General features: G+C 45.1%; 2 protein-coding genes across 2 annotated transcripts; one reads left to right on the forward strand and one right to left on the reverse strand.

The window, feature by feature from the left end:
- Positions 1-3,933: 3,933 nt before the first annotated feature.
- On the reverse strand, positions 3,934-25,065 carry Adamts8 (ADAM metallopeptidase with thrombospondin type 1 motif 8). Its single transcript, XM_005330724.5, has 9 exons — positions 23,860-25,065; positions 15,504-15,743; positions 14,070-14,205; positions 13,352-13,519; positions 12,064-12,365; positions 9,986-10,169; positions 7,465-7,637; positions 7,179-7,354; positions 3,934-5,131 (listed from the first exon to the last, which is right to left on the reverse strand). Exons 1-9 carry the CDS (start codon positions 24,622-24,624, stop codon positions 4,561-4,563), a joined length of 2,715 nt encoding a protein of 904 aa, XP_005330781.1. The 5' UTR covers positions 24,625-25,065; the 3' UTR covers positions 3,934-4,560.
- Positions 25,066-42,373: 17,308 nt separating this feature from the next.
- Positions 42,374-67,452, forward strand: Adamts15 (ADAM metallopeptidase with thrombospondin type 1 motif 15). The gene is made up of 8 exons (XM_005330723.5): positions 42,374-43,722; positions 53,705-53,837; positions 54,326-54,493; positions 54,733-55,016; positions 60,429-60,606; positions 61,506-61,687; positions 61,790-61,965; positions 63,903-67,452. The coding sequence occupies exons 1-8, from the start codon at positions 42,766-42,768 to the stop codon at positions 64,675-64,677; spliced, it is 2,853 nt and encodes a 950-aa protein (XP_005330780.1). The 5' UTR covers positions 42,374-42,765; the 3' UTR covers positions 64,678-67,452.
- The last annotated feature ends 3,675 nt before the right edge of the window (positions 67,453-71,127 follow it).

Below are 71,127 nucleotides of genomic sequence, written 5' to 3' on the forward strand. Positions count from 1 at the left end.
TTTTCCAGCAGTATGAATTCTTCTCATTAGCATAATAATAATGAGTATGAGGAGAGAGTGGAATGTGCCCAAAGTGGGGCTCTGCTGTTGAATGACAGAGAAAGTCAATGGGATGGGTGGCCTGGGATGGGTTTGCCCTAAGAGACAAGAATATGCCTTGGAAAATGTCGGGGTATTAGTGGCATCTGAATAGCTCTTCCTAGCCTTTGAAAAATCCAGGGAAGAGGATGTAAATCTTATGCTGGGTTGTGTGCATACAAGCAGCAGGTCTCTAAGGAGAACAGCCTTTGGCATGTTGGAATCTTGTGGGTACAGGGAGTCAACAACTTTGGGATAAGGATCAATTCTAAAGACTGGATCAGTCAAGTTGGGGTTAAGGTTTTGGGGAGAAAGTCAACAGAGCAAGGACACTAAGAGTACTGGCAATATTTGGGTTGCCAGAACTTGGAGGCTAAGCAACCCAGGGAAAAAAGTAGAGACAGAAAAGTAAAGATGAATGGGAAAAAGTACCTATGTGGGGTAGTCTAGGACCTAGCGACCTGTTGATGAAGGATGTTTAGTGGGAGCCAGTGAAAGATCTGGAAAGATGGGAAGTTGTGGTTGGGGAGTAGGCTATTTGAATTTATGACATCAGAGGTGGAGCAGTTCTGAGTAAGCAGTAAGCCAGGAAGTGGTCTCGGGAGGGGCATTGTTGACCCTTGTCATCACTGAGACCCTCTCTTTGATCCAACATTCACAAGGCTTTTCTCTCTCCTTTCAGCATCTGATGTACCTCACTTCCCAGCTCCCCTTTTCTCACTTTCTGGTCCAGCAAGAGAAACTTACAGCATCTTTTCTTACTTCCGGAGAAATTTATTCCACATGTGTCTGATTCATTTGCGTTTACAGAAACTTGAAATCTCCACTGTCCAAAAATCCTTTCAACTATTTTTTTCTTCCCTTTCTTAGAAACAGGAAGTTGTATTTGGCTGAGGACAAACTCTTTCAGTGCCCCTGGGACTTATAAGACGTTTGGAATGAGGAACGGTGAGGTCTGGGGAAGGCTTCTTTGCTTTCTTCTTTCGTGGGGACAATTGCTCATCTGTCAGGGTAGGCTGGGCAGCCCATGGGGATGAAAGACCAGACAGAAATTTCTTGTCTCTCCTTGATGAGCTCAAGGCCTGAGGGAAAGTAAGTTCTACAACAGACAGGTGGATTTCTCTCCTTGCTTTAGTGTTGCAGTTTGGAATGTGATTGTACATTGGGTATTGTCCCTCTTTTCCCAATAGTTGAGCAGTGGCTATGAAGAAGTCCCTTTATTTATTTATTTATTTTTTCTGGGAAGTGTTGGTTGGCCAGCATTCAATTTTGACCAAGGTCAGCTACTTCTTAAGTGGAATGTTAGTGAATCTCCTTACCTGAAGAAGAATGAACCTGGGAAACATGGCATATTACAATGAGGCACACCTATTTTGATAAACTTGGTCAGGCCATTCTGAAGTGTTAACCTATAAAGTGGACAGATGCCTTGGAGGGACCAACATGGTACAGGCAAAACATGGAGTCCCAATTCAACCACTTTGCTCACTCAACATTCCAACTTCTAATTCTCTTTGTATTGTTTCGAAGTTTCTTTCTTTCTCCCTGCCCTCTTCCCTTCACTTCTTCTTCAACTCCTCCTCCTCCTCTTCCTTACTCATGTACTGGTGGGGATGGACCCATGGCCTTGCTTATGGTAGGCACACACTCTACCACTGAGCTATACTTTCAGTCCCCTAAAATATTTTCCTATGTAAGGTAAATATGACCATGGTATTTACTCCTTTAATGCTTACCCAAAATGAACCAGCAAAAAATGTCAGCTTAAATGGAGGACTTCTTTCTCTTTCATGTCCCACATGCTGCTTTCCCAAAGCTGCAGGCTCAGCTGGAGGAGCGCAGATGGGAAACGTGCTGTGCTCAAGGAGAGCTTTCATCATAAAGACATACTGTCCTCCAGCCACAGGCCACCAAAGGAGAGCAAACCCCTGTTTATATTTCTCAAGGATAGGAATGATGTCTCTTGCTTCCTCTGCTTACTGTCCTAGCACCCTAGACGGTGTGTGCCTCAGGCACTTGGGGTAGCTGACAGTCTTGGAGCAAGGGGTGGTGATTGCTGGGCAGAGATATGCTTCTCATTGCTTGGGGAATTCTCTTCCCAAATTCTCAAAATCCTCTGGTCAGCTATAGGGGGATAAAAGGCAGAGAACAAATGCCAGACAAGGATTTACTTATCTTAAGGATGAACAATTGGAAATGAATTTTGATGCTAATGTATCACCTTTGGAATATTTCTGGCAGCTGCTTGGAGGATCCAGATTCATGACCAAGTTACCTGCTGAGTCAGGGGCTTAGGGGCTTCCATTAGAAGGCATCAGTACCAGTTTCTATCAGGAGCAATGGTTGGAGAATGCAAATACTAGAGGAAATATAGTCTTTCCTTCTGTGGGCTAAAAGGATGGTTGTGGTTGGCCAGGGCAAACAATGATGTGGTCTCCCTTTGCAGCTCTATTTTCTGAGTCCCTGAGCTGCAGCTGTTGAATTTCCAGACACAAACAAGTATGTATTCTGTGAGCCTTGCCGAGCCCACACAGCAAGGGAGAGCCAAGCTGGATTCCATTCTGCTTTGCACATCAGCAGCTCTGCTGCCAGCTGAACTTCAGGGCAAAACCTGTGCCTGGTAATAATGCAGGCAGTAAGGATGGCACAGCTGGCTTGACAAGGGCAGTTAATGGGGGACACACTTGCCCTTGATTACTTGGGGAAGAATGATAAACAGAAGGAGATAAAGACTTACAGAAACATCTATCAGCCTCAACAAAACTGGTTCACAGCAAGGAAAAATCTGCTTTTAGTAGTCATCAACAACATGCCTCTCTGTGTGTGCTTGTTTATGTTTAGGTAAGCCCGGCCTCCCACTCACTAAACAGACTGGGCAGAGAGGGAAAAGCAATATCTCTGTCAACTGCCACCATGTAGAGACCAGCTAAGGGGGACAGTTGGGGCTGAAACTGCATTGGCCTTGTCTTGGGCCCCAAGGGTCTGAGAACTCATTCACACTGGGGCTCCATCAGCATCCTTTCTGCCTGTGTCCCATGTCTTGAGAGAAACCCAAAGGGAAGGACAAAGGGGCCAAAAGAAGATCTCTTCCATCTGTTTTTAGAATGTCATTACTTTCTTTCTTTATTTTAAATTTTTAGTTGTAGATGGACATAATACCTTTATTTTATTTATTTTATGTGGTGCTGAGGATCAAACGCAGTGCCTCACTTGTGCTTGGCAAGTGCTCTGCCACTGAACTGTCGTTTCTTAATGTTGTCCATTTCTTCTCACCCATTCACAACCAAGGACTAAGTTACTTATATGGAAGACTGAGCCAGAGAGTGCTTCTGAGCCATGAGAGAGAAGAGAAAATACGGGCAGGAAAGGGGATATTGGAGCTCTCAGGTAGATATGGGGTACCTGGTGGGGAATTCCATCCTGGATAAAAGGGCTTATGGGGGAGATATAAGTTTCTTGGGCCAAAAGAATTATGAGATGTGGATGAAATTTGGCATATCATCTGGAAAACAGATGCTGAAATCACTGGGATGTTACCTAGGTACAGTTTTAGAATTCCTGAGATCTTAGAAGGATCATGTATTTTTGGCTTAAATAAAATGAAGCAGGATAGCATGTAAGATGGGGGCAGCTTGAAGAGTAAAATGGGATACTCTTTCTCAAGAATAATGAGCCCAAGAGGTACCACATAACCATGGTGATCTCCCAGTTTCCTTCTTATTAAAGGTCAGAAGAGACAAGCCAGATGCTAGCTGCTCTGTGTGTGCTTGAGGTGAGCTGACCTAGTTTTACCTTCATTGTGGGGCTTTGGGCCCCCTGCCCTTTCTAAAGAATGAACCAGACTACACCACTTCATTGGCACAAGATCACACTTTAGTTCAGAGACACATTTGCATAAATACTTGAAATGGGTCCACCCTGGCAGGTGGCAGCCTGAGAACATGTGGCTCTCCACAACCCTGTGACCAACACTGTGGCCCTTTAGATGGTGAATTTTAACACTGAAGATAGTCATGGTCATTTCCAAAGACAGCTTGGGGCACAGCTACAGAGTTTGCTTTGACATTTGTCACTGACTCCCTGCCCCATGCCTCTCTTGTACTAATATATTTTCCCCTCTGAGGTAGATTATTTATCGGGGAAACCAAATAGAAAAAAAAAAACTTTAACTTTGCTAGTCCTTTGCAAATAGGCTGGCTCTGAGTCTCCCATTGAAGTCAATAAGTGCACTTTTGCCTTTTAACCTATGCCCTCTATTTGAACCTGAGCAAGGTTCAGTCCACTAGACAGCTGACTTAGGATCTGTCATCCCTATCCCTTCTTCTCCTCCTCCTTATGAATTCAGGCAATACTCAAGGGGCTGCGGCAAGGGAAGGCCTGGGCAGGCCATGCCACCTTGATATACAGGGTCACCAGAGGGGACCCTTGTCCACACCCCAGCACCCCAAGTCCATGAGCACAAGACCCTTTCCCACCACATGATCACAGGGGACACGGCTGACTTCCGCAGGGCTTGGCATCCTCAGGTTTCAGAGCCTTGCTACAGGTGGTGGAGGCCTGGCCTGAGGGATCCCTGCACTCCACAGTCCGCCGCTGCCAACCACCTCCACAGGTACTGGAACACTCAGACCAGTCCCCTAGCACCCACTGCACATGGAGCAGTGGCTGGATGATGTTGGTGGTTGCTCTCTCTTTGCTGTCTTGTATGCTGAAATCCACATCATTTGGAACAAAGAAGGTGTATTTGACTTTCGGTGGGAAGATCTCACCAGGGACAGTCAGGAGCTGCACTGTCAGAGGCTCGGGTAGGGGCCGGAAGCTCTGTAGCCTCTCCAGGGTGGCAATGGAACCACTGTACTTCAGGATGGTCCCCTTCACCAAGATGTCCTGCTCTATGGCAGAGATGGACAGGTTGCCATTGAGCAGGTACCGCCCATCAGTGGTCTTTAATGCTAGGTAGCTGCCATCATTCTGGACCCCTGGGTGGCTCCGTTGTTTCACATCAATGTTTGTGGCACCAGCTGGGATGGTGACAATGTCATTGTAGCCATAACTACAATAGGAACAGAGAGACACTGTTAGGACTGGTGGCAGCCTAGGTCCTTAGGGTGTCTTTGAGACTGAAGTGAACACCCCTGGTGTTTGGGAGTGAGCAGACAAAAACAATTACTCAATAATAAAGGAATTCCCCATAGTTCTAAATAAATTAGCTATTGAAGCAGAAAAAATGTCTTGTACTTAGGATTTTTAAGAGTTTTGCTTCATCTGTCAGCTCTATTGTAGGTGTTTGGGTTAAGGAGTTGGGATGGATGGATCTTAAAAACAACATAGAGGGAGAGCCCAAAGGGGTTTGAAAAGCTGCACTGGTGCAGACAAATCTGGCACTTCATGACTCAAGTGAGATCTCAAATATATCTAGTTCCTTGTGTTGGTGTAAAACTAGGCTTGGCCACCTCCACACCCAGACTTCAAACCCATGTGGAAAAATCTGATCTTGTCACCTGTTCCAGAACTGACCTGGGTGGAAGTCCCAGACCACCTCTTTGAGTCAGTCAGCATCTATGGTTATTACGGACTTAGGGCAGGATCTCAGGATGGTGGATAGTTAAAGCTTACTTCTTTGGAATCACCTTTTGAGTGTGCCCAGCCACGAGTACCAAGCAGTGAAAGGAAGCTATTTAGGGAAAATGGTTCGTCCATTATAGGCATGGGGCTTTATGTAGGATGGAGAAAATTTAGTTCTTTTGTCCTCCTCTGGGGATCTGGGTTGTAGAGGCTGGGGAGAAAGGGAAGAGTATTGAGGAGGACAGTCCAGTTATTTGCTATTCTTGTCATGTGCCCAGCCAGGACTAGCTGTTTAGTCTAAGGCTATAACAATATCCAAGGCCCATATGTCCAGTGCCTAAGAGGAAGTTGCTAAAGGACCAACAATCTGAAGAACTTATGGTTTTCCACCCTATATCCTTTGAGCTTAAAATTGAATACTATCAAGTTGTCTACTATGAGACACAAATATATGTATATATATATATATATATATATATATATATATATATATAGAGAGAGAGAGAGAGAGAGAGAGAGAGAGAGCAGGGAGGGAGGAAGGGAGGGAGAAAAATAAATGAATATGAGGCAGGGTAGAGCAAGCATCACTAGGTAAGTGATCACTTTTCAAAGCCTCTGAGGAATTGCAGATGGAGTAGTGGGAGGAGGCTTGGATGATTACCTAGCTGCCAGAAAAATATATATGTACTAGTGCCAGAGTAGCAGAGTGTAGCCCCTACCATGTGACCATGCCTTTATTCTTTAGAAAGTGCATGGAATGGCAGGAAAAAATAATCCCCAAGGACTTAAGAAATCCAGGTTCTCTTTCTGGCCGTCATTAACTCTCAGTGTGATCTTAGAAGAGTCACTTAATCATTTTCTGCCTTAGTTTCTTTGTCTGTAACATAAAGGGTAATAGTATTTGCCTTGTCTACCTCATAACTTGTTTTAGGAATCAAATGAGGTCGTTGAAATAAAGGACTTTGAAAAATTCTAGGAGCTATATGAATGTGGGGCACGTGGATGTTAGAAAACTGTTCTGAGTTCTCAGATTTGTGAGGTTGCTGAGGGTTCTTTTGTACCCTCTTTTCTGAGGATTCATCTAAAAGAGGACAAGGTTCACCAGGCTTAAGGTGAGATGTCCTTCCTAAAGCAGAGGCCTGGAGGAACTGTTTTCTGGCAAAGGGCCAGGTTACTCAGCCCAGCCCTCCAGCAGATTGACTCAGAGCTGATACATTGTATCCAGGTGGCCTCCCTCTAAAAAACAAAAACAAAACAAAAACAAAAACAAAAACAAAAAACAGCTGCCCTGAGTTCCATCCTTTCTATGGCTTGACCCTATGCCCAGGGCTCTACTCATTCCATCGCATGAAATCCTTACAGTGACTCTCAGATAGATGGCTGACGTTCTACAGAGAAACTGCAGCTCAGAGAGTTTAAATAACTTGCCCAATCTACAGAGCTATTAAGGAGAAGCTGCAATTCAAACTTGGGCTGATTAGAGTCCAAAGTCTGATGTGCTCTTCTGCCAGTGTACAATTTCTGGGGAAGCTCACCTGGAAGGGGTAAAGGAACCGGAGACCTTCCTGCATGAGTTGCCTTTGCCCCCACACACACCACATTTATCCAGCTTCCTAGGTGAGTCCACCACATGGTCACAGCCAGCCTTGACGCACTGGCCTCGGATGCAGATGGCCAGAGTCTCTGGACCACATAGAGTTCCATCGATTACCTGGGAAAGGAAAGGATGATAGAGTATATGGTACATAGAAACAGCCTGCAGGAGGGGTCCGCCATAGGTGCCTTCTTCCCCATCTGATCTGAGTACAGTAGGATTCTCACCTTGGCTTCAAACACTTTGAACTCACTCCTCCCCCGGGCTCTGCAGAACAACTTACAGCGGTCCCGGGGGGACACCCCCGAATATTTGGGGACCCACTGCAGGAGATTTCCGTCGATATCAGTGTAATTGTAAGCATTATATTTCTCACACTGCTGCTCTCTGAAGCTTTTCCCTAAAAAGAGTAAGAAATGGTGTGACTGTAATATACCTATTGAAGTCAGGAGAACGTAGGTGGAGAAATTCCTTGACTCAAGGACCATTTCTTGGTCTAGGTTTTGGACTCAACCCAAGGATGCAGGACCAGTGTCATCTGGGCCCAGTGTTTCTAGACACAGCCTGACCTAGATGCACATGTGATCCTTACTCAAAGGGGTAAGGAAAGGAACCATCTAGCTTCCTGCTGGCCTTTCTGGGATAAATATCCTTTCCATTTGGAAAGACATTGATTTTATTTTACAGATGGGAATAGGGAAAAATTTAGCAAATGTGGAAGGTACAGAATGATGCATGAAGCTATATTTTTGGAACTCTGCTAATAGCACTCTATCTTGATTTTCTCAGTGACACTGGGCATGTGGCCAATGGCTCTTCAACTTGTACATCTAGTTTTGGTCTTACCCATCCATATACTCCACTTCCTGTAACTCTGGGTGCTTATGGGGGAGCTCTATTTGCATGTACTACTCTTTCCTCTAGCTCAGCAATGCCAAGTACCTTGTGGTCCTTCCACTAACTGGTTTGATTTTCACTTGATGACACTACCATATTTCAGTCTTGAGACTAGCAGCCTTGACCCTCCTGTACATTTGAGCATCTCTATCCACGATTTCCAATCTGTCATGAAGTACTCCCCTATATTTAGGAAAATTTGTGATCCAAAATGGCTTCATGTTACTTTCACCATCCCATCAGACCTCAGGGCTTCCACTGGGACCCAGTGACCAGCCTCTTACAGGTACCTGCCTCTACTCACTCTTGCTCCACATTGCTTACAGACTGATCCATATGAAATAAGTTCTGGGTGTTTCCCCCAACATATCCTGAAATTAGACCTGGTCTTCCTCCCATAATTCTCCACCCTAGCTGCGAATCTGAATGACCCGTGGAAACTTCCAGACACAGATGTGGTGCTCCACCCTGAGGTTCTGAGTCACTACAGTAGAGGGGGTCTGGGCTGTGTTTGAGAAACTTCCAGGTGACCTGATAGGAGACAGCCTTTACACTCTGAATTAGACTTCAGCTTGGCTTTGATGTACTGGCAAATTCTGCAAATGATGGCACTTCTCACACCTTTTCCTTATCTTGAAATGTTCCCTTATAACTTGCTGCCATCTCCATTCTCTGGGCCTTTCTTGGTTCAAACTCCCCTAAAAGCATCTCCTTTCTCTGACCTCCTTCCATGCTTAGGGTCTGTGCCTCATAGGTTAAATTGTAATTGCTAGATGAAGGGGTTTTTGGTTCTTTAATCAGAGTACATTTTTATATAATTTATAACAACCATTATATTTCTAGACACACAAGAGTCCTAAAAAATTTTTGATTGAAATGGCTGACCTTAGTGTATCTGAAATCATGTTACCTATTGCCTGTTATCTACTGTGTACCTTATATTCATCCTCTTTGTTTCTCAGGAACATCTCAGCCCATATTCCAGGCAAACTCTCACAATTCCAGAGCAAAATTTCTAGAGCCTCATGCCATTGCTGATTCTTGCAAAACTGCAGAGCCTACAGATTCCCCATTAGATGTCAAGCAAATGCCAGGGTGTCTTGGCACTTGAGAAGAGCTGATCCTAAACCTCTGCTTGTCTTTATGTCTGCCAATCCTTCTTGGAACTGTCCAAAGGGGAGTTGGATGGGTTGGTTGGGGGAAAATTTTCTAATGATTCCCTTTCATAAGTTTCCTGTGGCCCCTTACTGCCTCTAAGTTACTGTGTGTGCTTCTAGCACATTCCAAGGAAGAGGAATATGCCAGGGAAAGGTGTAGGTAGTGTTGCTTCCTGGGACTGTTCTGTCAGGCAGTTGTTATGGCCCCAGGGAAAGACGGGCAACTCTTCTCAGCAGGAATGTACACAGGAATCGGATTCAGAAATCCTCCCTCCTCTCGAGGCCAAGTGCTGGCTGGAGAGACCTTGGAGGTTTGGCTCTGCACTTGCTTTGGAAAACACTTCCATTCTGTGCATAGATGAGGGTTCAGATGCCTCCAGGAGGATTATTATCCTAGACACTAGCCCCTCTGCAAAAGCCCTTCCTCAATAAGTTTGGTTAGGAGTGACACACTCTGTCTCCACATCTTGGAAGATCAGGGCAAAATTTCTTCTTGACTTTGCCAGCATTTCCCAACATAATATAAGAACTGTCCTGGGTCCCTGAGAGCCACCCCCAAGTTTGCAGAGCCCATTTAAATGTGGATTACAGTTCAACTCTGCATCCTGGGAGAACCACCCTTGACCTCCCCTGGCAATCTGTTGCAGCAGAAATAGCAGCTGCCCTAGCAGGAGTGTCGTTAAATGGCTGTTACCATCATATGGGCATTCCTCCGTGTGGCATGACTGGTACTTGGATCTGCGACCCAGGCAGTATCTTCCTCCATTCTGAGGCTCTGGGTCCTTACACTCGCGGTGTGAAAACTGTACTCCTCCTCCGCAGGTCCGGGAACATTCTCCCCAGGGCCCCCATGCGGACCAGCCTCCATCCACCACAACCTGCAATATACAGTGCCACTGGATCAGAAGTAAAGAGGTGGGGGGACTGGGCCTGACTTTGTCATCTAGCTATTCTCATCTTGGTGCACAAAGTTCTGTATCTGCTTCAGTTATTTGATAATTGATTGTGTGGCCTGCCTAGCTGAAGCTTTGTGAACCCTGAAGCTGTACTGGGCTCATTCACAGTTGACTGCCTGGTATATAAGACAGTACCTCGCCTTATTCAGGTGCACAACAGAATAACTGCTGAATAAATGAAAGAGAGCCTTTCATAGGGATATGGCTGGGTTTGACACCATGGTTCTCTATGGCAGCACATTTTGTTCTACACGGGACCACTTGGCAATGTGCGCAAATACCGTGGTTGTCCCAGCTGGGGAGAGTTTATGCTACTGGCAACTAGAAGGATGAGCCCAAAGATGCTGCTAAATCACCAAGAGTGCACAGGACCCAGAGTAAAGATTTATCCCAAATGTCACTAGCACCAAGGTTGGAAAACCCATGTCTAAAGGAAGAGTCTCTGAGGGATGCTGCACTAGTCTACCAGCTACTGATTCCAATGCTAGGATAATACATGGGACATACAAAATTGTTTCCAAGTGTACAATTAATTTATGAGAAGAAAGCTTTGTCCCTAGGTTCAAAATGTTATAAAATGCATGTACATATAAAAAATGAAAAAATATGGAAGAGTATGAAAAAGGAAAGGAATCCCTTTATAATACAGTTTGGATGTATTAAGAGCAGTGCAAAGACCATTGTTATGATCTTCATCAATATCCTTTCATATTTTTGCTCCAAATATATAATGATAAAGATGCGATATTTTCATTTTACAGACAATTCTGTGTATATAAATTATTTTATGATCTGCCCTTTCTCCATAAAAATAGGGGAAATATCATATCGCTCTTTCTCTGCATTTAGCTTGATTCTGCTTCTGGAGGTGGGTGGACTGACCTCTCTCCCCTCCCTTCAATAACGTGGAAAGAGAATGAATGAGGGGTCTAGGAAGTTGCTGAGATGAATCCATGAATCCTGCACTGATGCAGGCTTAGGATGAGAGCATGTGGCTTATGTGGCCCAAAAGGCTGCTGAAGCCTAGTACAAAAAACGGGCCATGGAGGATGGCCCCATGGAGTGAGTTTGGGCCACCCTGGTGATTCTGTGCTGGGTGGGGATCAAGCTGTGAAACAAAGCGGATGCTGTTTCATAGTGATGGCTCCGTGACTCGCAGTAAGGGAAATGTGATCGGCCTTGCAGTTTGGATGTATTAAGAGCAGTGCAAAGAAGTGAATCATTTAAAAAACCCTCACTGGCATTGCCTTGGTTTTTCATGCAAGTTTCCTCTGCACTGGGCCAAGATTTCTCTGCTGGGTCAGAGGCAGCTCCAATTCCTTCTCTCCTCCTCCTCTTTGAGTATGGAATTCCACAATGACTCTCATTCCCCTCATCTCTAATTAGGAATTCAGCTTAAATATGGGGAGGCTATGAACACTTGTCACTCAATCCTTGATAAAATGTTCCTGTCCATGTCACTCTTTTCATTTATGATGGAATTTGGAAAGGCTGTCTTTTATTCTATGCCCATCTTTGGCCTTCACACCTCTCATCAATCTGTATAAAAGCTCTCTATTCAGTCTCAAAGCAATTCAAAGGGTGAGTTGCTGAAATTCCCAGAGCAACAGCAGCATCCCATAGACCATGAGTACAGCCTCTAAGGGCTCCTTGCTTGTATGAATAAATATGCTTCAGTTTGTTTGTTATGAGTGATTTTACTTAGAAGTCAGAAGTTGCAGTCTAGCCTGAAGTCTCATAGCTCCTGACTTTCAAGTGTGGTTCCCCCTTTGAAAACAGCCTTCACCTTCTTTTACTCCCACTCCTCCTTCCTCACCTTGGGCCTATACGCTTCCTCCTCTGGCAGACAGCTGCCATCCAAGCAGATGTGCCCAGATCCACAGGGGGTGCCATCGGCCCAGGGCAGGCTCCCATTCTTTGTATGACAAAGGGGCTCAGAGTCATCTGTGCGGCACCAAAGCTGGGTGCAGATGTCCTGCACAGAGGTGTTGGGGCAGTGGCGGAAACCAGGTCCAAAGATCTGCTTGCACTGTTGGTCTAGCTGATAGAGGGCTCTGCGGCCTGGGAGGTCTGTGGGCAGGGGCAGGGCTGAGGTGGGGGCATCGAGGAGACAGTCGCCTGAGAAGAGAGGAAGCAGAGAAATAAGAACAAGGGACAGGGTCTCCTCAGTTTGCATGGCCCCACATTACAATCAAATTTCATATGATATAGTTTAAAGTCTAGACATCATGGTTTCCTTGACCTTGATCTAAACACTATCAATACCCAATCATCTAAGACTGTTTTTAATTTTTTTTTTGACTAACAATAGCAAGAAGTTTTGTAGGACTTGACTTTCTCTTTTATTATCAGAACATCTAGGATGCATTTCCCATGGCTCCCAGTGTGGACTTAGTGATAACCATCTAGCCATACCCTTAACCTACATCACAATAACTGGGAATGAGAATATCCTCTTAAAAACCATGACATGACATTCTATCCTAGTTATGGTCAAATTAGTTCACCCATCCTTGTCTTTCAAACTTGAAGAGCGACCCAAGTACTGCTGTTTGGATAATCTACTGTATTTGTACTACTTGTCTCCTTGCCTCTTTCAAAGAGAAGAATATATTGTGTCACTGCTTTATCCAACAATTCAAGCTGTTTTAACCAGGCATCCCTGATCCCCCACTTCTTGCTCTCACACAACCTGATTACTGCCTCCTTGCCTTTTCTGAGCTATCCTAGGAGATACCACTCCAGCCTGGAGCATTATCTTCTCTCCTCTTTACCATAAACATTCTTCCATTCCTTTAAGCTCTGCTCAGACTCACTTCTTCCAGACAAACTTCTTGAACTAACTCCACCTGCTTCAATGAATAAATCTAAATTAGCCCAGCGCTCAGGCTACAGGAAGTTGGGCAAGGAGAAGCCCTCTGGGGAAATTCTTAGAATGCCTTTCAAAGAATGACACACCTCTGACGTCTCTCCCCACCAGAAGAGCATTCTGAGAAAGCACAGGTCTTGGGATTCCCCAAGTCAGTGCAGGTGCCAAGAGCTGTCAAAAGGCCCTCTGGCCAGGTGGACCTGGAGAAGCAGAGAGGAAGCCAAGTGGGGCCTACCGTGGCCATCATCCAGGAGCTCCGTCAGGTACATGGCACTGCATGGAGACCAGGGCAGCGTCTTGTTCAAGTGGACGAAGAGCGGTGCCATCATGTGGTGCTTGCCCATAGGCCCAAACAGCCGTGCACAGGTCTTAGAGTCATCATGGGGCATGCTGAGAACGTGCCCTGAGGGAGCAGAGAGACCGTGGTCTATTCCACATGACCAGCTGTGGTGATGGTTTTGGCAGTGCTACCAATCACCAGCTCCTTGTGAGAACAGCCACACCTTGACAACCTAAAGATTTTTGTTTTTAGCTTTATCTATTCCAGAAAGTGTTCTCAGATGACTGAGGAACACTAGTACCCCTTTATTTTTTTTGTCTCTACCTGTCTGATTTTCACATTTACCTCTTCTAATTGCTGTCCAACATGGTACCCCACATCCCACTGCTCAGTTATGTATGGCATCATGGCTCTACCTGGACATTTGTTTCATGTTTTGGCACTCTTCAGGTGACTTTGATGATGCCTCAGGACACTGTTGTGGTGTTTTGTTCTTATGCTCAGGATGGGAATGGAGTTTACAATAGCATGCACAATGTCTATTGTATATAACCCACTCTGTCAGAATTACGTTATGAGATATGATGGCCAATTGTGATAGCTGACTATTGAGCCCGGAAGAAGTAGTTCCCTTCTATATGTGGTAATGTGGCTTTGACACAGCAAATCTTACCTAGCTCATGGGCCAGGGTGTAGGCTGCCTGGAGCCCTTCATCCTCGATCACGGAACAGCTCTTGTTGGGGTCACAGATTGTGCCGATGTCCGCCATACCCAGGGTGTCACACAATCCCTCCTTCCCACAGAAGTTCTGCTTGGTGAAGAGAGCCATCAGTGATTGTGGCATGTGTACAACAGGTATAGGATCACAGGAAGGCACCAGGTACACACGAATCTCCCCACCAGCCATTACATGGGATACGCAAACTGCTGGCCTAAGTATCACCTGTGTTAACTGAGCTTTGTAAAGGTCTAGGTAGCAGCAGTAGGGTTCAATGTGTCTTGATATCCGACCTTGTGGCCCTTCATTATTGTTTTTTTTTTCTATCTTAGTTATGGTCAAATTAGTTCACCTATCCTTGTCTTTCGAACTTGGAGAGCGACCCATGAAAATCACTTTTGTCAAAAAACGAAGCAGGGCATAGTGGTGCATGCCTATTAATGCTAGCTACTCAAAAGGCTGAGGCAAGAGGATCCCAAGTTTGAAGCCAGGCTGGGCAACTTAGTAAGATGTTATCCCAAAAATAAAAAATAAAAGGGTTGGGGATATAGCCCAGTGGTGCTTGCTTAGCATGTGTGAGGGTTCCATTCTCAGTACTGCAAACATCAACAACATCAATAACACACACGAAGCTATCTGAAGGGCCCCGTGTCCTCCCATGGGCCACTCACATAAGAAAGCCTGTTCCCTGTTTTATGATGGCAGCATCCTAGGGCTACTAGGACTTCATAGGCTCATTTTGAGAGGCAGAACAGCACAGTGGTTCAAAGAAAGACCCCACAGAAAGCCTGACTGGGCTCAACTATGGGAATTGCCACTGTGTGGCAAGAGAGCTGTGTAGCCTCTCTGTGCCCCAGTTTCTTCAATTATAAAATGAGGATTGCACCATCCTTGGCCCTGGGTCTGTTGTGAGTACTGAAGGAGCTGACAGGGCCTGGCACCCAATACCACACTCCCTTGTCTTCAGAAAGCTATTTAAATCAAGCCTGATGGGTAAGCAGCCCTCCTGCCATGGGAAATCTTGAAGGACTGCCTTGTTACCTGCTTCTATGTTTAACAACCCCTGAAGACAGAACCCTTGTCCCACTTCCAACTCCAGCTCTCTCACTGAGTGGCTTGAGCTTATTTCCTCTTGTTATGACCTCAGCAGACAGCTGGTCACGAACTTTTGGAAAAGAGCCCTTACAAGATTCTTCTCCTTCCCTTGCAAATACCTCACACTTGTCCTCATGACCTCCTCCTCATCATTCCAAGCATTAGGCTTCTGGCGTCCAGCTGAGGCCAGCAGGGAGACAGTTCCCATGTTTGGGCAGGCCTAGTGGCCCTCCTTTTGATCCACCCAGCCTGTCCCCCTTCAGGCCCAGGATTTCTGGAGCCAGCCTACACACCTGTCTGGTGAGCAGGATGGCCGTGTCATAGTGCTCCGGGTGGCGGTCACTGGGATGGTTGAAACGCCGCTGCCAGTTGCAGAAGTTGCGCAGTGTAAGCCCACCATTGTCTGACACCTCTGGGCCCCATTTTTCATCTTCCACTATTAACACTTTGACCACCATGAGATTGATGGAGTTCCTGATGCTGGGGTGCTTGTAGATGCGGGCTGCCACTGACATCAGGGTCAGCATGTGGTTCTGTCAGGAAGGAAGAACAATGGGAAGGGGGAAGTATTCAATCTCATGGCCCTTGACCTGTTCTCTGCCATCATGGCTTGTGACAGGGCATTTACCTTGTTCCTTCCAGGCTCTGGGTTGAGCATTGGGTATATAATATCTTGCCATGACTCACAAAACCCATTGTGGGCTTGTTGTTATTTCCCTTCATTTGCCACGATAGTAAACTGAGGCTCAGTAATTGGTCCAAAAATCATAGGGTGAATGAGTGGACGATCTGAATTTAAACCCAAATGCTGGCCCCAAAGCTTGTGCATTTACCATCCAGACAAGCCACACATGGCTATCTAAATCCTAGGTAATTAAAATTTCATAAAATTAGAAGACAGTTCTTCCATCACACGGCTATATTTTAAGCACATAAATAGCCATATATAGCTCCTGGCTATTGTGTTGGAGCTGCAGATAGATAGTTCTTCTGGGCTGCATGGTTTATTCTGCCTTAATCTGGACACCAACTGTCTTCCTGCCAACCTCCTCCCCTTCCCTGGCCTCAGCCTGGAAGCAATGATCTGAGTGCTGAAGGTTAGAGTTTCTCTTTTGGAATTCAGCCAAGCATTTTCCTAACGTCTGTTGGGGTAATTTCTACTCCTCAGAATGGGAATTATTAACCTCAAACTTTGCTCATTATAATAAATACTCCTAGCGATAGCTACTCTGCACCAGCCACTGGCCACACTAGACACACATCACCTCATCAAATTCTCACAATAACTCTATGAAGCAGACACAGAGGAAGTGGAGAGTCAAACAAGTTCAATAACTTGTTGAAGGTCACACCACTCTAAAAGCCAGGATGCCAGCCCAGGTAGGTCTGTCTCTGTCTCTGATGTTTGCTTGGACAGCCCTGAAGGATTTATTCCCTTCTGCTTGGGACTTGAGAGAATCCAGAAGGCCTAATGAGATCCATGTGCTTAGGATCCCACCTGCTCTCAGTTCCACCCAAGCCAGATGAAGGAACCTACATCATTGCTTGGCCTCTATCCTGTCCTTGGGCTGCCAACAGCTCCCCTGATGAATTCCAAGGCTTTGAGGGGAGGCCAGATGGGAGCTGATTCTCCTGCCACAGGGGCTTCTTGAAGTTGCCCTCTTGGATTATTTTGCAGAGGCAGAGACAAAGGGACAGAGGCAGGCATGCCTTTGTTTGCAGAATGGTTAGCTGGGCTGCTGTTCATGTGTTCTGCTTCTCTGTTCCCTGGAGCACCACCTCCTATCAGTCTCTCTTTCTGTTCTTCTGTGGTCTGGAAGATGGGAATTGAAGGAGGGGGAAAGACTAGAGAGGAACATTCCAATGGGGCAGGCTGTGTGTGGGAGTTCCAGATGAGTCTCATTTTTTTTTTTTTTTTTTTTGTGAATGGGACCTGTCTGTTCACTTTGAAGGCAAGAAGCCAGGTATTTTGTTAGTTCTACAGAAAAAAGGTTGGCAGGTTACTAAGTGCAGGTTATTTAGCATGTCAAGTACTCTAGTTGGGTTTAGGCTGATGTAAATATCAGCAAAGCTGAAACTTGGCATTTGCTCCTGGACTTATATTCCTAAAAGAAAAAAAGCAATCACATATTATGCAACTGGGGGTGAGCACTGAGGAATGATAGCTTGCTGAGGCTGATTCCTAGCCAGGTCTTTACTGCTTCTGGGGTTTAGAAAGAGTCTCCTAGTCTCTCTAGGAAGGAGCAGGGTCTGACAGGCAGGGACCACAGATTTCTTTTCATGGAGTACCCATTTCACATTCTGAAAATTGGGGAAGAGGAGATCTTTCAAATATGGTGTGAAGCCATGAGATGCCAGTTGCTAAGCATCCGGCCAAGGCAGGTCAACACAAGAAACTTAGACTTGAGGTCTGAGAAGAGTCTGTATGCTCCAAGCTGATCAAATGAGACAGAGTGAGTGAGAGATGATGCATTGGTCATGTCCTCAGTGAAGATAAAGAAAAAGGGTGTAAATTGGGCTGGGGTTGTGGCTCAGCGGTAAAGTGCTCACGTGGCACATGTGAGGCCCTGAGTTCAATCCTCAGCACCAAATAAAATAAAATAAAATAAAATAAAATAAAATAAAATAAAATAAAGGTATTGTGTTTAGCTACAACTAAAAAGAAAGTGGGTGTAAGTCATTCTATGAAAGTTGGGGTAAGACAAGAGAAGTTTCCCAGAATTAAGATTTGCAGGGATCTTTTTCTCTGTAATTTAGGGAACTCATATGATTCTCTTCTCCAGACACTGCACAGCTGTTGGGCCAGGAAGCTTTGGCCAGGGAGCCATTTTGCTTCAAAGTGATAGGTTAGTCTTGAAGACATTTGAAATTCCTCCTGGTCACTCACCACCTCATTTTTATTGCTAGGATTGTGTGGTCCAATGTCCCTTTCAGAATCCTAAGCCCTGGTCCTGTGGACCTCTCCGTGCCTATTGTGTCCCTGAGCAGCTCTGTCATCCCTACCATCTCCTGCTCCCAGTTGGCTCCTCAGAGAAACACTGGCAGGAGTTTTTGCATTTTCAGGGTATCTGGGAAAGACCACTGAGCCTGGGCCAGGTGTGTCACCTCGGGTCTGTGGACCTCTGATTCCCCACCAATCCTCTGGGTCTAAAGGGAAAGCCTGACTTCTAGTTGTACAGGGAGTAGGCCTGGGAGCTGATCAAGGGAAAGGTCGGATGGCTTGTTCTACCACCTGGAGTCTATTTATACCTCCCACACCTCCTTACTCACCATGTAAATGCAGGAAGTATGCCCAAGAATGTGAACAAGATCCTTCCTCACCTCACACCTAGGTCCATGGTTTGCAGAAAACCTCTAAAACCATCCAAAAAATTGGTAGGAACCCATGATCAGTCTGGTCAAGAACGGTCAAACAAACCTACTCTTGAATGACCTGGGGATCTCATGCCCTTAACTCCTGTTAGGGAAAGAAAGCTTTTTTTTTTTTTTTTTTTGCAGGGGGCGGGGGGGAGTCTTCTCCATTTGTATCCACAGGAATAGAAAAATATGGTCCAGTCAGCTGGCTGGGACATAGACCTCTGATTCTTTCAGATACAAACAAGGAGATTCCCCCCTCCAGCAGGGGGGCTCCCGTGGCAGCCAAAGCTGGTTGGGAGTCTAGGGGAGAATGAACCTGGGCCAAATGAATCCAGCAGTCGTTTTCCTGGTCAGAACATCACCTTTTATTCTTTGCCCATTTGGTCATCACATAGCAGGCCCTAAAGCTTCCCCTTGTGACACACTGGCAGAGATCAGAAGAGTAGCAATATGGAAAAGCCAGTTTTCACAACCAAGGGCCATTATTCTTCCTGGCATTTCTCTAGGGCTCAAGATAGTACTGGTGAGTATATGGAGGAGAAGCAAAGAAAGAGGAAAGAAGTGAGAGGAGGAAAGAGAGGTATCTGCATGAGTATCCTTTATCTTGCCTTATTCTCCAAATAGCAAAGAGCAATGTCACCTCTCTAAAGCTTACACTTAGGCAGGACTACAAGTTGTCAGCTTTAAACACTCAGGAGTTTGGGCAAGCTGAAAAAGAAGGCCTCTCTGCCCTCTGGGAGAGCAAAGCTGAAAAGCAGTGGCTGGCACTCCAGTGTTGTGTGGCTGCACCATCATCCTACTGTGACAAATGGTTTCTTTCACTGAAGGCAACTCTAGTAATCGCTATGCTTTGCTGAGCACTTACTATGTACAGGCATTGGATCAAGTACTTTCCATATTTAGTTCTATCTTCAAGACAATGCTAGGACTTAGGTAACTGCTTCTATTTTTTTTTTCTGGTGAAGAAATCAGGGTATTCAGAAATAGGTAACTTGTTCAAAGACACAGTTATTTCTATTTCTCCCTAAATTCTATGCTCCTGGTTGCCACACTACCACCCATTATTGCTACTGCAAGGAAAACTATAGTCTGACCAAAACAAACCCAAAGCATGCCAGCAAGCAAGGCTGTCCCTGTCATTGTCTATGCACACCTAGCCTTTGGATATTAAGGTATTTTCTTTGGGAAATACTTCATATCTTTAGTAGTTCTGACTGTAGCAGACACAAGGGGAGAAGACTCATTCTTTTGCTGGTGGGAAGAACATAATTCATGCACAAACAACACTTGTCTTTCACCCATGAAAACTGGGATAGCTACAGAACAGGTGGGGCCTCTGTTTCTGTTATTTTCCAAACGAGGACACTCTTGACATTGAAAGATGATGTTATTAATAATTATACCACAACAGGCATAAACTTGGACTGTGCTGGGTGAACTAGGCTATATGATCAGTGTGAGAGCCTGTGGGAGACATTGGCCCCAGAGGATAGGAGTAAGGAGATGAGATAGATAGCTGTGATAGGAGCCTGACATTTAGGGATGCTCTGGTTGGCTTTGGGGAAGATCAACACTTCTCCCAGCCCCTTTCTGTTAAAAAGAGAATTCAGAAGCTCAACTTTCTGCCCAAAAACTGGCAGAGACTTTCCAGACAGAGCCTGGGGCACTGCTTAGCCCACCACTCACTCTGTCTGGTTAGGTTCATCCAGGGGGCAATGAGCAAAGGCTGGATGCAGACATTGTTAATGGTTTCTTTCAAGGTGGTCCTTCCTTTCAGCAAGCCTTCTTTGTCTGAGCTCTCTAACTCTGAAACCAGATAAGAAGGTGGGAGGCAGGGGCCTCTTTTGTCAAGGGATTAAGTGAAAGCAATGGTACAGAGTTCTGGAAAACTTCATTGTCGCTTAGCAGTGGGACCAGACTGGAGCATAGTGCTCACAGCTTTGAAGGTGAAGTGGTTTCTTCTCAGGATAGGGCTTCACACTTCAGCTGGATATCTTTGGATTGCTCAGTTTAAGGATCCACCCCACAACATAGACAAGTGCTATAGGATTACAGACTTTCTTATGCTAAAGAGGTACCGTGGTGCAATCACAAAGAGTGCTGGACCCAGGTTTGGGAAACTTGGTTTGCAAATCTATCCCATTACTCATTAGTGTTGTGACCTTGGAAAAGTCTATGGCCTCTGTGAGCTCTCTGTTACCTCACAGGTATTTCCATGAGGTCATGCATATAAAAAAAACAACTCTGAAAATTGAACATACTCAGAAAATGGTGGAACCTTCCAGGAGATGGGCTCATCATGGAGCACCCTCATAGGCACTCAGACTAGAATTGATTATGTACAGGTGTCTTCTACTCCCTAAAGGGCAGAGATGCTCTTTTCAACATCTTTCCCCAATTACTCTAAGATACCCCAAAGTGCCTTCCATTCATGTGAATGAAGTCTATAGGAAACTCCTTGGAGAGTTATGTTTAAAGAACTGGCTTTCAGCTAAAAAGGCTAAAGGAAAAGGTTGAGGGGGTAGGGATCTCATGATAATCAAAGGGAGATCAGTAGAGGAAAGGGACCAGCGGGTAGGAGTAGGGAAAGGAGGGGGGCAAGTGCTAGGGAGTAATATTGGCCAAATTATATTGCTGTATTGAAAGCATGTATGAATATGTAACAACAAATCTCATCATTATGTACAACTATAATGAACCAAAAAAATATGAAAAAAAAAAAAACACCCACTAGCTTCCATCTGGGGGTAAAGGGTTTGAGTAGGCCAGGCCCTGGGGTGCCAAGCCTTGATTTTCATTCTTCTCTCAGCTGAGCATATGGACCTGTTTTAGAAAGCCCAAGGCATTAAACTGAAAATTTCAGTGGCTGCAGAGGAGCCAGTGGTTGTCATAGAGACAGATGTGCCCCAGCCCCTCTCTCACCCTAATAGGTGGGAGCAGGAGTGCAGGTGGGTTGCCACTTGATGAGACCAAGGTGGAGGGGGCAGGGCTGGTCCAGCTCAGTAAAGACTTCTTTTCTGCATGAGACTCAGAAGTACACTCCCCAGGGAGAAGAATGCAGCCTTCACAGGTGGTGACCCTATTCTGATGCTCCCTACTTGGTGCTAGCTGGGTGCAGAGGTGCCTGTGTGTAGCTGTCAAAGGTCCAGAAAACTTGCATATGTGGAGGAGGAGGGAACGGAGCAACCATCACCCAGGTCAATCCAGCTAGGTGTCCCATGAGAATAGATATGCCCTGATGGCTCTGTGACACAGAGAGCAACATGTCTGGGGTAGCAGAACTGGATCTCAAGCAGAGTGAACAAAAACCTGGTGCAGAACCCAGTTGAGCCTTCTGTTACAGTGGCTGGAGAATCCTGAATCCCAGTGCCAAAGTGTGGCTGCCTCTGGACAGCTGTGATGTCTGGAGATGCCAAATATGTCTTTGAGGGAAATACTTGGCATCTCCCGTGTCTAGGAGAGGAGCTGAGAGAGTGAGACCAAGGAAGGTGTTGGGGAGGACATTTTGGCATGAAAGATTGAAAAAAAAAAAAGACATTGTTTTGCTACTTCCCCATGTTCTTGTTTGGCTTTTCTGTATGTTGGTTTTCAGGTACATGTCAGAAACTGGTCTGCTCAAGAGGACAGGCCCAGACTCCTCTTCTAGGTTTGCAATAGACATATCTCAGCTTCTTTTTTAGTGGAGCTTCCTGAAGCTGAGCATTGTGATGTTAATGAGATAGGGGAGGCCCTCTTATCTTCTTCTGATACCCTCTTCACTACTTGCTTGGGAAAAGGAGTCAGAGGAGGCTAGTGCCTCTCTCCTGCTCTTAGGGTCAGCAGAGAAGCAAATGTTTAATCAGTATTAACCAAGAGCTCATGAGTTAGAGTACCCTGAGGGCTCAGAGCCACCTTGCAGTGCTCTGGGAGAAGCCAATACCGCAAAAGACAGTAGCCAGAAGAGCAGCCACATGGATCTCTCACCAGCAGCACTTCCTGTCCCATCCATTTTTCACTGGATCTTTCTCACTCTGCACTTCCTGGTGATAGGAGAGTGGGTAAGATCAGGTGAGAAATAGAGGGCTAACTGCCTTATTTTCTGGACTATTCTGCATAGGTGATGCCAATGCCTGTGGTGCCCTCAACAGTCGGGCACAGGCTGAACTAGAATTGGGTTTCCAGCCAAGAATGCCATCACTACAAAAGTGTTAACTGAGCTGCTGTGGTGTCAGGATCCCTATTTCAGGGAACTGTGACCTCTGGGCAAATCAGTTCTTCTCTAACTGGCAAATGTCTGGTCCTGTGCTCCCTAGTTGAAGAGAAAGATAGCTCTCTTCTTTTTTCACTGAAAAGACATATTTTTTTTCTCCTGGAAAGACCTCTGCCCAGTCTTTGGGAGGTAGGTATCAGGGCTTAGGGTGATACAGACATCTCTTGCTAAATCAGCACCATCTTTATATCCAGTTAGAGATGGTCTGGCTACAGCAGTCATCCCCTGTACTCAGTATTTCTGTCCCAGTCATTTGAAAGTTAGTTACATCTGGGCAGAGGACAGCTGGATGGACTGAGCACAGCTCTGGCTTCTCCAAAGACATTAATTGCAAGAGTTTCATTCCCACTCCCCACTCCCTTCCTTTTTTCATTGAAATGTCAGTTGCCTAGGCTGAGCCCCCAGGCAGAAATTTTGTTCCCCTCCCTCCTTGTGCTGGATGCTGGCACTGCCAAGTTCTGCAGGGGCTCAGCGCCAGGTTGGCAAGGTAGTCCATGCCCCTTGATTACAACCAGCTGGGCACACAGAAGTTGGGAGCCCCTTTCCAGGTTCAACTCCCTCCAGACAATGTCTTTTACTTATGGCAACCGAAGTTCCTTACCCAAGGGGAGCCAAATAGCTACCTCTTTCCAGTCTAGCTGCCTTTCACTGGGAACCTCTCTAGCAACAGTAGAGAGCTGAGGACATAAGGGTAGGGGTGGGTGTTCTTCCAAAATGTTCAAATTTCATCTCTTTTGGGAGAAGCAGGTGCCTGGGGGATACGTTCAAACCCACTTTCTGTTCCTATCACCACGAGCTGCTGGAGACTAAGACTGAGAGGGTTGTGAGCAGGAAGACTATGCCAGCACCTCCACTCTAAACTGGAGGTTGGAGTGGAGAAGTCAGGATGGAAGAAGTTAAACATTTTGAGTTATTACTCTTCCTGGTTTGGGGTCGGGTTTGGGAGGGTGAAGAGGGCTTGGGAAGGGAAAAATTGACAGGTGCTGGGAGATGTGTTGGGGGCATCCAGGCAGAGCAACTGGGGAAAGCTCTCGGAGTCCTACCTGCAGATCGGCCCCATAGAAGGTAGCCATGGACGCATCGGCCACCAGCAGTGTTTCCACGAAGCGAGCCTCAGATACAAACCGCTTGGTCCTACTCTTGGCCCCCCACGGTGGCGGCAGTTCACTGGTGCCTTCTGCCTCTTCTTTGCGCTCCTCCTCCTCGTCGTCCTCCTGCTCACCATCCTCTCTTTCCTGCTCCTCACTCTCTTTGGTCTCCACCTCCCTTTCGGGTCCTCGAGGGAGGGGGCGGGCTTCGGCTGCAGTTAGCCCCGGTTCCCCGCTGCGGTCCCCAAGTTTCCAGCGCTGTAGGAGGTGCGGCCGGTCCAGAGAGTCCCCACTGCCCACCGGTTGGATGGTGAACTCCTCGTTGGCTAGGAGGAAGGAGCCGCTCAGCCCGCGACACAGGCTGAAGGCCGCCAGCGACTCAGGCTCCCCATTCACCGTGCCGGAGAAGAAGCAGCCGCGTAGTTCCCCCTCTCCCCCGGCCGACCTGCCGGAGCCCCCGAGACGCTCGATCTTAAACTCCGGCGCCAGGAAGGTGGGGTCGGCCGTCAGGCTCAGCACGAAGTCTTTGCCGAAGGCGGACAGGTGGAACATGAGTTCGCCGGTGCTGCTCGACAACAGCCTGGGCACTATCACTTCCCAAGTCGGCCCCCGGGTCGCCCTCCCGGCTGGGGCGCCGCGGGCAAGCGGCGGCAATGGCAGCAGCAGCAGTAGCAGCAGCAGGAGCGCCTGCCACCGGGCGGCGGCAGAATCCGGGAGCATGGGGGCTTTGGCTGCGGCGCACCGTAGAGTTTGCAAGAAGTCCGCCCGATGCGGGCAGGTGTTGGTAGCCGGAGCGTGGCCCAGCCGCTCTCTCCAGGAAAAAGATCAATCAGATGCAAGGCCCACTCGGCCAGTGGCAGCAGGCGGCCACAGCGCGCGGCTGCCGCGGTCCCCTGGCGGCCCCTCTGGCTTGCGCAGCCCGCTCCTCCCGCGCTGAGCTGAGCGCTAGCAGCTGGCGCCCCGACCCGCGTGCGCTGGTCTTCCGCCCCAGCCCCGCGTCCGCCCCGCGCAGCCGCCTCCTGCCTTCTCCACTCTCCGGGAAGCACCGAGTGGGCTGCTGAGCCCTTCGTATTTATACTTCCTTCCCGGCTTTGACATAAGAGGTTTATTTTTGATCTCTCACTATTCCCGTTTCCCCTCCCCTGGGGTCAGAGAAGGAAGCTGAAAAGAGGGAGTGAGAGAATGAGAGAGGAGGGGAAAAAAATTGGACAAAATGTAAAACCAATCAGGAGTCAGCGAGACCCGCCCCTCTCGCCCCCGAGAAGCATCAATTCCAACTTCTTCCCCTTCCATTCACGTGCGGACCCACATTAACTCCTACAATGCTGGACAGGCCTTTCAGGCAAAGCCCTTGGAGAGACCCTAGCCTCTCCATCCTGTGGGGCCAGGTGTCCAGGATAGAGCCTTGGAAGATCTGCCTGAGAGAAGGTGTTCAGGTCCCTGCAATCACTCCGGAGGAGATCCCTCTTTGTCCAAAGAGAAGTCTTAGGAGAAGATTTCATAGCTTTTTAATTGTAAAGCACAAGTCGGAGGCAGAAAGGTCATATTTGAATAGTTCCCTCCACTAAAACCACTTCGTAACCTAAGAGAACCCTATCTGTTTAAGTTATCTTTACAGCTGTGTTCCCAGGGGTTCTGGGGCAGATATCCAGCACAGTGGGAGTTAACCAGAGCGAAGTCAGCAGCAAAATGAAATCACCCCAGAGGGAAAGTTAGCACATCCCTAGAAAGGAAGCAGGACTCCAACCACTACTGCAGCTTTTCTTCTGCCATACAGTCCTGCTGATTATCTGAGGGACTTCAGGAAAAGTGACAGGTCCCCCTTTACTGCCTTGCCCATAGGGTCAGGTACCAGTATGAGGTTGATTCATTCTGTCTCATTACTTCTTCCTGGAGAAGAGAGTGGAACCCAGGAAAAGAGGGGTGATATGGTCTCAAGACAACAAAATTCAGCATTGGTGTCCCTCTCCAATTCTAATTGTGCAGGTTTAGATTGGGTTCAGAAACCTATTCTCTAAATACTGGCTCTAGACTTAGCCCCTCTATGTCCTTTCTCTGAGTTGACAGCATGGAGGATTAATTGGGATCCCCAAAATCTGGTCCTTTAAGTCTATTGCCAGGTCACCTACCCCCGGCTACCCAGCTCTCTGCTTATGCTGGGGATACTGACAGTTGAGGTCATTCCTGCTTCTTTTAGCCCACCTAATCCCTTCCTGTAGTTGTGAAAGCCCAGCATACATGGATTCTCAGGCTTCTTACCTCCAAAGGATAGTCCCTTACAGCAACAAAAATACTTTTGTGACTATAGTATCTGGGGAGAAGCCCTGCCAAATATGCCTTCCCTAAGTGTCCCCACTCTGCTTTCTCATCAACACAAAGAAATGAAATGGCTGTGAATTAGACAAAAGTGTGAATCTACTATGCATCCTGTGTAGTGTAGTGCAGAATCTCCTAACCCTGCACAGCTTATAGGATAGGATTAAGCTGAGTCTAAGGTGTTTTGGAGGAAACATTCCTAGAGACAAGGGGATGGAAAGAGTCACCTCTTCAATCATTTTTTTAAAAATGAGCAAAACACTTCATAACCCTGGGACAACCTGACCTGCATAGACAATGAGTAATCCATTTTCCCTCAGGACTGTTGTGACATTTCGATCACAGGTTTTGTTTTGTTGAAATCCCTTATTCATCATTTCCCCGAGTAAAACTTATTTCCAACAGTAATTAGCTCCTTGAAAGTTCCCTTTTTTTGAGCATCAGAGAAGAGCGGAATGGAGACTTGGGGCCAGTTTTCCCATTTGTCCTCCTGGATGTATAGTAATGGTTGGAAGTGGGAGACTTAACCATACCAGCGAAAGTCTCGAGTGTCTTTGGAACCTCCAGTTGGAAGGAGGCTTTGGAAGTTGTTGGTTCTTTATTTTTTTAATATTTTTTTAATTTTAGATAGAAATGCCCCCATTTGGAAATTGTTTTTGGAGGGAGAAGACAGATAACGAACTTTTGCTTCTTTTAGTCAACAACTACCCACAATCAACTACCACTATCACTACCACCATATTACCACATAGTGTCCCATGAACCTGCAGGACTCTCCCTCCCTAGATTTATCCTTTCCCAAAACTTGTCATGCTGGTAACTTCCAGGTTGGTGTCTGCCATTTGCAATGTAACCACAAGGTGTCAGGCTTACCTTAGCTATGCTTAACCCCAGACCTTGCTGCAGGGTCAGGGAGAAAGTGGGTGGTTTGTAGTGGAAGCCCTTAGAAGAGTGGCAGATGAAGCTCATACAGCAAAATAAACACCAACATATTGACTAACGAAAACCCCAATTGGCATTCCGGATTTCCTACATTACCACTCTCTTTTATAAAATATAACTACAGCAAGGATTGGCAAAAGGGTTGGGCTAAATTCTGCACAAACTGCCTGTTTTTGTATAGTCCACAAGTGAAAATGGTTTTTACATTTTAAAGTGGTAAATTAAAAAAATAATAGAAAGAATATTAGTATTTAATGATACTTTAAAATGGTATGTAACTCAAATTTCACTGTATGTAAAGAAAAATTATTGGAATGTGGAGTCATTCATTGATTCTTTGGTTGCTTTTAGCTATAAGGGTAGAGCTGAGTAAGCCTAAAATATTTGCTATTTGGCTTGCTCAAAAAAGTTTGTTGAATCATCAAGGTAAAACAGCATTACTTTGTATTTCTCAAATTTGGAATATGAGATTATTTAGACTCAGCATGTGTGATTCTCATAGAATAAGAAACTCAAATAATTTCTTGTTCTGAATACAAAACAGAATCCATATAAGAAATAAAATCTTCGTTTCATTTTGAATTTATTATCTAGTAGTTATTTGTTCTTTGATTAATACTTAAATAATTAAAGAACTTTTATGTTTGTGATGCTTATACTGTAGATCCATTGTGAATTTTAAGCTTTTAATAAATGTATACCATTGCTAACTGATTATTTCTTAGTTCATAGCTGGAGTTTTATATAGTGCATACATTTTTAGTATGTACTAAATTCTGGTACTCTCTAGAATTAAAAACTCTAAGGAGGCAACATAATTGGTTATCTAATTCATTTCTACTTGCATTATACAGATAAGAAGGAGAAAAGCAGGGTTTCAGCAACTTACCTGAAGTCATATAACAAATGTTTTGTTTTTTTTTTCCTAAAATGCTGTGGTACCACCCATGTAAGGATAAAGAAACTGTTTCACTTTAAAGTATCCTTTGCAATTCTCACCTCTACATTAGTACTGAATGCTAATTGTGGACTAGATATTTTAATTTAATTTAATTTTCATTTACTCATCAGTAATAATTTCCATCTTTTGAGTACTTGCTGTGGACTGGCTATCATGCTACATAGATCACAAATGTTTCTCATTAATTATGATGAAATTCTTTGAAAAAAGCATCTTGCAGGTAAATAATTAGGTTTAGAGACGTTAGGTAACTTATTTAGAATCACCTAGCTAGTGAGTGATAGGTTGTTTAACCATTGCTAATTAAACAGATGATTCTTTTTTCTGGAGAGAATATCCTACACAGAATTAGTGTTCTTTGAGTAAAACCAAGGATTAAATCACAGTATTATAGACCTGGACCCTAGAAATTCATTGGGGCAATCTCTTTCACTGTCCATTTTTTAAAGGTCTCAAGGAAGGAAATAGATAACTTCTCTCAGAAGTCTGTTATGGCACTGAAATATAAACAGAACTCTTTCTAAACAAAGTCATATGCTTTTGTGTCATGATTTATGTCCATTTTGTATAATTTTTGCTGTTTTGCCATGACCAAAGCTCTGCATTGACTACAATAGAAAAAGGATTTCTTGGTCTTATTAAGATATCATATACCCTGGACAGGCAAAGTCTGATTTTGGACATCACCTTTGTGTTGACATTTATCTTGTATTCTGTTTGGCATGCAGGTTTTTGTTATAACCACCTGTGTGTATGCAAACTTTCCAGTGCATCTTAGTTACTAGATTCTTTCTTAGTTCTAAACATTCTATCTTCTGGAACTTCATGAATATTTGGAAAAACAATAATTCATATTTTTCCCACCATTTTAAAATTAGGTGCATTATTGTTATACATAAAGGTGGGATTTATTGTTACATATTTGTACATGCACACAATATAACAATATAATTTTTCCAATATCATCCCATTAATTCATATCCTTAGGCCATTTTCAGTGCAAACCCCTGAAAGATGCCAGCTACCAATTCATTTTTTTTTTTAAAACCTTCATTTGGCTGCTGTTTGTACAAGTATCCTCAATGGGCACACCCCCAATTCTGTTATCTGTATCACTGAGAAGCAAATCTGGTATAGACTTTACCGCAATATTGACATTGACTTGCTTGCTAACAAGACTTTTGATTTTAATATACTGAGAACCACAGGCACAAACAACCCTTTTGTTCGTGTCACTTGTATTTTTGGTGACTGTCAAGTATTGCATACTCAAATTTGCATGTGGTGGTCCCTGCTCAAGTTACGGTCTGAATTCTGCCTAGGATTCCATGTAGAACACTGCTGTGATTATTACTGTAACTGGCCAGTAAGAGTTACTTGCACATTTGGGTGTTATATGCAGTAAAAATGACCACATTTGAAAGCAAAGGTCATGTGTGCCTTACTACATATGGCCAGAAGATGGCACTATTGGAATTTGGTATTTCTCCTCCTTTCCCCTTCCTTATCTCAGCAACTTTCTCAAAAAGTAGCCTTCTCTATAGCATCATTGAAGACTAAGAATACAGTCCTTCAAAATTGTACAAATAAGCTGGGTGTGGTAATGCACACCTGTAATTCCAGCCACTTGGGAGGTGAGGCAGGAGGATCACAAATTCAAAGTCGGCTTCATCAACTCAGAAAGGCCCTAAGCAACATAATGAGAACCTGTCTCAAAATAAGAAATAAAAAGGGTTGGGGATGTGGCTCAGGGGTTAAACACCCCAGTGTGAAAAAAAATGTACAAATAAAAAGCTGAGTTATTTAAAATAACTTGCACTCTGTCCTACTATCCGTTTCTTCACCTTGATTTCTAGTCTTTATCAGGTCAGTGCCTCTCAATTCAAATTATCAGGCAGACTAGGAAAGCTGGCCAAATTGAGACATCTCCAGCAGCAGCTGGGATCTGCTCCTTCGTAAGAAGGACTTTGTTTCTGTATACCTGGTTAATCATTGGTAGGAGCAGTGTTTTCCCCAATTCACTAACGACTTTAACCACTAGATGGGAACCTTGTCACATTTTCCTTTTATAGCTGCTATGAGACGTTTAAAATCTCCTTGAACAATGGGTCTCATTAACTGCTGAATCATTTCTGGTTCTATGTAAAAGTGGTTAAGTGGAGATCTATCTATCTATCTATCTATCTATCTATCTATCTATCTATCTCCACTTAACCACCTGCACACGCAAACACACACACACATATGTAGCTATTCCAACCAACTTACAAAATTGCACTTATTTATCCTGTTTTAGAAGGAAAGAAAAGAGAGATGAAGGAAAGAAGCTGAAATCTTAAGGATGGAAAGTGTTTACTCAAGGTCAAGGGACTTGCTGTAAAAACTACACAGTTTTATAAAAGTATTTACAATGAATTAGAATGTGAAGTGCTAAGAAGAATTATTGGCAATGAAAGCATAGATAGATGTTGTTTTCTATCATCAATATCACCACCACCATCATTATTATCACCACCCCCACCACCATCAGCATAATCACCATACCACTATAATCATCACAACCACTACCATGTCACCACCACCATCATTATCACCACCACCACCACCACCACCATAATCATCACCACTACTACCACGTCACCACCATCATCATTATCACCACCACCATCATCATTATCACCACCACCACCATAACATCACCACTACTACCACATCACCACCACCATTATTACCGCCACCATCACCATCATCACCACTACTACCACCATCACCAGCAACATCATCATCACATATACCTGGAGTTAATCTTGTTGCCTTTCCTCTCATCCTTAAAAGCTCCCTTTTTTTTTAGAGCTGCTCAAGGCTCTTTAAATCTAACTTTCTGCTCTCATGAACAGAATAGTTTGATTGTAAGTACTACCTACTAGGAATGTTTGAATTTTGAGAGACCCAAGGAAGGAGAACCAACAGAAATAGACAACTAAGAGTAGAATTTCAAATTCTGTGAGCCTAGCATGTGGGAGGCCAGGGACACATACCAGTTTTCCTCAATAATTGTATTACCTACCCCTGCTTGCACCTCTGTCTTGGAAGTAATCAAGCAATGACAGGGAACAGCTGCAGCGGTGTTCAAAAAGAAGATTCTTGGATTGAGTGGGAGATGATATTGTAAGACTTGAAAGGTCCCATTTATTTTAATTTTCATGTATTCTGGAGGAATGGAGGATTATTTTTGGTTCTGGCTAAGAAAACTAATTTTTTGTTTTTGCATTTAGGCATCTATACTTAGTGCAAATTGTTCAACTGTCCATTGATCTCACTTCTTTAGATCATAGGGGTTATTTCTTTTCTTTTTTTTTTTTCAGAACAGTCTTCCTGGCAGTCCACTCTACCTGGAGTCTCATCCTGCTTGTTGGTATTAGATAATTTTTAAAAAAGAACACAGATATTAGAAGGGGATGGGAGCTAAGGGATGCCTCTTTGAGACCCTTCACTTTACAGATGTGGAACTGAGACCTGTGAGGATATCATTTAAACAGAATCACACAGCTGGTTGGCATGAGATTCAGGGATAGAATGGGGTTCTCAGTCCAGGGTTTTCTTGACATCATGTCTAATTCCACTGTCTCCTGAAGAGTGGGATCTAAGAATGACATGACCAAGGACCAGAACTGTCTGGAGGCAGGGCTAATAGCAGAATCTGGGTCTCCGTAGTGCAGTGGGATATGCTGATGTATTTCAGCTTCCTCATTAGCCCACAGATCATGTTATCTTCATTCTGACTTTTTTCTTTTAGTGTTTAATTTTCTTCAGCAAAAGAACCTTGCATTATGGAAGAATTCAAATGTTTAGAATTTAGTCCTGTTTAGTGACTTGCATAGGAGGGTTTCACCTTATGTAAACTTATCTAAGAAATGTGAAGCTGTTTTCTAATTGCCTCACAAAGTGATGGAGAAAGAATACATCAGAACTTAGGAAGAGAGGGGCCAAGTGGCAGGAGAGGAAGGAAGGAGGAGGAACGGATGTGGCCTGGTGTGCTCGCCTGGGAAAGCATTTTCATTAGTATTGAAGCTTCAAATATTGAAGGCACGTTTTGATTCTTTGCCTTATGTATGTGTGAGGATACATAAAACTACCTATTCAACTACACACACACACACACACACACACACACACACACATTTTGGTGATGATAGATGAGGTTATGTACACCTTTCTACTTTCCTCTTTCTCGTTTTTCTTGTCCTTCTCCCATCTTTTTGGCTCCCACCTGTCCATTGTTTTCTTGAACCTAATTCAATTTTCTTCTCTTTCTAATTTTTTTCTTGCCTTCCTTTCTCAGTTCCCTATCTCTTGCATCTTCACTTTTAGTCATTACATAAACCTACTATGTGCCAGAAATGGTCCCACGCACCAGGGGTAAAGAAATGCAAAAGATAATTCTTGTATTCTGATCAACTCTTTCATCAAGGTACCTTGTCGTCTGGTGAAAGAGAAAGTGAAATAGCTAACTATCATCTAAGGTCACAAGTACAAGAATAAAGCTGTATGCAAAAGCCTGGTATGTGGATTGTTGTTGGAACTAGTTAATAAGTTATGAGTGCCCAGAGAGAGTAGTGATGGCTGTGATTTGACAGGCAGATGACTGGTTGGGAAAGATTTCATTTGAGTGGTATTTTTGTTGGACTTTGATGAATGAGTAGGAGTTTGCTAGGCACTGGAGGGAGAAAATTCAAGAAGGTGGACACATGCGCAGGTTCAAGAAAACAGAGACATGAAAGGGGCCTGACATGTCTGAGAACAAGAAGGAATTCAACGAAGTCTTGCAGTGGAAGTCTTCCGGTGGAAGGGACAGCAGAGGAGTGGCAGGTGACCAAGCTGGAAAAGCCAGTTGGGGCCAGCGTGCAAAAGGGTATATTCATTGTGTTGGGGTCTATGAACTTCTTTCCAGATGTCAATGCGATACAATCAAGATTTTTAAGCAGGGAAGGGACATGACTGTGTTTGTCCTTTATGAAATCACCATAGCAATTATGTGGAATACAAATTTCAGGAAGGCAGAGTTTGAATGGAGACTTGTTAGGATAGTTGCAGGAGGTAGTGCTAGTCTTGGCTTGGTGATAGCAATGAGGATGGGAGGATTTGGGAGTCCCTTTGAGTTAGCAAAGGTGATGGATTCAAAGGGTCAAGGAAGAGAGATGAGGGATGAGGTGAAGAGAGATGTCATTAGCCTCATGGAGAGGGGAAATGATGTATTATGCCTGTGTGTTGTTTTGCATGTGTGCATAGGGGGAGGAAAAAAGTTTGGTTTTAGGTTTCTTAAGGACCATCTAGGATGTCTAGGTGGACACAGGTACATGGAATGAAACTCAGGCAGTGATGGGGGCTAGAGGTACATATTTGGGAATCAAATGTGGACACGAGAATAGTTGAAGAGCAATTAGATCTTCTTTTTAAAATTCTACCCATGTTTCAGCTTTCCCTATTCCTCCTACCTCTTTTCACATTTTTAAGAACAGAGATGACATCTGCTCATCCAATCACCATCCTTTCTGTCCCCTGTCTCCTCACATCTGGACTCCTTCCAGATGCAGTAGGTACCCTTACCCTTCCCTTATGGAATACATTGACTTTTACCCAGATGGGTTCTGTGATCTGCATGTGTCTTCTAGTTTGTCTACTGGCAGATTCAAAATATCAGCATGGGATGTCCTGATATGATGAAGGAAGAGATTCCTGATTAGTTCAGGGAGAAAAGGGGAAGAAAGGAGGAATCTTTCTTCAGAGTGACTTGACATTTGAATCCTCACCAACCACAGTTTGGAAGCATTGGACAAATTATTGGGATGCTCCTGCCAGATTTGCTAAGAAGTGACATTACTATATCCTGTCACCATTTGGCTCTCCACAGGGACAAAAGTGGCTGCATGGAGGGACAGGGAGGAGGAAGTGAGGGAAGGCAGAATGTCAGAACGTTCATAGAAGGAGATGACATCTGACTTCAGCAGTACATGGGGGAACCCAAGGTAGGAAAGCAGCAGGATATTCTGACTACCTAGGTCTCTGCTCTGGGATTCACATGCAGAAAGAGGGTGACCTGCAGCCAGCACAGTCAGAGCAGCTCTTCTTCCATGATCAGCCTGGTGCAAATGCTAGTTTTATATTATATATTATATTTTTTAAAAATCAATGCATTATAATTATACATAATAGTGGAATTAGATGTCCCATACTTGTACATGTACATAATATAACTTGATCAATTTTATTCTCCAGGACCTTCCTGTTTCCTCCCCTCTTCTCTCCCCCTGTTCTGCTTGCTCTATTCTATTCTCTTCTATTATATTATTTTAATTAGTGCATTGTAATTATACATAAAAACAGGATTCATTTGCACTGTGGTATATTTGGACATGGATATAGTGTAATTTGTTAGACATTGTTCTGCAATACTTCCCCATGCCTTCCCCTCCTTCCTCCCCTCTCAATCAATTACTCTACTCCATTGGTCTCTTCTATTTTCATGAGATCCTTTCTCCCCCACATTTTTAATTGTGTATTGCAGTTGTACATAATAATGAGATTTGTTGCTATGTATCTGTATGTGCACACAACATAACAATATAATTTGGCCAATATCACTCCCCAGCACTCCCCTTCTCCCTCCCTCTTACCCCTCTTGGTCTTTTTCCTCTAGTGATCTCCTTCTAATTTATTCTTTTCTCTCTCTCTTTCATATAAGACAGAAGACAGTTGACCCTTGACTTTTTGAGTATGGTTTATTTCATTTAGTGTGATGTTCTCCATCAAGTTCCATCCATTTACCAGCTAATGACATAATTTCATTCTTATTTATGGCTGAGTAGAACTCCATTGTGTATATGTGTTACATTTTATGTTCTTCTTTATTGCAGAGTTGTTGCCCCTTTAATTTCCAATGTCCTTGAGGATTAGAGAGAACTCACATCTATAAGACATATGCACATTGGGTTATTGGTGCTCAGTTGTAAATTTTATCTGCCACTTTGGATTCATGATCTCACATCAGCCATCCATGAAGTTCATTCTCATGCCTGCTTGCTTCCCCACTTCCAGAGAGGCATGAACACTTAAGTGAAGCAATGAGCATTGACTAGGTTAGTAAAAGAGAGGGTTAGAGAGGTAAAGTGTTCAACCCAACATTTCTAAATGAGACAGTAGGAAAAAAAAAATGAGGGCAGTAGCTCACTAAGTGAAAGCCCATCCATCATGGTCTTGTTGGGTTAAAAAAAAAAGCACCAGATGAATGAGATCAGGGTTAGTAGATGGAATCAGTTGCTGTTTATGTGTTTTATTTCCGGGGGTCCTTGTAGATGAGAATATGCCCCTTAGTGCTGTGCTGTGCACAACCTGTATAACTGTTAATGGCCATCTTGCCTGGAAAGGTCTTTTTACCACCCCCTTTCTGCCTCCTCCCCTTTTAAAGACTATTCTTGCTTGACTGCTGTCTGGAATCCTACCATAAGAACTTTGAAAAAGACTTGGAAGCTTTTAAGGTATAAATATATATGAATGGGAAAAATTTTAGAGCTGTTATCAGTTATTTTCACCTTAGTGTAAATGAGATGCTGGCAGAAATTTTGAGAAAAGAGAGTGAAGATTTGTGAGAAGAACTAGAACAACTAGAAGAACTAGAAAACATGGTGGTGATGGGGCCAAGCATGGGGATGTGGAGTGTGGAGGTCAGGAGGGCATGTTGGGTAGATTAGAATGTAGGAGCTAGGTACAGACAGGGCTTGCTCACTATGGATTTGCACAGGCAACATTCCTACCTGCTAATTTTACCTGAATGAAGAGAGCAAGAACCTGCAGCTCACCTCATTTTTTTTTCTTGGCAGAACAAATCAAATAAGTTGCAAACTCCAGATTAAAGTGGAAACTGCATTATACTTTCTAATTACAAGAGTCCCAAACAATGCTATTCACTCTGAGCTCAATATGTTGTTACTCATGATAATAAGAACATTCTTCCTCTTTCATGAATTAGGACTTCAAAATCCCAGGAGGCTGGGTTGTTTAGCTAACACCCCCAAATAAAACAACATCAAATTAGAGTTGAGGCTGGGTCCTGGCTTGCTGACCTGCAGTTTGGGCATTGAGCTAGGCTATTTGCTTCTCCTAATCTCTCCATCATATAAAAACTTGGGTCTGGAACAGCTTTTCTGATTTTCAAGTACTAATAACTTGCCCTCTGTGGGAGGGGAGACTTTTCCTCCTCTTTGGGCACAGGCAGGTCTGGCTAAACTTCTGGAAGAATGGGTTTCTGAGAAGCTACAAATCTTCCAAAGTTATGGAAAAAATTTTTTGTGTGTATGTATCTGGATTTTTCTTCAGACATGAAGTTCCACACTGTTTATGGCATTCTCCAAGATCCCCAAATGATTTAAGAATCTTTGCATTGGAGCCCAGGTGATCCATGCTGATCTCAGTGAGTTGGGTCCCCTTAAGTGTCACAGTATACAATACAATAGAAGTGAAAACGAATACAATAGAAAAATAGGTTCTTATAATACCCATTAAATACTGTTCCTTTATTATGAGTTTTCTTCATGAATTCGCAGTAGACCAAGTCACTTAGGACCATCATGTTAATTGTTGATCCAAAGAAAGCACAGCTTAAAGGCAATTCACTGGATTCTTATAAATCACATTAAAATTAACTCTTTTTTTAAAAAAAGAATTTTTATATACATATTTTTAGTTGTATATGGACACAGTACCTTTATTTTATTTATTTTTTTTACCTTTATTTATTTCTGTGGTGCTGAGGATCACACCCAGTGCCTCACATGTGCAAGACAAGCGCTTTACCAATGAACCACAACCCCAGCCCTAAAGTTAGCTCTGGATTATGTGTTCAAGGAGGATGAGAAGGGAATATGGAGAAGACTGGGAAGAGCACTGTATGGCTGGGAGGATGTAATGGCATGGATAGGTGAGCGAGGATGAGCAAATGAAGGTGGTCCATGCCAGAAGAAAGGCAGCTGAGGTCTGGGAAATCTCCAGGGCTGGAACTTAATACCAGTTGAGATTTTCAGTTTGAATCCTGCTTCTTACAATCAAACTGATTTCTTTTCAGTCATTCAAACTTTTTGGACCTTAGATTTTTTTCTTTCTTTTTGTTTTAGTTGTAGATGGACAAGATACCTTTATTTTATTTTTATGTAGTGCTGAGGATTGAATCCAGTGCCTCATATGTGCTAGGCAAGTACTCTACCACTGAGCCACAACCCCAGCCTGGGCCTTAGGTTTTCTTGGTCAAAGTGGAGATGTGAGTTCCTGTCCCACTATTCCTCTCCCCAAGTGTATTTGTGAGGACAAAGTGAGAGGATAAATGATCTCATTAATAAATCATATAATATGTATGTGTCAAGTGCTTATTAGGAAGAAGAATGGATACTTAGGGGGAATGATACTTAGGGGGAATGATGAATTTTGTCTTGGAGCCTCATCTAATGTGGAGGAATCTAGAAGTGATCCTTTATCATTGTCTACAGTGGAGCCTGAGGCTCAAGGTCAAATTTGATCTTGAAAGTATTATTAGGATGCTGATGAGAAAGGGGAAAGGGGCATTTGAGATGAGTAGAGAATATAGAAGTTTGTTTGGCAGAAAAAAAAACTAGTGGTTTTTTAAATCCTTAGATAGGAGTGGAGGATTTAGCATTAATGTTATCTCAGTTCTAGGCATTCACCCTCAATTAGCACTAAGGTCAAAGGTGCATCTATATACTGAATGGCCAAGAGCCCTGAAGGGTGTGTTTGTGAAAAGTTATAAAATAAATGACTGAATTGGGGAATCTGAGATATGAGAGAAGGGGCTATTATTTAAAACTGTATAAGGGGGATTCAGGGTGGAAGGAGGAGATAGCTTGGAATTATTTATTGAGTTTGCCAAAGTCAAATAAGGACCCTTTGTTCTGACCCTCTAGTGTTCAAGGGAATAAGCACAGAAGTTAAATATCAGAGGGACTTCTACCTGCATTCTAGCCCCAGGGTGGGGGAAAAACAGAGTGGGAGGCTGAAGGGGAAAAAACAGAGTTAAATATTTCCTCTGAGAAATGAAGAATGGACTAGGGCCCAGGACTATAATTCATAGGTGCTTAGATGAATCTCCAGATGCTTCAGCTGTCTCCACATCTAGAAAAAGATTGTCTAAGGGCTCCAGCAGTTGTGGTTGCCAGTGGATGATGGCGGCTCTGTAGGATAACATTTGCTAAGCATTCCAAGAGGCTCCCCAAGGCCTGTGCCTGCTAGGTGTTGTCTGCTTTGACCATCTCTATAGCATCGGTTCCATAAAGAGTGGATGAAACATATCTAGGACTTTTTGGGATATTTCACATATAATGATAAAGAAAACATAAAGCAAAAAAATTGATAAATTGATAAATTCATAAACTTGTTTTCATGTTGCTGTATAAAACCTGATTTAAATCCCAACATGGTAAGTCAATGATTTATAATATCTGTTGTGAGGAGTTGGGAGACTTCTTCCAACCACTTTCCCTTCCATTGCAATCTTGCCTAGATTATAATGCCTGCCCCTGTAACCCCTACTTCTTTCTCCTTGATTTTTTTCTTTCATTTGGGAGATCCTCCTGAATGCTGATGTTACAGATTGGCAGAGGGCATTTGGCTTCAATAATGGTGAATCATCAGGATCTGAAAGAAGTAAAATCACCCTCCCTCTGGCCTCTGTGCCTTTGGGGGTTGATCTTCTGCCTGGAACCTCTTGAGCCTAACAAGATCAGCTGAGTACTGAATACCTGTTTTGAGAACAGTCATGAAAACCAACATAAAAGGGGATGGAGACCTACTTTTGATGAGTTTTCTGGCCAGAGTGGCTGTAGCTGAGCTTAAGGGAAAGGGTTCAATATTAAATTATTAGCAAAGGGCAAGCAAGTTTAAAGTGAATATGCCCATATTGGAAATGGAATACATACACGCCAAAAGGAGTTAAGAAAAGAAGGAACAACCAGAACTGTATGGGTTCAATCAAGTGTTATCTACAGACAGACATAGACAAGGTTGAGAGGGCCTTCTATGCAAGAGAAATGTCTTACATAGAGATATGCATCTAGAAATAGCAGCATGAAGCCACCAAGATAGTTAACTTAGTTAGGATCAAGTTCAGGCAAAGAATAAAGAGAAAAGAGTTCATGAAATGAGTAAAGAGCTGACTGAATTGCCTTAGACAAGTCATTTTATCTCTCTGGACCTCAGATGCCTCAGTTCTGAAATGAGGTTTCTGGGCTTCGGGTGTAGGTGCTAGGCTAAGGTTTCTGTCAGAGAGGTGTAGGAACTAAATTGTTATGGGAGTAGTGTGTAGGCCCTCAATTCCATGAGATAGCCTTATTCATTTTAGAGATGAAATATTTCGCCCAAGATTTTACAAACTGTGAGTGACCAAGCTACGAAACAGAAGTGGGTTGATTTATTCATTCAATATTCATAGGAGTCCCTTGTGTGCCCAGCACTGGGTCAAGCCCTATATAATAGAGGAATAACTGAGACAGAATCCCCCTTTCATTCTAGCAGGGACTGGGGGGGGAGGCGTCAGCCAATGAAAAAGTAAAAATTCAAGCAAAAAATGGTTTTAGATAAAGATAAATTCTAGGGACTAAATAAAGCATGCCATCTTCCTGATCTGGAATGGTCTTAGGTGTTACTGAGGCAGAGGATTCAGATACTGTTCTCTGACTAAAGACCTCCAACCTAGGATGATCCCTTCTCTTTTTTAGGGGGTGGGTGGGTATTGGGGATTGAACTCAGCAGGGCCACTTGACCATTGAGCCACATCCTCAGCCCTATTTTGTATTTTATTTAGAGACAGGGTCTCACTGAGTTACTTAGTACCTCACCATTGCTGAGGTTGGCTTTGAACTCACGATCCTCCTGTTTCAGCCTTCCAAGCTGTGATCCTTTCTCTTTTGATAAGGATATCCAGAGTCCAAGAATCAGAGCAGTAATTGGAAATGGGAGTGAGGATCGTGAATTCTTTGACTTGAGGGCTTTCTGTACATTATAGCAGCTTATCTTTCCATCCTAATTCCTGGCTAGGAATCTCTGGTAAAAGTAATTGGATGGAACTACAGGTTCCCAAGGGGAAAGACAAGTGTGAAATAAGACAATGAGCACAAAACTCTTGGTGCAATGTTTAGCACACAGTAAGTGTGCAATACATGCTACAGCCTTTGAGTAAGTCCAGGTGGTCAGTCTTTGTGTTCAGGGATGAGATCAGTTGGGCTGTGACAGGGGCAGTGAGACCAAAGTACTTGGATGGAGATGGGGCTTCCTCTTCCTGGACCTGCGATCTTGATTGACACCCTGGAGGCCTTCCCTGAATCCATTCATCAGAGTGAAAGTAAAATGTGTTTGGAAAATTTGTAACCTGCCATTAAAACTGCTGGGTGTAGGAAACAATTGCTTGCCCTTAGTAAGTGACTTATGATTGCTCTTGGTTGTTTGAGTTGTTCTTTAATTACAATCCTTCTTTGAATACTCAAACACACAGGGCCTTTATAAACTAGAACTCCCTCTCTCTCACACACAATCCTCCCATATGTGTACTCTCCTTTTCGTTTACAAAGTATAAACACCCAACTCTTACTCATTCACATCATGAATTTCAATTCTTCCTGCCTCAATTAAGGAGGGGCCCTAGTAGAGTTCAGTACATCTGTACTGTCTTCCTGTTCCAAGGCCCAAGGGGTTCTTCCAAGAGTGAATCCTTATGGGGAGAAGATAATGGACAGAAAGTACACTTCATTAACGGACTAGACCCAGCTTTCTCTTTTCTTCAGCACTAGAGTGGTCTACTTGAGCAGACACTTCTTAAAAAAAAAAAAAAATTCCCAAATTCTTCCAATCTGCCCCTCTTTTGCTTAAAATCATTGCACATCCCCTCTTCTGTTTCCCCCATTAGGTTTTTGAAAGATTTTCTAGGCATCAGGAGAGACTAGAAAAGTCTCCTTCCTCTCCTTTCCTTTCTTGTCAGAGAATTAAGTGAATTCTACAAAAGAGGTAAGGAGAAACTTGGGCTCTTGAGCCATTAATGGTCTTCTACAAACTCGATGGGAATTTATGGCACTGTTGTGTATTCTCAACCTGTTACATACTTGACTTCCCACTCCAGTGCCCTATCACTTGGTCAAGGATCAAATGGGACAATCTTATGGAGGATGCACTGCCTGGTTTTTCTACTGTCCATCAAACCCTGAGCCCTTCCCTGGCAGGAAGACACCCCTTTCTCTTGTCCCTGCAGCCCCAGCAACTGCTCTCTATATCCTCTCTGCAAACAGGGGTGCTAATTAATGTTTACCAAGACCTCAGTCTCTCCTCTTCAATTCTCATTGGAAGCATTTGCTACACAACAGTATGAATTTCAAGTGTGATGTTCCTGAATGGGGTGATGTAGAATAGCTGGCCATTTAGTGTCTCCATTTATTTCCACCTCCCTCTGCTATCTTTTCTGGGAGCTGTGAAATGTTAGGGGAGGGTTGGCTCAAGACCATAGACAATAATCAAATGACTAGGAAGTGATGGGTTTCGGGTATTTTATCAACTTTGCTTTAAAATATAAATTATTTAATTGCAAGTTTATGTATTTTATTAATAATGACCGTGTTTAACAGCTGACTAGAAAATTACCTGAACATTTAGCGGTCTGTACTAGCTATTCAGCACATCACTGCCCCCAGGACAGACCTTGGGCCTGGGAAGCTCTGGGTTCCACACGGGCTCTCCTTGTTTCTTGGAAGTTGCTCTTATGACAACAGGATATTTATAGGGGTGTGTGTAGCGGGTAAGGGGATTCCGGGTCTTTCAGGGTACTCTGTAATTAAGAAACAGCAGGGACTTTGCAACAGAAGGGATGAGGTGGGTCTGGGAGAGAGGTCAGTGATGTCTTCATTCTTAATTCCTAAACCCAGCTGCCTTGAGGTTTATAAAGGCTAAAATTGGAGGATGCACAGATGTCCACCAGCGACAGAAGTAACTGATGTTACTGGCACGGGATATAACCTAGGGCAAAATGCGAATCGAGATACCAGCACTGGTTTCCCTGGCCAGCCCACGCCTCCGCCTCAGCTAAACGCCACTCCCTCCCCGCCAAATGGCTCTCGGCTCTGGAGGCGGGACCGAGTTCTTCGGTGGCCCCTGGAGGCCCGGGGCTGCGAGCTCTGGGAGGCTGGGAGGGTTGAGAGGGGAGGGGCGCTGACTGGGCAGTCCAGAGAGGAGGGGGCCTTTAATAGGCTCGCCCAGCGCCTGGTTCGCTGCGCTGCGAGTGGCTGCTGTTGCGAGAAGCAGCCCGACACCTCCCGCCAGTTCTCCGCTGCAAATTTTCGTCCTTGCACTTGACAGCGATTGTACTTAAGCTCCCAGGGCGCTCTTTGCTGGAAGGCACAGGTAGGAGGCGCAGGCTGCCGGGTGCACCCTAGCTGTTCTGGGAGGAGTCTCCCTGCCTTGGTTGGCTCTCCTTTCAGGGAGCTGCTGGCTGTCCCGAAGCGTTGGTGGTTTTGGTGTGTAGGCTGCAAAGAGACCGTGCAGGCGGCGGGGAAGTTGGGCCGAGCCCCTTTCTAGAGTACGTCTGTGCGCTGCTCGGCGCCATGCTTTTGCTGGGCATCTTAACCTTGGTTTTCGCCGGGCGACCTGCTGGCAGCTCCGAGCCAGAACGGGAGGTGGTCGTTCCCATCCGACTGGACCCGGACATCAACGGCCGCCACTACTACCGGCCGGGCCCCGAGGACTCTGGGGAGCAGGGACTGATTTTTCAGATCACAGCATTTCAGGAGGACTTTTATCTACACCTGACGCCGGACGCTCAGTTTCTGGCTCCCTCGTTCGCCACTGAGTATCTGGGCGTCCCCCTTCAGGGGCTCACCGGCAGCTCTCTAGACCTGCGACGCTGCTTCTACTCCGGGAACGTGAACGCCGAACCAGATTCGTTTGCCGCTGTTAGCCTATGCGGGGGGCTACGTGGAGCCTTCGGCTACCGAGGCGCCGAGTATGTCATTAGCCCGCTGCCCAATGCCAGCGCGCCGGCGGCGCAGCGCAACAGCCAGGGCGCACACCTTCTCCAGCGTCGGGGTGCCCCCGGCGGGCTTTCCGGAGACCCCACCTCTCGCTGTGGGGTGGCCTCGGGCTCGAACCCCGCCATCCTTCGGGCCTTGGACCCTTACAAGCCGCGGTGGACAGGCTTGGGGGAGAGTCACAGCCCGCGCAGGTCCGGGCGCGCCAAGCGCTTCGTGTCTATCCCACGCTACGTGGAGACGCTGGTTGTGGCGGACGAATCTATGGTCAAGTTCCACGGCGCGGACTTGGAGCATTATCTGCTGACGCTGCTGGCCACCGCGGCGCGACTCTACCGCCATCCCAGCATTCTGAACCCCATCAACATCGTTGTAGTCAAGGTGCTGCTTCTTGGAGACCGTGACACCGGGCCCAAGGTCACCGGCAATGCAGCCCTGACTCTGCGCAACTTCTGCGCCTGGCAGAAGAAGCTGAACAAAGTAAGCGACAAACACCCGGAGTACTGGGATACCGCCATCCTCTTCACCAGGCAGGTGAGTCAATCTGTCACCTCTTCGGAACCAGTTAGCCCTATTCTCTTAGGGTTACCGCCTTTAGCTCTCCAAATCCCCTTTGTGCTGTGCAGTACCCCCAAATTTGAATTCCGTTTATGTCTTCCGACTCCAACTTTGAAACTTCCAGAAAGAGCCCTCTCCTAGGCTCTGCAGAGGTCCTGCTCTCGTGCTTCAGGGCGGTTGGAGGAAAGCCTGCTTTTTCCGAAGGTGTTGGCCTGACGCGACCAATCAGCGTCTCCCGGATCAATCGCTGAGGGGCCGGAACCCAGGAAGTTGCCGCCCCGGAGCCGCAGTTTGTTTTCAAAGCCGATAGGAGGCGCTTTGAGGATGGCGCTGGAGAGGGCGGGAAAGCCCGCCAGTCTTGTATAGGGCATCTAAGTTCTCTCCGACACCACCTCAGAGGGTTCCTTTCCCTGGCTGTAGAACTGGAAGATGATCCAAGGTCAGCGTCTCCTACATTTCTCGCGGGTAACATGTTATCCTCTCTCTGTCCTGGGCCAGGAAAACCTGGATTGGGACGAAGGGCATCACTGGCTTATTTTATGGGTTGCAGAGAAAGGTCTGACTCAAGTAGGTAGTGCCAGGAGCATCCCTCCTTCATTGCTGCTTCTTCCACATCCTTCTCTGCTGGACCTTGTTGAGGGCTTGCAGTTCATTCAGAGCAGGCATTTTAGTAGGGCACTTGTTTGAGACTGGAAGTGTTTCACTTGGAGTTTCAAGTGGAGTTTCCCTTGGAGCTGAGCTGGGAAAATGGCTTATTAGCAGAGGGTGACCCATTTGCCCAGCTGGATGCTGTGGAGCAGAGCAGACAGGATTGCTCAGGTGCTCAGCTTCGGAATTCACTAAAATTCCTAGGACTGCACTTGAGTGCAGAGCTCTAACAGCTTCTGCCTTATTGCAGTGATATGAGCTTAGTTAAGGGACTCCAGCTGTAGGGTTGGAAAGATACTGAGTATTGGGATTAGAAATATGGACCCAGACCAGGAAAGCAGCTCTGCCTTTTTCAGGTCTTTACCTGATATTCTATCTCAAAGAAGCTATGGATCTGTGAACATTTAGATTCATAGGCGTTGACATGTTTGGGCACTGTAAAGTTTTGGGATTACTGAAATTTCTTAAATACAGGAGGCTGGGAGGAAAAGGGCCAACCAAATGACCTGCATCTTCTGATTTTGGGGGCTGGCTGTAACTTGAATCTGTGCCTCGCTCTTGTTTTGTCATTATCATAACCACAGCATTCTGGCGATGGCACAGAATCCTTGGTTACCTCTGGGGCTCTTGCTCTTTACTGTTTCCAAATGGCCACTCAAAGCTGGTCTGGCGCCCACCGGCTGGAGCTGGAGTCTTCCACAGTAACCCATTTGGCAAAGCTAGGCCCTTCCTGGAGATGAACTTCCTACTTTCCCAGCCTTCTTCTCCTCCCACCACCTGGTTTCTCTAGGGAGGTCTTTGGCCTGGAGTCTTGTTTCCTTGTGCTCATTCTTCCAACTGAGGTCTGTTGAGCTGCCACTGCCCAGCCCCTGCAAGTACTGCCTGAGTCATGGGGAAACTGCAAAGGAGATGGCTTCGGCTTCTGCACACAGACCAGTTCTGCAGTCAGATTGTTGGGAGGAAATAAAGCAAAGGCCAAGAACAGGCTATCTTAATGGGGAAAGCATCTGTTGCCCCGTCCACTATCCAGGATGCCACTGTGGAGGTCACTCACAGCCTCTAAATTAATAGACCTCAATCTCCTCTTAGTGATTAAGGCTGACTTTTGGAACCAGCCCCAGGAAGAGAAGTCCTGCTGGGAATCTGGGCCATCCCATCAGAGGAATCAAGCCTTTTGAAGAAGAAGCGATCAAACAGCATGACAGCTTCTGTTTTTCAGTGGTGTGCTAGACCCCCAGGGGGCTATGTTGTCTGTGCATAATGGGTACAAGATGCATGACCACTTGGGTCAGAAGCAGTGATGTGCAACATGTGACTTTTGGGAGCTGTTTTTCCCTTAGGCGTCTAGAGGGCAAAGCCAGAGAGTGGGGAGGCTGTGTTGGCAGGTCCATAATCAAGGTATGTGTGTTATGCTTTGGGTAAACATCTCTCCCCACCTCCTCTCCAGCACAGACTTTAGGGCCTGCTGCATTCTCAGAGTCTTAGCAACTTCTCATGCCTGAGTTCCCCAGGGATAGGTACAGTATTGGATGAGAACATGAGCATACAGCTGCTCTTTCTAGACTAAGGCAGATGTGGTTCCTTCCAGGATCCTTAACTGTCTGGAAGGGAGAGTACACTGATCATTTGACAAGCATTTTGACAATTTGAGGAGTAAAGACTCAGAGAAAATTCATGGAGAAAGGACGCACATCTGATTTTGCAAAGCAGTCAGCTTCCAGGCTCATAACAACGGGATGAGGTCAGCCCAGGACTGGAACGAGGATCTGCCGAGAATTAGAGCCAGAGTCTTTCTCATTTGTTTCTGTGAGGAGAAGTTTCTTTGGCTTCTTGTTACACCCTGCAGCAGGTGCCAGGTATTTACTATTGAGACTTCTCTATCTTTAGGTTCAATTGCTCTGCTATTTTGGTAATCCTTTGTGGTATAATGGTTTCCATTCATTTATTTGTACATTCTCTTAGTACTGATTGAGCATCTGCAAATAGCAGATACTACTCTGGGTTGTGGAACTACACATATTAATAAGGTGTGGCCTAGAACTCCCAGGAATTAAATGTGTGGCAAGAGGCAGCTAATTACAATAGGGTGTGCTAAGTGCCAGGACAGAGAATGGGGGGACATTTTCCTATCCATGAGCTAAGGATACTCTTCAAGGGGCTAGGCTGCAGGAAAAGCAACAGAACTAGGAGGTTGTGGGGATTGGGAGGAAGCTTGTTTCCTACATTTTAGGATACCCTCTAGTCTCTTCTACATCCATTTTACTATAATTTTTGACATTTCCTTTTTTGAGGTGATTTCATTTCCATTTAAAATTTAAAAATATTTTTTCTTTTTAAAAATTTTATTGGTATATTAAAATTAAACATATAGTGAGATTTGTTGTTGCATATTTGTATATATACAATATAACCATATAATTTAGCCAATATAATTTCTCAGTATTTCTCCTTTCTCTTCCTTCTCCCCCATTCTCTTTTCTCTATTCTACTGGTTTCTTTTCTTTCTTTTTAAACTGCTGGTTCAATTAAAAAGTCAAGTGAGATTTTCTTCTTAGGTCTTGTTCCCCACCTTCCTTTGAACTTCTCTGTGGTTGTTTGTTTGTCTTTCCCTCCCTTTCTTGGCACTCCCCCCTGTCTTGTCTTGTCACCTTGATTTGGTCATTGGTGCAGTGGCAAGAACTCAGGCTTGGAGTCAGGGAGAGCTTTTTGAATCTCTGCATTTTAACTTCCTAGCAATGGACATTGAATGAGTCAGCTGTTTGAACTTCACTTTGCTTGTCCTTAGAATGAGGCAGACGATGATGACACGCCACCTAACTCATGGGGCTCTTTCGAGGATGAATTACTGAGTAGTCCAGAATAGACACCCAATGATGGCAGCTATTATTATCACTGCTGGTTGCTCAGGATATGTTTCTTGTTGTTGAATTATTACCTTCAGGTCTCTTGCCAGAATGTAATTTTGGGATAGCCCTGATTTAAAGCATTCTGTCTCATTGCCCTTGCAAGTATACACCACACTTATCTGATTGCATATTCCTCTGTGTCTAAACTATGACTGCCAGCATTTGCCAATCTGCTGATTTAAGGCAGGGACCTTTTTATGTTTCTGTAGCCTTTACACAGGTCCCTGTATCTCATGGAGCAGTAAGTGTACGTGGAAGAATGGTGTAGGCAAGAGTGCAAGGACCTGCCAATGGTTGTGGGTGCCTAGGTGGTTTGTGAACCTGCCTAGGGATCATTAATCCAGCTTTCAGACTGTCAGGCTGCAGGGTTGGGAGAAGGAGTCTTTGGTTCTTCTGGCATTTCTTCTTGGCTCCTAGCCATTGGGTTTTGTCTTGGGGAAAGGTAGGGCCCCAGAGAGGAGCATGTTGAATCTACCCTGGAGTCAGCAGACAGGGTGCACAGCAGGGATGCGGTCAGTGTGTCAATGCAGATATGGGGCAAGAAGCCAGGAGCTTGCTCAGCCAGCACCATAGCAGCAGTGGCAGAGTGCTCTTGCCCTTAATCCTGCTGCTTTTCTCTCTCTCCAGGACTCCCATGTCTTGTTCCAGTACAAGCTTGAGCTCTGGGGAGGCGCACTGTGGGATAGGCAGTCTTTCTGTCTTGAGATTCCTTAGCCCCTTCATTCTTGGGATCAATGCACATCAGAAGAAGCAGGAGTCCTGGCTAGAGCTCAGCCCCTAGGCTATATTGCCCAGATTTCAGCCCTCACTGAGCCTCCATCTTCTCTGTCTAAACTGAGACTCCCTGTATACAAAGCTAATTATTTACCTTATCTGTGTCTTTTTTATAAAATGGGACCTAATAATGGCACCTCCCCCTAATGCTATTGTGCAGATTAAATGAGCTAATTCAGGTAAAATGTTTGGAGCACTGCCTAGCATAAAGTAGCAACTCAATAAATGTTAGCCAACATCCTTACATTTGGTAGGTACTCTTTCTTTTATTTTTTAAAAATTTATTTTAATTAGATATATATGACAGCAGAATGCATTTTGATTCCTTGTACACAATTGCAGCACAATTTTCCATTTCTATGGTTGTATACAATGTTGTGTTGCACCATGTACCTAGGGTAATGATGTTCATCTCATTCAACAGTCTTTCCTACCCACATCCCCCTTCCCTACCCTATCCTCCATTTTCCATTATGGATCAGCATCCACTTATCAGAGAGAACATTTGACCTTTGGTTTTTTGGGATTGGCTTACTTCACTTAGGGTAAGTACTTTTTCTTAAAGTGGTACTTTCCAGAGAAAGTTTATTCTTCCTGTAAGCTTTGGCTGCTTCTTCTTACTCATTGAGGAATTCTTGTTGTTTTATTTACTTCAGGCTCTTGCAATAATACCATTTTGTGCATCTGGAGGGATTTATGTGCCAGTGAAACCTAATCTGCTAATAGAAGCAAATGACCTTCTAGACTATACTATCTTCTTCTTCTACACCAGGCAGCCTGAGTTACATTACCCAGGAACTGAATTCCTAGATTTAATTTTTCTAGAAAAGTGAAACCTTTCCAACCTTGGGGATTATAAACAAATGGATCTTGGGCTGAACAAGAAAATACAGCAAAAAGTAGCAGAAATTCAGATGTAAAACAAGTTAAAGGGTCACTGTTAATACTAGCAAGGGTTCTTTCACCAGTAATTATGGTATCCTGACAAGTGAAGTATAACTTAGAGCAAATAACCGTTGCTAGTTTGGCTTAGGTGTGGATTCAAGACCCCATTCTTCATTTAATAGCTTCGAGGCCCTGGGCCTGTGATATCAACTCTTTGAGACTCAGTTTCTTCATGTGCAAAATGAGAATGTAGTTCTGAAGTTCTGGTGAGTATAATACTTAGATCCTGTAATGTGGCCCTGAATTTTTGTATCCAGCAGGAAGTAGATTACATGGAATGTATATATTTTCTGACACATTAAAAAAATTAATGTGCTTGATTTTATAATGTGTCTCTCCATGTCGCTGAAAACTTTGAACATCTCAGTATACACATGGGAAACAGTGGATGTGGGAAGGAGGCCTGAAGGGAGTTGGGAGGAGTTGTAGAGGGGGTGTATAGAGAGCAACATTGGTAAATAGGGATTGACCCTGCTGCAAATTGTTATCCTTATTTATTTAAGTTGTGACTCTAATCCTAAATTATTTTATAAGAAGGGACAGTTAGGAAAGAATAGTTAAGGAGGTTTAGGTTTTTGGCCAAGTTGATTCTTGGGTCTTTTGGGAAAGAGCTGACTATAAGAAAAATTATAGGGGCTAGACTGGGAAATGCCTATATCCTATACCCTCCAGGCAGGAGGAACCAGAGAGTTTCTATTTTTTGGAGAACAGTTCTCTAGCTGAAGAGGCTGAGGCAATTTGAGTGCCTCAGAGTTCATTCCAGAAGGGTGGAGGCATTCATTGCCATAAATGAGGCACAACTGGGCCCCTGTACAAGAGCCTGTGGGCGTTCAAAGAACTAGGGCTGAGCGGTTCTTCATTTGCAAATCTGACTGGGGAAAGAGGGACAGGCAGATCTTCTGACCCCAACAGTGCATCTTCCCACCATGAAAACACCCATTACTACCTGACAGCTGCTCTCTGCTATGTTCTTACCCAAGGAACTTTTTTGGCTCTTTTCCTGTTACTCTTGTTTGATCCAGCAAAACCCAGATTTCTTGATGGAAAGAACAGGTTGCTCCTGGCTGGGAAGGGCCTGCAGCTGCATGTTTTTGCTTCAGAGAGAATCCACCCTCCATGAGAGCGAGGACACTTTGGCTTTAAGGACTTCCTACCAGTGGAGGCAGGCTGCAGGGCTGTGTGGACTCTCTGTCTCTGGCCTGCTGTTTCTGAGGAGCAGGATGAGGGGCTAGCACTCTGCTTGCTAGCAGGGACAGGGGCGACTGTCACTTTTCTGTGAGTTAGTACTATCCACTCTGACATGGGTCAGAAGACAAGAGGCTCCCTATTGTTCTTTCCATTCTAAAAGCACATCATTCTGTGTGTTCCTTTTATAGCCTACCTGGTCAAAAGGGACTTATTACTATAGGATGGGAGAAGGAGAAGAGGCCTAAGGCACTGACCACTGTGAGTTCTAATGGAAGATTGACCCTTCAGAGTTGGAAACTGAGGCCCTGAGGAGACTTGGCCAAAGTCTACTTAATGATGGAGCTAGGACTGGAATCCAGGCTTCTTGGTTCTTATTCCTGTGCTCTCTGTCTTGCATGAAGCCAGTGGTGAGTGTGCAGTGTGGCCCAGAAGCCACAGATGCACCTGTTATAAACTCTGCTAGAGGCTCCAAAGACCACACTAGAATATCCAGAGATGACCACTTTTGCCCAATGGGATCCCATGCTCTAGTATGTGGGGACATAGGGCCCTGTTTCTACTCTCTTCCTTCTTCACTATGCCATGGCATGTGAAGTCTTTATCCTTTCCTTCCTCATTTTCCTTGTTCCCTTCCTTCACAGCTGGTCTGTGATCCTGAACACATTCCATAATCTGCTACTCTGGTAAACTTCTCAAGTTTGACAGTGATTATATTCCAGGATTAGAGCGCTGGGGGAAAAGAACTTTTGGAGAGTGGATCTTTGAAGAGGGAAGGGGATTAGGAAAGGAAGGGAATTTGAGGTCCACTGTGGGGTTCCTGGAAGTGGAAGAAGTGCACTGTGCAAACAAGGGCAGTTGAACAAAGGTAGGGCATGCACGGTGCCCGTCGCTGACTCTGGCACACCCTGGGTTCAGGCTGGTCACCCTCGTGGTGCTTTGGCCAGAAGAACTGTTAACTCATTAGGAGGTGTGACTATCACCTGACGGTGGGAAGCCAAGTTTGACTGCTCAGGTGATAAACTTCTGAGTGCTTTGGATTAAATTTTGCTGATTTTCTGTACTATGACCACTTTTCCTCCCATGCCCTGCTAACTCTGCAGCTGCCCCACCTCCCCCAGGTCAGCATATATATGCACGAGTGCAAGCTGACATGCACATATACACACATACATACACACTCATACAGACACACAGCCCCCAAGAGGAACAAAATTGAGAACCACACTGTGTGTGTGCTCATGTAACCAACCCCCTTGGCTCCCAAAGGAGAATGACACAGCTCTTTCTCCTGAGCTAATGTTAATGCTCGGGAGTGCTGAGCAATTAACTGTGATGTGGTGGAAAGGCTAATGAGTTCCCAGTCATATGGACCTTCAGTGCATTTAAAAAAATGAATTAAATGTGACCTTTTAATTTTATTTCTTTTTTTATTAGTGCATTGTAATTATACACAATAGTGGGATTCATTGTTCCATATTCCTACATGCACACAACATAATTTAGTCAATTTTATTCCTCAATAATCCCCCCTTTCTTTCCCTTCCTCTCTTTCCCTGGCCCTCTGCCTCTACCCTATTGGTTTCCTTTGTATTTTCATGAGCTTCCTCCTTTTTCCTTTTTAATTTTTCTTTTTAGCTTGTAAATTATAAGAGAAAGCCCATTGACTTCTTGAGTTTGGTTATTTCACTTAACACTCTCAAGTTCCATTCACATCCTGTAAATGACATAAGTTTGTTCTTCTTTATGGCTGAATAGAACTCCATTATATATAAAATGCCACATTTTTCTTATCCATTCATCTGTTGCTGGATACCTAGGCAGATCCCATAATTTGGCTATTGTGACTTGTGCTACTATAAACATGGGTATGCTTTTATCACTGTAGTAGGCTGACTTTAATTCTTTAGAATAAATATTGAGGGGTGGAATAGCTGGATCATTTGGTACTTCCATTCCCAGTCTTTTGAGGAACTTCTGTACTCAGTGCATGTTTCTGCTCTGTGACACGAGCCTCTCTGAGCTTCAGTTTCTTGGTCTGTGATAATCAGTCACTATTTCAGTGGAATGTTGTGAGGATTAGACCAGGTCATGCATATAAATTGCATGCATGGTGTCATCAGTTAGTAAATCATGGACATGATTAGCTATGATCACGAGCCTCAGTTCCTACTTTGCCAAAGAAGTATAATAACCTCTTTGCCTCCTGGCACTGTTGTGAGGATTGAATGCATGTTATTTTTCCTTCACATGATAGAATGCCCTACATATTCCAGGCAGCCATGTGATAAAGAGTATGCCCATGTCACTGATTCAATACATGTCTTTTCAAGGGGAACAGAATGGACATGAGGGTCTTACCCTATTTCCAAGTCCTGGGTTCTTAAGGCCTCTAGATTGCATCACTGACTTATAGTGCTCGGTGTGTTCCTTGAGTTATCCACTCCAGGAATCCCATTTTGCCCTTCAGCGTCCCCGGGAAATACTTCCTACCAGGATGTGCTGCTGGAAGCCCTAGTTTCTTTTTTTCTTTTCTTTTTAAAATAAATTATATTTTTGTTAGTGCATTATAGTTATATATTCTATATATTCTAGTGGGGTTCATTGTGACATATCCATATATGCATATAGCATAATTTGCTCCATTTCATTCCCCAGTACTTCCTCTTTCTCTTCTCTCCTCCCTCCTCCTGATCCTCTTCCTCTACTCTATTGGTCTTTCTTCTGTTTATTTTTTTTAAAGTTGGTACATTATAATTATACATAAAAGTGGGGAAAGCCCTAGTTTCTGCAGCAATTTAAGCTTCAGTATAAAAAGAGGGAACTTCCCGCTTAGGTGATGATTTATTTGTCTTTTCTTCCCAACAGCCCTTAATCCCATGGTTCCTTTAGCTTCGGTAGACATTCTGTATGTAGGTGGTAGCTCTTTCCCACCTTACCCTGCTTCCTCCCAGTCCAGGGAAGCCAAATCTCTGGCATCTCCTTCACTGGTAACAATTTGAGGATATGAGCTTAATTCATAGTTGTCCAAAGGAGTCACTCAGCAAGGACCAAAGCTGGCTCTGGATGGGGCATGTGGTTGCCTTCCACTGCTACCTGCTTCAGGGAGTCATGACTAGAGCCTCACTTGACCGTGGGGGTTGCAATATATATATTTTTTTCTGGTCTGGAAAGCTATCTCTATATAAAGCAGTGGACCTTGTAGTTTAATTTTGTACCTTCTAATTTCCTTATGTAGGACCTCCCTGTGGATGTGGTTGAGCACAGTCTTCTCAGTGAGCCACAGAGCTTTCTTCCTGAGGCCTCCTCCCTCAGTCTGGGCTGATTCCATGAATAGCCTACCACTCCTTAGCACGGAGGGCCTGGCTGGAAGGTCTGGGCCTGACTAGCACTGGGGTGGGGTGAGTTGGAATGTCTCCTAGGATATGCCCTTTTCCCCCTTCATATCCCTTCTGACACTGTTAACTTTGGGCTGGTTCTGCTTCTCTTCCACCTGGCAGGACCTGTGTGGGGCCACCACCTGTGACACCCTGGGCATGGCTGATGTGGGCACCATGTGTGATCCCAAGAGAAGTTGCTCCGTCATTGAGGATGATGGGCTTCCGTCAGCCTTCACCACTGCCCATGAGCTGGGTAAGACTGGAAGGGAGGAGAATTACCCCCTGGGACTGTACTGGGTTTGTGTTGGATGCTTTGTGTGGGCGAAGTGGGCAGACATTTGTCTTTGGTCTCATATTCTGAAATCTTAGGGATCCTTTCTTAGGGTTAGCATCTCCTTGGCTGTGGCTTTGTTTCACTTTTTTCTTATTGTTCCAGTTGGCCAGTTATACAGTTAGAGTACCTCTGCAGAATATCTGACATTTAGGCACTATGGGGAGAATATATTAAAGGCCAGGAGACATGCTTCTGTTCTCAGCAAGCTCACAGCCTGGTAGAGGGGTCAGAAAACAAGAGCCTATGATCTTGAGGACATTTGCAAAACAATTCATTGACAGGTGCAAATGATCAGCCTGAAAACCATTTCACAGGCTTTCTCCTGCCCCCTGCCCTGATTCCTCCCTCAACCTCTCATGCCTATCCTGTGTAGCCCTCTCCTCCTGAACCCTCATTTCATTCCATAGGTCATGTGTTCAATATGCCTCATGACAATGTGAAAGTGTGTGAGGAGGTGTTTGGGAAGCTCCAAGCCAACCACATGATGTCCCCGACCCTCATCCAGATTGACCGTGCCAACCCCTGGTCAGCCTGCAGTGCTGCTATCATTACTGATTTCCTGGACAGTGGCTATGGTAAGCTGAGGTGGCAGAGAGGAGTGGGTGGCTTGGCAAGGATGTCTTTGCTGTCCTGTGGTGGTTCTTGCTACCTTTCTGGACTGTCCTCTGTACCCAAGTCATATTGCCCCAAGGAGTTGGGCCCTGATGTGGGTCCATCCCATTTGCCCCTTGATTCTTTCCTTCCCTACATCTTTAGGCCAGCTAAGATCCACTTTCCCTAGCTTGTCCTGATAAATGTCCTTGGCTCTCTGTAGGTGACTGCCTGTTGGACCAGCCCAGCAAGCCCATCTCCCTGCCTGAGGACCTGCCAGGCACCAGCTATACCCTGAGCCAGCAGTGTGAGCTGGCCTTTGGTGTGGGCTCAAAACCCTGTCCATACATGCAGTACTGCAGCAAGCTGTGGTGCACTGGCAAGGCCAAGGGGCAGATGGTGTGCCAGACCCGCCACTTCCCCTGGGCGGATGGTACCAGCTGTGGTGACGGCAAGTTCTGCCTCAAGGGGGCCTGTGTGGAGAGACACAACCCCAACAAATACAGGGTGAGTACTGGAGCTGATGAGTTGGGAACTCCTGAAAGGAGAGGAGGAGGTCTGTGGCCTCTGCTGCCTCATTTCCACTGGGAAGTTGCCCTGTCACAGATTGGCTGTGTGACCACAGCTGACTCACGTGTTGCTGCACTGTGTCTCCATTTCTGTCTATGGTTGTAGCCTCATTTTGACTCTGAGAGTAGAGAAACAGCTATGGTAGGTCAGAGGACTTGGTGAAGCCTTACAGATACATGGGAAACAGCCTTCGACAGGACTGAGGTCAGCCCTGTGTTCTGTGCCTTGTCCTATGTGGGAGGAGCTCTGGACCCAGAGCTGAGTAGTTGACATTAGGAGTGGCTTACCGCTGGCTCCATACTATATCGAGGGAGCCAGGGACCACACAGATGAACAAGGATTAGAGATGCAATGAAGCAGAGCCCTGGGCAAGCTTCAGTAACTTGACACATCCTGAACTCTGCTTTGGTGGATTTTTTTTTTTAGCTGAAATACAATTGAACAAAAGTCCCCCTGCCCTAGATAAATAATAAATAGGACTAGCAATCAAATCAGAACAACAGAACCCTAAAGATTCTCTGAATACAATACAAACTGTATATTCTTTAAGTCTTGAGTTAGTGTAACAAAGGGATTTGTACTTTTCCTGGCAGGAATAAGAAGTCCATCCTTCTCCCTGATCCTAAACATGACTGTCCCTTACCTACCCTATTCCCAGCTGGAGAAAGACTTGGAAGAGGGTTTTATATGAACAGAGGAAATATTTTCACCAAGCACCTGAGATGGATGTGGGAGAGTATTATTTAAAATCTTGTTCTGTGACCTGGGAATATGTGTTGAACTAAATCTTTAATAATTTATTAGGCAGCAATGCACTGGCTTCAGGGAACTGTATAAGGTACTGTGCTGGTCAGAAAAAGAAATAAAATGTAGGCCATACCCCAGAAAGCTCTTGTGAGGAACCTAGAAATGTCATTAGAATACAAACATGGAGAAGCAAGTATTGTGAGTTACAACAGAGGTATAAAAATGTGCTATGGAAGAAGCAGGGGTGAGAGATTAAGCAGAAGGCACTGAAAAAACTTGGAGGAGGAGGAGGAGGCATTTGAAGAGAGCCTTGAGGGTTGAGTAAGTGCCCAATAGGTGGAGGTGCAGCAAGGCAGGGAGTTGGGACTGAGTGAGCTAGTGGGTGGGTAGCTGAGGGTTCAGACTAGAAGATTCTGAGGACAGGTGAGTGATAGCCAGCTCCTTCTCTTGGGAAGAGGAATCTAAAGGAGGAATAGACTAGTCAGGAAGATATTGGACATAGGAAATGTGGTTTGGTAGGCACAATCTTTCCATATGATTTCTGGAATTTTCTATCAGCAAAATCCACTATATCCTCCATGTCATCTCTGAACAGTCCTCATACTACCTGATTTGATTGAAGCCATCTTCCCAACTCACTTCTTCTTTTTTTTTTTTTGTACTTTAACAATTCTTCAATTCCATATGGGCCTATTGTCCATGGATACAACATTATTTTCATCTTTCCGTCACATGCCCTTACCTCCTCTTTATTGAGCTGAGATTCTGTGGTCCATTGTTAAAGTGACTCCTTTAGATACACTCTTGGTTCCCTTATCTCATCCCTCTCTGTCACGCTTACTTGGATTATCCACCACCTTGGTTGAACCCAACTCACTCACCTACTCAGATGTGCCTGCATAGGTGAATATGGCCGGAAAAAAAATGCACAATTATGCTCACTGGTATCAGCTTAGATTAACAACCTGGAAACTCCCATAATTCTGGCCAGGAGTGATATATTTCATTTCTATAGTTTATGCGCTCTCTCTCACTCTTTACACTTCCACCCCGTCCGTCCTTCCATCACCAACTTCTTCCTCATTTTTACTTGTACTGGTGTAGTAGTCCATTTCCCATTACTATAATGAAATACCCAAGGTTGGGTAATTTATAATGAGAAGAAGTTTATTAAGTTTACAGTTTTGGAGACTGAAAGTCCAATAACATGATGCAAGTTTTGGTGAGGGACCTCCCTGGTTGCTTCACTTCATGGCACATAGCATTATGGTGGGAGTGCTTGCAAGAGGGAGGGATCACATGGAGATAAGAGAAGCCAGAGTGTGGGAGGTGCAGGCTTACTCTTTCATAACACCTTACTCTCATGGAACTAACTAGGATCCAAAAGAGCTACTTAATTCCTTCTGAAGGCAGTGTCCTCAATTACCTAATTAATTCCCAGTTGTCCTACCCCTCCTTAATACTGCCACTCTGGGGACCAAGATTCCAACACATGAATTAATGGGGGACAAACCACATCTAAACCATAGCAACCAGTGACCTTTCCTCCCCTGTTTTACTAAGGGAGAAGAAGCAATCAAGCAATCTGAAGAGAATTTCCAAGGCACCACATCCATTGTCTGACTGCTTTTGTACATACTCCCGTCTTTCCCTACTTCCAGTGGAGGGACTGTCCAAGCTGAACCCAAGGCCCACCTTTGTGCTTTGTACTGTCCCTCTTGCGTACTCAAGGTCATCACTTGTCATTTCCCCATTCTCTCCTACAGTATCACTTCTTCTGTCTCTTGGGTTGAATCATTCCTTTTTTTTTCTTTTCCATCTTAAACAACACTTCTTATGACCATTCATCCTCTCCAAATATCACAGTCTGTTTATCTGACTCCCTTGACATCAACTTTCCTTAAAAGAGTTGTATAAATGTGCTTCTTTACTCCCTGGATTTCTTAGGAATTCACTTCAATCAGGCTTCCACTCCCACCATTCCTCTAAAATAATGCTTGCTTAGGTCACCAAATAGCCATCTGTGTTGTTTACCATCCCTCACTTGCCCTGATTTGATGCAGATTCTGACACGACCCATCCCTTTATCCCCTGAGAACCCAGTTTCCACTTATTGTGAGGCAGTTTCTGCTTCTTGTGGGTTCTTCTCTTCCCTTAACTGGCTTTCTCCTCGGTCTCCTTCACTGGCTCTTCCTCATTCTCATTTTCTAAATGTCGGAGTGCTCCAGGGCTCAGTCTTCACCTTCTTCACTGTACACACTCAGTTTCTTAAGTGATTAATCGAGGCTGTGGCTTTAAATACCATTCACAGGTTGGAGACTCCTATATTTGTATCTCTAGCACATGTCTCTCTCCCAAGCCACAGACTTGTATAACTGAATCATGACATCTCCATTTGAATACCAGATAAGCATCTTGAACATAGCATCTGTAAAACTGAGCTCCTGATCGTATCCCCTAAACCTGCTTTGTCAGCTCCACGTAAACCCTTTTTCTCCTGCATCCTTCACATTCTGTATCTCAGAAATTTCTATTGACCCTGTCTTTGAAAGAGATCTAGAATCCTATTTCTCACTGCTTTCCCTGCTACCACCCTGGTCTAAGCCATCAACTCTTCTTGCCTGGATTATAGGAGTCACTCCCCAACTGGTCTCTCTGCTTTTGATCTTACTCCTTAGAGACCACCCCCAACATGTGCCCAGAGGGAACCATTAAAAATGTGAGTTAGGTTATGCCATTTCTCTTCTTGAAAGCCTCAGGGTTTCCATACCTGACTCAGAATGGCCATGCATTTCTGCCTTCATCTCCGGCTTCTCTTCTCTTGATTGCTCTGCTCCAGGCACATCTTTCCTCAAGGCCTTTGCATTGTTTCCTTTGCCTGAAATATATGCATGGCTCATGCCTGTATTTCCCTTAAATTTCTATGAGTGAGGCTTCCCTGACTCCTCATAATAAAGAGCAGCCCACCTTGCCAGGGTCCTCCCCATCATTCTCACCCCAACCCACACCTGCTTTTAACCCTATCCAACAATCTACATGTACTGGCTTATTTTTATTATCTGTGTTTCCTTAACTAGGATAGGATGACCTGGAGGGTTGGGACTTCCTGTGCATGGTGTCAGGCATATAGTAGGAACACAGCAAATATTTGGACAATGAATGAATGAATGGTGCATGATAGGAGTACAATACATGTTTTTGTACAAGTGGGTGGGAAGAAATGACACCAGATAACAACAAAGAGCATTGGCTCAGAAGTTGCAGGAACAGTGTTAAGTATTGAAGAAAAAGTGGAGAGAATAAAGTCTAGGCTCAGATTATTAATTCTTCAGATGGTCATTGCTCACTTTTGAGGGAGCAACTTCTGTGATGTGATGGGGGAAAAAAACCATAAAGCAAAGCTCTGAGGAGTGAAGATGGGAAAGGAAAAGAGGTGAATGACTTTCTCAGGAAGTGAAAGGAGGGAATTGGAGTGGAGCACTAGTTTGAGAGAAAGCAGGAGTACAAGAAAGTATATTATCTTTTTTTTTTTTAAAAAAACAGACATATTAAAACAATGAGCCAATAACTATCTGAGAGGAGGATAGTCCAATAAATATACTGAATATGTACATAAGTTAAAGTACTCATGTCTCATGGAAGCAATTCTGATTGGGCCTATGTGGGTTAGTTACCTTATGGATGAACTGTGGCAGTTTTAATACCAGGATGTACAACTGGGCTGATGCCTTTATTGCCCAACAAAGGTGTGTTCAGGGGTGAAAATTCATTTTACTATCATCCTAAGAAAAACAGAATGAAGATTATATACATTTTCTATCCTCTCTACCCTGCTAAACAACAAACAGACAAACAAATAAAGCCCAATGCATAATTCACTCCAAAGCCAAATAGAGTTTTAGAATTGCTTAATAGTGTCTTATCTACATGTCCTCTTAACGTAAATATTAGCATCGTTGATACTGAGGCTTTCTCAAATGCAGCTCCTGATTGAAGTTGAGATCAATTTGGTTTGGAAAAGAGTCTGAACATTTATGAATAAAAATATTTAAGTATCTATGACAACATTGTTTATTGGCAAGGCTGTTAGCTGGAACTGCTGAGATTCTTGTAAATACACTAACAACAGACAAGGGGAAACTTTGAACTCTTGCATGGAGGCACGACCAGTGCTAGGAATTTTTATACCTGTCACCTTCTTTAAATCTTCTGTCAGACCTCAGACCCAAGTATTTTTTTATTGGCTCCATTTTTGCAGGTAAAGCATGTACAACCTAAGGATATTTGGCCAGTGACTCAAGCCCGTTCTGTGGTGAGAGCAGAGGTGATGATAAAACTTGTCTGCCTCACTCCGTGGCCCAAGGATGTCTCATAACTGGGAGCCGCTGGTGTTTGCTAATTAATCAGTTGAAGTGTTATGTGGGTGCTATGCATACAGATCATGTGCATATTGTTTTTTTTTTTCTCATGGTATAAAGTGAATTTCATTTCAGTGGGGCCAGATGGGAACTTGAGGATTACACTGGTGGGCTTTTCTGTAGGCTAAAGGGCTGTGTGTGGCACCTGGACCTCCTCAAGAGTATAAGTGGCTTTTCCTCGCAGGTGGATGGCTCCTGGGCCAAATGGGAACCATATGGATCGTGCTCACGCACCTGTGGTGGGGGTGTGCAGCTGGCTCGGAGGCAGTGCAGCAACCCCACCCCTGCCAACGGGGGCAAGTACTGTGAAGGAGTGAGGGTGAAATACCGATCCTGCAATCTGCAGCCCTGTCCCAGCTCAGGTGAGGGGGAAGCAACAGTGTTCTGCTTCGACTGGGAGGGTAAATGGCTCAAGAGAATGAGGCACTATATGTCTTCTTAATTAAGTACCGACAAGACTCTCTTTCAAATAGGAATTCGGGGCCCATGAACTTGGTGGGAAAAAATTGCATGTCTATTTTTACTGAAGTTTCTATCTAAAACTTAGTGTTCCCTTCAATTATAAATTGAGTATTTCTTTTTCTTTTCTTTTTAACTGGTTCATCTAAATTCTGATATTTCCTTCACTTAGGCAACAAATTGAAACAGTAATAGAAATACCTGTGACTTTGTCACCAATAGAAATCATTGCTATTTTTATATGATATTTCAGTTGAAGAATTCTCAAAATGCCATTTATGCTTATCCATCCCCACTTTAAAATTATAGCAGTTATTAGATTCATTATTGAATCATATTATTTAGTGCATTATCAAAGAAGCTTACATATCACAGATATGTTTCAAAATATGCTGATAGTTGTATATTATTATAATTGGTGTTCTTGGTAAATTTATATAATTTATGCACTTACTTAATAACACTATTGTGAAGATAGTTTCAATAAACTATTGAAGGCTTTCATAATCCAAAAAATATTTAAGATACCTGTTATAAAGGGAGTTCAAGGCAAGATTGCTGGAGAGGGTGGCACATTCCTTTGAGGATGCATTGTTATCCATGCCCTGTATCTTTTGGACCCAGCCTGCTTTTGTCCTTTGAGTTGGGGAGGCTGTGGCTCTAGTGATGAGCATCACACTCTTGAGGGTAGGAAAGGGCTGTTTAGATTCTTGATGCTAGCCATCCCAGGGAGGGATATTCTCTTTTATACTTCCTGTGGTGCTTCCCTGAAAATTCCTGCATGTGATTTCTCCCTCTCCAGCCTCTGGCAAGAGCTTCCGGGAAGAGCAATGTGAGGCTTTCAATGGCTATAACCACAGCACCAACCGGCTCACCCTGGCCATTGCATGGGTGCCCAAATACTCAGGCGTGTCTCCCAGGGACAAGTGCAAACTCATCTGCCGAGCGAATGGCACTGGCTACTTCTATGTGCTGGCACCCAAGGTGAGCAAGATGGGGCAGGAGACAGAGCAGGGATTAGGCTTTGGGGGAACATCAGGCTGAGCTGTCCCTCTTCCTCTTCTTTCCCTTCTGGGGATGCTGCAGGTGGTGGATGGCACGCTGTGTTCTCCTGACTCCACCTCAGTCTGTGTCCAAGGCAAGTGCATCAAGGCTGGCTGTGATGGGAACCTGGGCTCCAAGAAGAAGTTTGACAAATGTGGAGTGTGTGGGGGAGACAACAAAAGTTGCAAGAGGGTGACAGGAATCTTCACCAAGCCCATGTGAGTTCTGGGTCCTGGAAGGTATATCCAGGGAGCAAGTTGGGAGGAGGGTGAGTGGAATTCTCCCCATCATTGGAAGCTTGGTTTAGGTTGGGGTGAATATTAGATTCTGGCCATACTCTTACTGTGGAGGCCACTCATTCTCTTCCAGGGCCGATAATCATCTGAACCATCCATCCATCCATCCATCCATCCATCCACCTACCCATCCATCCATCCATCCATCCATCCATCCATCCATCCATCCATCCATCCATCCACCTACCCATCCATCCATCCACCCATCCATCCATCAATCCATCCATTTATTTAGCAAAGGAAGATGAATCTTCAGGAACACACCATAGCAGATGATATTTAAGGAAATGTCAGTTTTGTTAGGTTCTGTCTAGCATTCTATGATCTGCATTCTAATCTCATTTCTCCATTTTCTGCCTGATCTTAGACAAGTGACTCCATCTCCAGAGTTCTAGATGTTCTTATTTGTAAAGTGGATATAATACTAATGTACTTCACATGAGCTCTTGTGAGGAGTAAGGGAGTTAGTCCAAATAAAATGGTTAGTGTAGTACCTGGTATAGAATAAATGCTCAATACATGTTCAAAAAGATAATAAGGTGACAGCGTGTGACAGCTGCTACCCTCTCCCTGAGCCTGAGGCCCAGGCTGGGAGAGAATGGCAATAAATTGCCAAGGGACAATGAACAAGAGGCTGGGACTGAAGGGACCTCTGCTTCCTAGGAAAAGTGCACTAGGATCTGCTGAAGAATCATCTCTGGGCCTCTTCTAGTCCCAACTCTAGTGTCTGTAGCTCCCCAGCCTTCTGAGGTCAAACACATTCTCTTTTCTCCTTTCATTCCCATTTCTCCAAGGTCCTGACCCATGTTCTGGAAGAACAGGACACTTGAGATCTCAGTTTAGAGTAGGGAGTATAAATGCCCTTGAAAACTTGGGAGGCCAAGTACTGATGATGGAGATGAGATGGCTGTCCTGGAGTCTGATTGGACCCTCTGGACATGACATCTTCTGCTGAGTTTCTAGGTGGGAGATGACAGGGAGGGTACCAAGCCCCTTCTCTGGAGCTCTGGTGCTGCAGGTGGAGATGATCCAGGCTGTCCTTCACAGGGACCTGCAGTGGGGCCACATGGGGAGTTAGAGGTACTTTGGTTAAATGACAAGTGTTCTTTCACAGATGATTGGAGCTGGAAGGAACTGTAGAAATCATCTAGCTTAACCCACTTATTATATAGATGTGAATATCAGAACATTGAGGAACTGTTTAAAGTTACCAGAGAATTGGTATCTGAGCCAGCTGGATTTCCATACCAAAGTCCAAGGCCAGTACAGTCTCACTGCATTGAGCTCCCAGCCTTGGACTTGAGAACCACAGATTTATTTCCCTTTTCCCCTCTCCTCATTATCACAGATGATACCTATGGGGTTCTCACTGTGCCACACACTGTGTGACATGCTTCACATGCTGTGGCTTCTTTATCCCTCTTTACAGTTGAATGAAGTATGTGAGATCATGAATTCCATTTTACTGGTGAGGACACAGAGGTTTAGACAAGCTGAGAAAAACTTATTCAAGACAAATAGCAAAGCAAAGGATGAGGTTCTCTCTACCTCTACAACTTCTGCTTTCACTCCCACTCTAGAATTCACCACAAGATAAATTTACTGAAGAAAAACCATCATGAGGCTCTCTGGGCAGCTGTTCAGTTTCAGATAATCAAGAAATCTATGTACCACCTTTTAACTTGGTGTGTTTCCATCATGACCTAGATGGTGCTTGAGCAGCCTCACCTTTGCAATCTGCTACCATCTTTGTGACCTCCTCTGGGGTTTGTGAATGGTGATCAATTATGACTTTAAAGGGGTATGAGGTCCTTAGGTCCAGGCATCTGTCTAATGCGCAATCCCCTTTTTGACCCTAGGCATGGCTACAATTTTGTAGTGGCCATCCCTGCAGGTGCTTCAAGCATTGACATCCGCCAGCGTGGTTACAAGGGGTTGATTGGGGATGACAACTACCTGGCCCTGAAGAATAGCCAAGGCAAGTACCTGCTCAATGGGAACTTTGTGGTATCGGCTGTGGAGCGGGACCTGGTGGTGAAGGGCAGCCTGTTGCGGTACAGTGGCACAGGCACTGCGGTGGAGAGCCTGCAGGCTTCCCGGCCTATCCTGGAGCCCCTGACTGTGGAGGTCCTCTCTGTGGGGAAGATGACACCACCTCGAGTTCGCTACTCCTTCTATCTGCCCAAAGAACCTCGGGAGGACAAGTCTTCCCACTCCAAGGACCCTCAGAGCCCTTCGGTGCTACACAACAGCGTCCTTAGCCTTTCCAATCAAGTGGAGCAGCCAGAAGATCGGTCCCTGGCACGCTGGGTGGCAGGCAGCTGGGGAGCTTGCTCTGTGAGCTGTGGAAGTGGCCTGCAGAAGCGGGCTGTGGACTGTCGAAGCTCCCCAGGGCAGCGTGGGGCATCTGCCTGTGATGCAGCCCATCGGCCAGTGGAGACACGAGCCTGTGGGGAGCCTTGCCCAACCTGGGAGCTTGGGACTTGGTCACCCTGTTCCAAGAGCTGTGGGAATGGATTTAAGAGACGTCCACTCAAGTGTGTGGGCCATGGAGGCCAGTTGCTGGCCCGGGACCAGTGCAATCTGCGACGCAAGCCCCAGGAACTGGATTTGTGCATCTTGAGGCCCTGCTGAGAGACTGTTCCTTTCTCCCCTCCATTCTCTGCCCCACTGTGGTGCTGGTGTTCTGGCTGGCTGGAGTAGAGGACGGCAGCCAGGGACCTGTGCCAAGATGTCACTCGCATCCAGGACAAGGACCATGGGTTGGGGTGAGCGGTTCCCTCCTCCCTGGACTGGGCAGGGGGAAGCCAACTAATGCACAGTCTACCTCATGTTCCGCTCCTCGGGGACCTGGTTGCTGGGAGAGGCTGTGGGGTGTAGGTACTGGGCAGAAGGTGCTGAGGCCCAGTTTCCAAGGGACCTGGAGGATGGGCACCTCCCAGGCAGAACTTCAGGGACCTTGGCCCCCATAAGGGAGGCCACAGGCTGCTGGAAGAGCCATGGCCCAGCAGCTTGGCACCCTCAGGTGGCCCCAGGGACTCTGAGCCGTCTCTGAAAAAGGCAGGGTTTTCACGGTGCTTATGGCCCTTTTTCCTTTTCTAACTGACATGGACTGAACAATAAACACTGCCTGGGTTGGGTGGTAGTTGAAGGGAGAGTGAGATCGGGAATAACTGGAGCCTGAGCCCCTGCATTTGAAAAGAGACAGATGTATATAGGGAGTCTGGAGGTTTCTTAAATCTTCGTTTTGGCCCTCCCTGAAAGAGTCAGCCTCGTCTCCCCCAGATGTCCAGGGCATTGGACTAACAGTAGGGCTGCCACTAAGGTGCTCTCTGAGACTCTGCAGGCAGAGGAAGGAAGTCCACAGGAAGCCTGCCAAATGTCAAGAGGAAAGTGACCATTGCAAAAAGAGGCTGACACTTTAAAGGGGTGATAGATTCTGTAACTGAAGTAGGGAAGGTGAGGAGAGATCTAGAGGGTTTTACTGTCATTGGAGCCGAGGTGAGTGAGTGCTGAGCACTGGCCTGGCTTTGGGGGGGATATTACCTTAGAATGGTGAAGGAGGCTCCAGGTCTAATGAGTTTTTCCTAATGAGGTGGATATATAATATGGTTGAGGCTATAGTTCTACATTGGTCCAGAACCTTCAAAGTGACCACAGTTCTTTGCCCACTGAGCAACTAGTGGGACATGACCAGGAGGGCCAGGCCCTGAACATTCACGTGCCTGCAAGTTACTCTTCTTCCTGATAGCGCCTGCTGTCTGCTGTGGGCACATTATGTTGCATCTCCAGGCCTTTGCCTCTCCAGTTGGGAAATGGGATTCATTGTTTGCTACCTCAGATTATGCTCTCTGGGAACCCACCCCGTCCCTCCCCAGGGACAGAGGTGATTGGTGCTCCCACCACACCCAGCTGTCATTTTTACAGACTGACCTGCCCAGTCACAAAGATGAATGCATGATGAGTGGCCACCTGCTGGGCTTCCAGATAGGAAGACCAGGGTGGTGGTGGTGTCTCTCTCTTTAAATTCCTTGGGAGCTGGTTTCAGGAGACACCAAGAATCCATGAGACCCAGGGGCCCTTGGCAGTCACTAGTGGGAAGTGCTAGCGACCTGTCTATCTTATAGATGTGTCAGAGGTGTAAAAACCAAGGCGTTTTTCTATAGCTCCATGTGGGAAGATATTTTGAGGTTAGAGATCTTTTGGCTAAGCAGAAGCCTCAGTGAGAAAAGAGGGTAGACATTCTGCTTTGGAATATAGGTGATTAGTCTAGGTCCTCAGTGGAGAACTTCATGAGGTAAGATCAAAACTTGCATCTTCTTGGGGAGACAGGTTCAGTTCTTTTATGTGGTGTTCCCAAATAGTCAAAAATCCATAAACCAACCAGCTGACCAGCCTAACTTTGATGATGGTCTAATCCTATCCCAGGTTGGAGATGTTGCATAGAACTCCTGCAGGGGGTGGAAGGCATGCAGTTCTCTGGAGGGGAGGATGGAGCGAGGAGGAATCCTCCTCCTTGTACCCGTGAGCACTGTGAAGTTGCAGAGGCAAAAGGCCCCCCGGGGCTCTAGGGCCTAGTCAGAAGGGAGCTTTGCCAGCTGACGACAGCGCTGCACCCTGTGCTTAGGGCATTCTCTCTGTTGTGAGGAGAGGGTGGTCAGGGGTCTGTGCAGAAAGAGGGTGGGTGGGAAGGGAAGTGCTATCACGGGGGAGACTGCCCCTTTGCAGAGCAGTGTTTGCTGTTAGCTGTTTTACAAGTCATTTCAAGGATGGAGAACCACTCTTGTTCCTGACGCAAGCCAGCTCTCCATGCTCTTTTTTGTCATGGTGTCTGTTTGTTTGTTTTTTTCTTTCTTTTCTTTTTCCAAAGAAGTATGACCAAGACAACTTGGGGAATTTGTTTTGTCTTTGAACACTTCCTCACTCCAACCATGTTCTCCAGGGCTGAGTAGAGCCGAGACTCAAGCATTAGGTTTCTGGTGGTGGAATAAAACATTAGAGTGCTTTCTCATGCCTGTGGAAGAAGAGGAATATTCTGGGGGCTCCAGCAACTTCCTCAGTGGGACTTTGGGCTCAGGATTCCCTAGCTTACATTGCCCATCATGTGCACTGATTGGACAAGTTTGAACCAAACACCCTTTTCTGGACCTTGTCATTCTAGAGAGGGGGGCTAGAAGGAGCTGAGGACAGTTTGAGGGTCCTGAGTGCCCCAAGCCTGGGAGTCAGCTCCTGAAGACACTAAATACTGTCACTGATAGAGCCCCCACCGTGCTGGGTTCTTTTGCATTCCTTGTACTGAGGAAGGATGGGAGAACCTGGGTACTGGCTGGGCGTGTATACTGTGTATACAAGAGAGCTGGCTGCTGAGGTGACAACAGCCTGCTCCTAATAAAGTCATAATATTTAAAACCCGTGTCCTGCCTCTCTGACTGCATCTCATTCATGAGCTGACTCCTGGTGTTTATGGAACACACACCTGTGCCAGCCATGGAGACAACAGTGACTGTGACAGGCACAATCCTGGTCCTGTGCTGGTAAGCTGGATGTGGGAGCTCACATCAAAAGCAAAGAGACAGAATCATGAGAGACTATGGTAAGTGGGAAGAAGAATCCAGCAGAGGCTAAGAAAGAGAATCTGGCTTGGCTGTTTGTAGACAGGTGGTAGAGTGACCAGAGCCCCTTAGAGACTGGGACAGTGAACCTGAGGCTGAAAGGTGAGTCAGAAACTCGGTTAAAAGGGTGTAGCAGCCTCTCAGCGGAGGTGCAGTGGGCCCAGGCTGGGGACTTTAGAGAGGGCCCTGTGGCTGTCCTTGGTGAGGGGGACAAGGCATGAGGACAAGCCAGAGGGGGCCCATTATGCAAGAATTCTAGTTGCCTGCCTGAGGCGAAAACCCCAAGTTTCCTGAAGGAAAGCATTCTATTTGGAGAATAATCACCCCTTTTTGGGCTGGCAATTTTAGTGAATACATGGGCATGGGAGAGATGAGACTTGTTTTCAAAGATACTCCAGAAACTTGTGTGGGTCCCCTATCCGAGCTCCTCATTTCCCACCTGCAAAGTAAGAAAGGTAGATTCAGGGGTCTGTCCAGTGGTTTGGTACACTTATGGTTTGGAACTTGGCAGCTGATGATCTGGTTTCAGAACCCTTTCAAAAGTTTTCTCCCTTTGGCTCTCTGGCAGAGCAAGGCCATGGGGAATGACTTTCTCATGAGCTGGGAGAGACACTGCTGGAGGCATGTGTGTGAGGAAAATAGAGAGGGGGCCTTGGGCAAACTTCACTTGATAGACGTTTCTAGAAAAGAAGGAACCAGCCAGAAGAGCTTGTATGACCCTATGAACTAGCTGGAGGCCTGGAAGGGACCTGGAGGGGTTCAGGAAGATACCTAAACTGAATCCCGGCGATAAGATCTTTGTGACATTGCCCCAATGTGGTCACATTCCTGGGGCACTTATTTTTGTTGTCCTTCTGGTTTCTACTGTAGCAATTGCCTCTCAAACCTTTCTAATTAAAAGTTCCTTTGGACTCTTGGACTGGTTTGGGGGTCAGAAAATAAAAGAGGAAGCAGAGGAGGTGAGGTTCCACCTGGCAGCCTAGCCCCAAGGCTCAGGAGAAGGTGATGAGTATATTACCTTCCACCAAAGCTGCTGTCTGGAGCACACAAACCTGCCTGTACTTAATTTTAAACTTTCTGGAGGGAGAAGGAACAGTTTTCTAATTCCCCTGGCCTTTGAAGAGAGGAAGGAACAATTTGCTTTGTAATCCATTCTCAGAGAGGAATGCATACTTGCTCTAGTAGAGAAAAAAAACTTGATAATTGCAAAAAGGTCTTGACTCCCTGGGTGGGGCTCAGCCTGCCTGGCAAGACCTAGCTGGCCCCCAGCAGGCTGAGCTGGCACTGCTAAGAGTAGTGTGTGTGACCCCAGAGTCTTTCAGTTGCTCCTTGGCTTGTGCCCAATCCTCATTGGGTGAGTCAGCCCCGAAGCCTGCAATCCCGGCAACAAATCCCACAAGAGCAAATCATCTCCCTTCAGGATTTTCAGATGCCACCATGTCACCCCCACCCGCTCCAGTTCACAGCAGCTGTGAGAGACTTGCAATGAGATGCCCAAGGCACCCAAGTAGACTACCAAAGAAGAGGACAGTCACTCCAGAAACTGAGGGCTCACCCCTCACCTCCCTCTCCAGGCAGGATTCTGCCCAACCCCACCAGTGGTGCTCAACTGGGAAGCCCTTGTGTTATTTTGTTCTCCTGTGGTAATGTAAACCACATTCCAAGAACTGACCAGAATGTTGTTAAGGAGGAGATAGGAGGCATTCCAATGAAGAAACAGGAATTTCTGTTTCCAAAGAAGAGCAATTTTGTCAGAAAAGATGAGAGAGAAGGAATGAAGAGAGAAGGGATCCCCTCATGAAAAAATAGATTTGGAAAAGTGGTGAAAATACTGTCAGGGTGAATGGTTGGAGGCTGATGTGATGATATTAGCTGCACCCCTGAGTAGTTACAAACAATCCCATTCTTCCTGCTTCCCCACTTGCCCTCCCCAACCAGGCCATGGTCCCAGACAGCTTTACAGGGGCATGGGCTGCAGACATCCTGGACATCTGAATCCCAGGCCTCACATCACTGGGATCTAGTCTTATGGTGGGGCTGCCTCACCTCTACCATGATGAGGGAGAAGATGCTCCTTATGTAGTTTTGCTGTTGTTGGATGTTTTGAGAACAGAGTCTTTGAGAGTTCATGGAGAAATGTATTCAAGAGTATGTTAGTCAGCTTTGCATCACTGTAACCAAAATACCTGACATAACCTAAAGGAGGAAAGATTTATTTCACTCATGATTTTAAAGGTTTCAGTACATGGTAGATTGGTGAGGCCGAGCATCAGGGCAGAAGAGTGTGGTGGAAGAAACCTGCTTAGCTCATGGAGAGAGAGGTGAAGAGAGCAGACAGGGACAAGAAATACCTTGCCCCCAATAACCAATTTCCTCCAGTAATGTCCCACTGCCTACAGTTTTCAGCACTTCCCATTAGTCCATTCAGCTTAATTAATGGATTAATTCACTGAGGAGGTCAGAGCTGTCACAATTCAATCACTTCACCCAAGCCCCATGTCTTGCTGCTTTGGGGACATAGTCCTCCACATGAGACTTTGAGGGACATTCAAGATCCAAACCATAACAAGCAGTATGACATGACCTCTTCAAGCACCTTCTTTGGGCTGGGCCTGTGGGGTCTCCTCCAGCTGTCCTCTGCTGTACTTTAGGGTTCTTGCTAGTTTTTTGGTGACTCAGGGAGACAATTACCTGTTCCTTTCTTTTCCCTGGAAAGATTTCTTATAACAGTTTAGAAGCATGTTCTCGAGGCAATGTTCTGTAGCTCCTAAAGGACCAATTAACACAACCTGAACTTGCCTAAAATTCCTACAATCTCTCCTAATAAGAAATGTTCTCTCCTAATTGGTTTCTTGGCATGTTTCCCAGTGAAGCTCCTTCTGACATTTTCAGAGTTGGAATTTGGCACCTGGAACTACCCTGCCGCCAGATGAACCTCAAGTTCAGAGAAGCCCAGATACCTTGAATTGTTTGAGTAATTTTGAATGTCAAAGGGGCAGAAAGGGTGGGAAGTGAATCAAATGCCCGTAATGGAGTTGCTACCCTGGAGATCTTTGTTTTCCTTGAAAACTTCCAAAAGTGTTTTTTTTTTCCTTTTCCATTCCTTAAAATAATTATGAAATGATACAATAATATGAGAACATATAGAAGGTTTAAAGAATAATAAAAGAAAGCTTAGGTATTAAACAACCACTGTAAGAAATCAGACCCCAACAAAGTTAAGGGCCCCTGTGGACACATCCCCTGTTCTGCCTCTCTCTCTCTATGGAGGTGATCATTATCTCCAGTTGGTATTTGTCATTCTGAGTCATTCCTTCAGTCTTTTACTATGTTTGTATTGCTAAACAATGCATAATTTGCTTGGCATGTTTTTTAACCCTCTACACAGGGTAGCTCTTTATATGTACTCTTTGAAAAATTACTTTCTTAGCTTCAATTATGTCTGTGGGAGTCATTTATATGGATACAGGTA

The sequence above is a fragment of the Ictidomys tridecemlineatus genome, chromosome 4, assembly GCF_052094955.1.
Source record: "Ictidomys tridecemlineatus isolate mIctTri1 chromosome 4, mIctTri1.hap1, whole genome shotgun sequence".
In the NCBI taxonomy this organism is placed as follows: Eukaryota; Metazoa; Chordata; class Mammalia; order Rodentia; family Sciuridae; genus Ictidomys; species Ictidomys tridecemlineatus.

What these genes read in the sequence shown, in the direction of transcription:
- Adamts8 (XM_005330724.5), bottom strand. Translation starts at nt 24,624, where the DNA reads ATGCTCCCGGATTCTGCCGCCGCCCGGTGGCAGGCGCTCCTGCTGCTG. An exon ending in TCTATGGGGCCGATCTGCAG is followed by an intron (nt 15,744 to 23,859) that starts GTAGGACTCCGA and finishes CCTTCCTGACAG; the next exon opens with AACCACATGCTGACCCTGAT. An exon ending in GCTCCTGGATGATGGCCACG is followed by an intron (nt 12,366 to 13,351) that starts GTAGGCCCCACT and finishes CTCTCTTCTCAG; the next exon opens with GCGACTGTCTCCTCGATGCC.
- Adamts15 (XM_005330723.5), top strand. Translation starts at nt 42,766, where the DNA reads ATGCTTTTGCTGGGCATCTTAACCTTGGTTTTCGCCGGGCGACCTGCT. An exon ending in ACAACCCCAACAAATACAGG is followed by an intron (nt 55,017 to 60,428) that starts GTGAGTACTGGA and finishes TTTTCCTCGCAG; the next exon opens with GTGGATGGCTCCTGGGCCAA. An exon ending in TCTATGTGCTGGCACCCAAG is followed by an intron (nt 61,688 to 61,789) that starts GTGAGCAAGATG and finishes GGGATGCTGCAG; the next exon opens with GTGGTGGATGGCACGCTGTG.